This window comes from Haematobia irritans, chromosome 3 (assembly GCF_050003625.1).
Source record: "Haematobia irritans isolate KBUSLIRL chromosome 3, ASM5000362v1, whole genome shotgun sequence".
NCBI lineage: Eukaryota > Metazoa > Arthropoda > Insecta > Diptera > Muscidae > Haematobia > Haematobia irritans.
In genome coordinates, this window is record NC_134399.1 from 111,210,878 (window position 1) to 111,282,966 (window position 72,089).

Genomic DNA, 72,089 nt, shown 5'->3' on the forward strand with positions numbered 1-72,089 from the left:
CTTTTCGCTCTAGGACGCATATTTAAGGAGATATGGGCAAAAGAAGTTTTTCATATAAAAATTTCAATTTTTTTAGGTTTTGTGTCGATTTTTAAATTTTTTGGGGGTGGTCACGAATTAAAGTCCTTTTCGCTCTAGGACGCATATTTAAGGAGATATGGGCAAAAGAAGTTTTTCATATAAAAATTTCAATTTTTTTAGGTTTTGGGTGGATTTTTAAATTTTTTGGGGGTGGTCACGAATTAAAGTCCTTTTCGCTCTAGGACGCATATTTAAGGAGATATGGGCAAAAGAAGTTTTTCATATAAAAATTTCAATTTTTTTAGGTTTTGGGTGGATTTTTAAATTTTTTGGGGGTGGTCACGAATTAAAGTCCTTTTCGCTCTAGGACGCATATTTAAGGAGATATGGGCAAAAGAAGTTTTTCATATAAAAATTTCAATTTTTTTAGGTTTTGGGTGGATTTTTAAATTTTTTGGGGGTGGTCACGAATTAAAGTCCTTTTCGCTCTAGGACGCATATTTAAGGAGATATGGACAAAAGAAGTTTTTCATATAAAAATTTCAATTTTTTTAGGTTTTGGGTGGATTTTTCAATTTTTTGGGGGTGGTCACGAATTAAAGTCCTTTTCGCTCTAGGACGCATATTTAAGGAGATATGGGCAAAAGAAGTTTTTCATATAAAAATTTCAATTTTTTTAAGTTTTGGGTGGATTTTTCAATTTTTTGGGGGTGGTCACGAATTAAAGTCCTTTTCGCTCTAGGACGCATATTTAAGGAGATATGGGCAAAAGAAGTTTTTCACATAAAAATTTCAATTTTTTTAGGTTTTGGGTGGATTTTTCAATTTTTTGGGGGTGGTCACGAATTAAAGTCCTTTTCGCTCTAGGACGCATATTTAAGGAGATATGGGCAAAAGAAGTTTTTCACATAAAAATTTCAATTTTTTTAGGTTTTGGGTGGATTTTTAAATTTTTTGGGGGTGGTCACGAATTAAAGTCCTTTTCGCTCTAGGACGCATATTTAAGGAGATATGGGCAAAAGAAGTTTTTCATATAAAAATTTCAATTTTTTTAGGTTTTGGGTGGATTTTTTTGGGTGGTCACGAATTAAAGTCCTTTTCGCTCTAGGACGCATATTTAAGGAGATATGGGCAAAAGAAGTTTTTCATATAAAAATTTCAATTTTGTTAGGTTTTGGGTGGATTTTTCAATTTTTTGAGGGTGGTCACGAATTAAAGTCCTTTTCGCTCTAGGACGCTTAGTTTAGGAGATATGGGCAAAAGAAGTTTTTCATATAAAAATTTCAATTTTGTTAGGTTTTGGGTGGATTTTTCAATTTTTTGAGGGTGGTCACGAATTAAAGTCCTTTTCGCTCTAGGACGCATATTTAAGGAGATATGGGCAAAAGAAGTTTTTCATATAAAAATTTCAATTTTTTTAGGTTTTGTGTCGATTTTTAAATTTTTTGGGGGTGGTCACGAATTAAAGTCCTTTTCGCTCTAGGACGCATATTTAAGGAGATATGGGCAAAAGAAGTTTTTCATATAAAAATTTCAATTTTTTTAGGTTTTGGGTGGATTTTTAAATTTTTTGGGGGTGGTCACGAATTAAAGTCCTTTTCGCTCTAGGACGCATATTTAAGGAGATATGGGCAAAAGAAGTTTTTCATATAAAAATTTCAATTTTTTTAGGTTTTGGGTGGATTTTTAAATTTTTTGGGGGTGGTCACGAATTAAAGTCCTTTTCGCTCTAGGACGCATATTTAAGGAGATATGGGCAAAAGAAGTTTTTCATATAAAAATTTCAATTTTTTTAGGTTTTGGGTGGATTTTTAAATTTTTTGGGGGTGGTCACGAATTAAAGTCCTTTTCGCTCTAGGACGCATATTTAAGGAGATATGGACAAAAGAAGTTTTTCATATAAAAATTTCAATTTTTTTAGGTTTTGGGTGGATTTTTCAATTTTTTGGGGGTGGTCACGAATTAAAGTCCTTTTCGCTCTAGGACGCATATTTAAGGAGATATGGGCAAAAGAAGTTTTTCATATAAAAATTTCAATTTTTTTAAGTTTTGGGTGGATTTTTCAATTTTTTGGGGGTGGTCACGAATTAAAGTCCTTTTCGCTCTAGGACGCATATTTAAGGAGATATGGGCAAAAGAAGTTTTTCACATAAAAATTTCAATTTTTTTAGGTTTTGGGTGGATTTTTAAATTTTTTGGGGGTGGTCACGAATTAAAGTCCTTTTCGCTCTAGGACGCATATTTAAGGAGATATGGGCAAAAGAAGTTTTTCATATAAAAATTTCAATTTTTTTAGGTTTTGGGTGGATTTTTAAATTTTTTGGGGGTGGTCACGAATTAAAGTCCTTTTCGCTCTAGGACGCATATTTAAGGAGATATGGACAAAAGAAGTTTTTCATATAAAAATTTCAATTTTGTTAGGTTTTGGGTGGATTTTTCAATTTTTTGAGGGTGGTCACGAATTAAAGTCCTTTTCGCTCTAGGACGCTTAGTTTAGGAGATATGGGCAAAAGAAGTTTTTCATATAAAAATTTCAATTTTTTTAGGTTTTGGGTGGATTTTTCAATTTTTTGAGGGTGGTCAAGAATTAAAGTCCTTTTCGCTCTAGGACGCTTAGTTTAGGAGATATGGGCAAAAGAAGTTTTTCATATAAAAATTTCAATTTTGTTAGGTTTTGGGTGGATTTTTCAATTTTTTGAGGGTGGTCACGAATTAAAGTCCTTTTCGCTCTAGGACGCATATTTAAGGAGATATGGGCAAAAGAAGCTTTTCATATAAAAATTTCAATTTTTTTAGGTTTTGGGTGGATTTTTCAATTTTTTGAGGGTGGTCACGAATTAAAGTCCTTTTCGCTCTAGGACGCATATTTAAGGAGATATGGGCAAAAGAAGTTTTTCATATAAAAATTTCAATTTTTTTAGGTTTTGGGTGGATTTTTAAATTTTTTGGGGGTGGTCACGAATTAAAGTCCTTTTCGCTCTAGGACGCATATTTAAGGAGATATGGACAAAAGAAGTTTTTCATATAAAAATTTCAATTTTGTTAGGTTTTGGGTGGATTTTTCAATTTTTTGGGGGTGGTCACGAATTAAAGTCCTTTTCGCTCTAGGACGCATATTTAAGGAGATATGGACAAAAGAAGTTTTTCATATAAAAATTTCAATTTTTTTAGGTTTTGGGTGGATTTTTCAATTTTTTGAGGGTGGTCACGAATTAAAGTCCTTTTCGCTCTAGGAAGCATATTTAAGGAGATATGGGCAAAAGAAGTTTTTCACATAAAAATTTCAATTTTTTTAGGTTTTGGGTGGATTTTTCAATTTTTTGGGGGTGGTCACGAATTAAAGTCCTTTTCGCTCTAGGACGCTTAGTTTAGGAGATATGGGCAAAAGAAGTTTTTCATATAAAAATTTCAATTTTTTTAGGTTTTGGGTGGATTTTTAAATTTTTTGGGGGTGATCACGAATTAAAGTCCTTTTCGCTCTAGGACGCATATTTAAGGAGATATGGGCAAAAGAAGTTTTTCACATAAAAATTTCAATTTTTTTAGGTTTTGGGTGGATTTTTAAATTTTTTGGGGGTGGTCACGAATTAAAGTCCTTTTCGCTCTAGGACGCATATTTAAGGAGATATGGACAAAAGAAGTTTTTCATATAAAAATTTCAATTTTTTTAGGTTTTGGGTGGATTTTTAAATTTTTTGGGGGTGGTCACGAATTAAAGTCCTTTTCGCTCTAGGACGCAAATTTAAGGAGATATGGACAAAAGAAGTTTTTCATATAAAAATTTCAATTTTTTTAGGTTTTGGGTGGATTTTTCAATTTGTTGAGGGTGGTCACGAATTAAAGTCCTTTTCGCTCTAGGACGCTTAGTTTAGGAGATATGGGCAAAAGAAGTTTTTCATATAAAAATTTCAATTTTTTTAGGTTTTGGGTGGATTTTTAAATTTTTTGGGAGTGGTCACGAATTAAAGTCCTTTTCGCTCTAGGACGCTTAGTTTAGGAGATATGGGCAAAAGAAGTTTTTCATATAAAAATTTCAATTTTTTTAGGTTTTGGGTGGATTTTTAAATTTTTTGGGGGTGGTCACGAATTAAAGTCCTTTTCGCTCTAGGACGCATATTTAAGGAGATATGGGCAAAAGAAGTTTTTCATATAAAAATTTCAATTTTTTTAGGTTTTGGGTGGATTTTTAAATTTTTTGGGGGTGGTCACGAATTAAAGTCCTTTTCGCTCTAGGACGCATATTTAAGGAGATATGGACAAAAGAAGTTTTTCATATAAAAATTTCAATTTTTTTAGGTTTTGGGTGGATTTTTCAATTTTTTGGGGGTGGTCACGAATTAAAGTCCTTTTCGCTCTAGGACGCATATTTAAGGAGATATGGGCAAAAGAAGTTTTTCATATAAAAATTTCAATTTTTTTATGTTTTGGGTGGATTTTTCAATTTTTTGAGGGTGGTCACGAATTAAAGTCCTTTTCGCTCTAGGACGCATATTTAAGGAGATATGGGCAAAAGAAGTTTTTCATATAAAAATTTCAATTTTTTTAGGTTTTGGGTGGATTTTTAAATTTTTTGGGGGTGGTCACGAATTAAAGTCCTTTTCGCTCTAGGACGCATATTTAAGGAGATATGGGCAAAAGAAGTTTTTCATATAAAAATTTCAATTTTTTTAGGTTTTGGGTGGATTTTTAAATTTTTTGAGGGTGGTCACGAATTAAAGTCCTTTTCGCTCTAGGACGCATATTTAAGGAGATATGGGCAAAAGAAGTTTTTCATATAAAAATTTCAATTTTTTTAGGTTTTGGGTGGATTTTTAAATTTTTTGGGGGTGGTCACGAATTAAAGTCCTTTTCGCTCTAGGACGCATATTTAAGGAGATATGGGCAAAAGAAGTTTTTCATATAAAAATTTCAATTTTTGTAGGTTTTGGGTGGATTTTTCAATTTTTTGGGGGTGGTCACGAATTAAAGTCCTTTTCGCTCTAGGACGCATATTTAAGGAGATATGGACAAAAGAAGTTTTTCATATAAAAATTTCAATTTTGTTAGGTTTTGGGTGGATTTTTCAATTTTTTGAGGGTGGTCACGAATTAAAGTCCTTTTCGCTCTAGGACGCATATTTAAGGAGATATGGGCAAAAGAAGTTTTTCACATAAAAATTTCAATTTTTTTAGGTTTTGGGTGGATTTTTAAATTTTTTGGGGGTGGTCACGAATTAAAGTCCTTTTCGCTCTAGGACGCATATTTAAGGAGATATGGGCAAAAGAAGTTTTTCATATAAAAATTTCAATTTTTTTAGGTTTTGGGTGGATTTTTCAATTTTTTGGGGGTGGTCACGAATTAAAGTCCTTTTCGCTCTAGGACGCATATTTAAGGAGATATGGGCAAAAGAAGTTTTTCATATAAAAATTTCAATTTTTTTAAGTTTTGGGTGGATTTTTCAATTTTTTGGGGGTGGTCACGAATTAAAGTCCTTTTCGCTCTAGGACTCATATTTAAGGAGATATGGGCAAAAGAAGTTTTTCATATAAAAATTTCAATTTTTTTAGGTTTTGGGTGGATTTTTCAACTTTTTGGGGGTGGTCACGAATTAAAGTCCTTTTCGCTCTAGGACGCATATTTAAGGAGATATGGGCAAAAGAAGTTTTTCATATAAAAATTTCAATTTTTTTAGGTTTTGGGTGGATTTTTAAATTTTTTGGGGGTGGTCACGAATTAAAGTCCTTTTCGCTCTAGGACGCATATTTAAGGAGATATGGGCAAAAGAAGTTTTTCATATAAAAATTTCAATTTTTTTAGGTTTTGGGTGGATTTTTCAATTTTTTGAGGGTGGTCACGAATTAAAGTCCTTTTCGCTCTAGGACGCATATTTAAGGAGATATGGGCAAAAGAAGTTTTTCATATAAAAATTTCAATTTTTTCAAGTTTTGGGTGGATTTTTCAATTTTTTGGGGGTGGTCACGAATTAAAGTCCTTTTCGCTCTAGGACTCATATTTAAGGAGATTTTTCAACTTTTTGGGGGTGGTCACGAATTAAAGTCCTTTTCGCTCTAGGACGCATATTTAAGGAGATATGGGCAAAAGAAGTTTTTCATATAAAAATTTCAATTTTTTTAGGTTTTGGGTGGATTTTTCAACTTTTTGGGGGTGGTCACGAATTAAAGTCCTTTTCGCTCTAGGACGCATATTTAAGGAGATATGGGCAAAAGAAGTTTTTCATATAAAAATTTTAATTTTTTTAGGTTTTGGGTGGATTTTTAAATTTTTTGGGGGTGGTCACGAATTAAAGTCCTTTTCGCTCTAGGACGCATATTTAAGGAGATATGGGCAAAAGAAGTTTTTCATATAAAAATTTCAATTTTGTTAGGTTTTGGGTGGATTTTTCAATTTTTTGAGGGTGGTCACGAATTAAAGTCCTTTTCGCTCTAGGACGCTTAGTTTAGGAGATATGGGCAAAAGAAGTTTTTCATATAAAAATTTCAATTTTTTTAGGTTTTGGGTGGATTTTTCAATTTTTTGAGGATGGTCACGAATTAAAGTCCTTTTCGCTCTAGGACTCATATTTAAGGAGATATGGGCAAAAGAAGTTTTTCATATAAAAATTTCAATTTTTTTAGGTTTTGGGTGGATTTTTAAATTTTTTGGGGGTGGTCACGAATTAAAGTCCTTTTCGCTCTAGGACGCATATTTAAGGAGATATGGGCAAAAGAAGTTTTTCATATAAAAATTTCAATTTTTTTAGGTTTTGGGTGGATTTTTCAACTTTTTGGGGGTGGTCACGAATTAAAGTCCTTTTCGCTCTAGGACGCATATTTAAGGAGATATGGGCAAAAGAAGTTTTTCATATAAAAATTTTAATTTTTTTAGGTTTTGGGTGGATTTTTAAATTTTTTGGGGGTGGTCACGAATTAAAGTCCTTTTCGCTCTAGGACGCATATTTAAGGAGATATGGGCAAAAGAAGTTTTTCATATAAAAATTTCAATTTTTTTAGGTTTTGGGTGGATTTTTAAATTTTTTGGGGGTGGTCACGAATTAAAGTCCTTTTCGCTCTAGGACGCATATTTAAGGAGATATGGGCAAAAGAAGTTTTTCATATAAAAATTTCAATTTTGTTAGGTTTTGGGTGGATTTTTCAATTTTTTGAGGGTGGTCACGAATTAAAGTCCTTTTCGCTCTAGGACGCATATTTAAGGAGATATGGGCAAAAGAAGTTTTTCACATAAAAATTTCAATTTTTTTAGGTTTTGGGTGGATTTTTAAATTTTTTGGGGGTGGTCACGAATTAAAGTCCTTTTCGCTCTAGGACTCATATTTAAGGAGATATGGGCAAAAGAAGTTTTTCATATAAAAATTTCAATTTTTTTAGGTTTTGGGTGGATTTTTCAACTTTTTGGGGGTGGTCACGAATTAAAGTCCTTTTCGCTCTAGGGCGCATATTTAAGGAGATATGGGCAAAAGAAGTTTTTCATATAAAAATTTCAATTTTTTTAGGTTTTGGGTGGATTTTTCAACTTTTTGGGGGTGGTCACGAATTAAAGTCCTTTTCGCTCTAGGACGCATATTTAAGGAGATATGGGCAAAAGAAGTTTTTCATATAAAAATTTTAATTTTTTTAGGTTTTGGGTGGATTTTTCAATTTTTTGAGGGTGGTGACGAATTAAAGTCCTTTTCGCTCTAGGACGCTTAGTTTAGGAGATATGGGCAAAAGAAGTTTTTCATATAAAAATTTCAATTTTGTTAGGTTTTGGGTGGATTTTTAAATTTTTTGGGGGTGGTCACGAATTAAAGTCCTTTTCGCTCTAGGACGCATATTTAAGGAGATATGGGCAAAAGAAGTTTTTCATATAAAAATTTCAATTTTGTTAGGTTTTGGGTGGATTTTTCAATTTTTTGAGGGTGGTCACGAATTAAAGTCCTTTTCGCTCTAGGACGCTTAGTTTAGGAGATATGGGCAAAAGAAGTTTTTCATATAAAAATTTCAATTTTTTTGGGTTTTGGGTGGATTTTTAAATTTTTTGGGGGTGGTCACGAATTAAACTCCTTTTCGCTCTAGGACGCATATTTAAGGAGATATGGGCAAAAGAAGTTTTTCATATAAAAATTTCAATTTTTTTAGGTTTTGTGTCGATTTTTAAATTTGTTGGGTGTGGTCACGAATTAAAGTCCTTTTCGCTCTAGGACGCATATTTAAGGAGATATGGGCAAAAGAAGTTTTTCATATAAAAATTTCAATTTTTTTAGGTTTTGGGTGGATTTTTCAATTTTTTGAGGGTGGTCACGAATTAAAGTCCTTTTCGCTCTAGGACGCTTAGTTTAGGAGATATGGGCAAAAGAAGTTTTTCATATAAAAATTTCAATTTTGTTAGGTTTTGGGTGGATTTTTAAATTTTTTGGGGGTGGTCACGAATTAAAGTCCTTTTCGCTCTAGGACGCATATTTAAGGAGATATGGGCAAAAGAAGTTTTTCATATAAAAATTTCAATTTTGTTAGGTTTTGGGTGGATTTTTCAATTTTTTGAGGGTGGTCACGAATTAAAGTCCTTTTCGCTCTAGGACGCTTAGTTTAGGAGATATGGGCAAAAGAAGTTTTTCATATAAAAATTTCAATTTTTTTGGGTTTTGGGTGGATTTTTAAATTTTTTGGGGGTGGTCACGAATTAAAGTCCTTTTCGCTCTAGGACGCATATTTAAGGAGATATGGGCAAAAGAAGTTTTTCATATAAAAATTTCAATTTTTTTAGGTTTTGTGTCGATTTTTAAATTTGTTGGGTGTGGTCACGAATTAAAGTCCTTTTCGCTCTAGGACGCATATTTAAGGAGATATGGGCAAAAGAAGTTTTTCACATAAAAATTTCAATTTTTTTAGGTTTTGGGTAGATTTTTAAATTTTTTGGGGGTGGTCACGAATTAAAGTCCTTTTCGCTCTAGGACGCATATTTAAGGAGATATGGGCAAAAGAAGTTTTTCATATAAAAATTTCAATTTTTTTAGGTTTTGGGTGGATTTTTAAATTTTTTGGGGGTGGTCACGAATTAAAGTCCTTTTCGCTCTAGGACGCATATTTAAGGAGATATGGGCAAAAGAAGTTTTTCATATAAAAATTTCAATTTTTTTAGGTTTTGGGTGGATTTTTAAATTTTTTGGGGGTGGTCACGAATTAAAGTCCTTTTCGCTCTAGGACGCATATTTAAGGAGATATGGGCAAAAGAAGTTTTTCATATAAAAATTTCAATTTTTTTAGGTTTTGGGTGGATTTTTAAATTTTTTGGGGGTGGTCACGAATTAAAGTCCTTTTCGCTCTAGGACGCATATTTAAGGAGATATGGGCAAAAGAAGTTTTTCATATAAAAATTTCAATTTTTTTAGGTTTTGGGTGGATTTTTAAATTTTTTGGGGGTGGTCACGAATTAAAGTCCTTTTCGCTCTAGGACGCATATTTAAGGAGATATGGGCAAAAGAAGTTTTTCATATAAAAATTTCAATTTTGTTAGGTTTTGGGTGGATTTTTCAATTTTTTGAGGGTGGTCACGAATTAAAGTCCTTTTCGCTCTAGGACGCATATTTAAGGAGATATGGGCAAAAGAAGTTTTTCACATAAAAATTTCAATTTTTTTAGGTTTTGGGTGGATTTTTAAATTTTTTGGGGGTGGTCACGAATTAAAGTCCTTTTCGCTCTAGGACTCATATTTAAGGAGATATGGGCAAAAGAAGTTTTTCATATAAAAATTTCAATTTTTTTAGGTTTTGGGTGGATTTTTCAACTTTTTGGGGGTGGTCACGAATTAAAGTCCTTTTCGCTCTAGGACGCATATTTAAGGAGATATGGGCAAAAGAAGTTTTTCATATAAAAATTTCAATTTTTTTAGGTTTTGGGTGGATTTTTCAACTTTTTGGGGGTGGTCACGAATTAAAGTCCTTTTCGCTCTAGGACGCATATTTAAGGAGATATGGACAAAAGAAGTTTTTCATATAAAAATTTTAATTTTTTTAGGTTTTGGGTGGATTTTTAAATTTTTTGGGGGTGGTCACGAATTAAAGTCCTTTTCGCTCTAGGACGCATATTTAAGGAGATATGGACAAAAGAAGTTTTTCATATAAAAATTTCAATTTTGTTAGGTTTTGGGTGGATTTTTCAATTTTTTGAGGGTGGTCACGAATTAAAGTCCTTTTCGCTCTAGGACGCTTAGTTTAGGAGATATGGGCAAAAGAAGTTTTTCATATAAAAATTTCAATTTTTTTAGGTTTTGGGTGGATTTTTCAATTTTTTGAGGGTGGTCACGAATTAAAGTCCTTTTCGCTCTAGGACGCTTAGTTTAGGAGATATGGGCAAAAGAAGTTTTTCATATAAAAATTTCAATTTTGTTAGGTTTTGGGTGGATTTTTCAATTTTTTGAGGGTGGTCACGAATTAAAGTCCTTTTCGCTCTAGGACGCATATTTAAGGAGATATGGGCAAAAGAAGTTTTTCATATAAAAATTTCAATTTTTTTAGTTTTTGGGTGGATTTTTAAATTTTTTGGGGGTGGTCACGAATTAAAGTCCTTTTCGCTCTAGGACGCATATTTAAGGAGATATGGACAAAAGAAGTTTTTCATATAAAAATTTCAATTTTGTTAGGTTTTGGGTGGATTTTTCAATTTTTTGAGGGTGGTCACGAATTAAAGTCCTTTTCGCTCTAGGACGCATATTTAAGGAGATATGGGCAAAAGAAGTTTTTCACATAAAAATTTCAATTTTTTTAAGTTTTGGGTGGATTTTTAAATTTTTTGGGGGTGGTCACGAATTAAAGTCCTTTTCGCTCTAGGACTCATATTTAAGGAGATATGGGCAAAAGAAGTTTTTCATATAAAAATTTCAATTTTTTTAGGTTTTGGGTGGATTTTTCAACTTTTTGGGGGTGGTCACGAATTAAAGTCCTTTTCGCTCTAGGACGCATATTTAAGGAGATATGGGCAAAAGAAGTTTTTCATATAAAAATTTCAATTTTTTTAGGTTTTGGGTGGATTTTTAAATTTTTTGGGGGTGGTCACGAATTAAAGTCCTTTTCGCTCTAGGACGCATATTTAAGGAGATATGGGCAAAAGAAGTTTTTCATATAAAAATTTCAATTTTTTTAGGTTTTGGGTGGATTTTTCAATTTTTTGAGGGTGGTCACGAATTAAAGTCCTTTTCGCTCTAGGACGCATATTTAAGGAGATATGGGCAAAAGAAGTTTTTCATATAAAAATTTTAATTTTTTTAGGTTTTGGGTGGATTTTTCAATTTTTTGAGGGTGGTCACGAATTAAAGTCCTTTTCGCTCTAGGACGCATATTTAAGGAGATATGGGCAAAAGAAGTTTTTCATATAAAAATTTCAATTTTTTTAGGTTTTGGGTGGATTTTTAAATTTTTTGGGGGTGGTCACGAATTAAAGTCCTTTTCGCTCTAGGACGCATATTTAAGGAGATATGGACAAAAGAAGTTTTTCATATAAAAATTTCAATTTTGTTAGGTTTTGGGTGGATTTTTCAATTTTTTGGGGGTGGTCACGAATTAAAGTCCTTTTCGCTCTAGGACTCATATTTCCTTAAATATGCGTCCTAGAGCGAAAAGGACTTTAATTCGTGACCACCCTCAAAAGGTCACGAATTAAAGTCCTTTTCGCTCTAGGACGCATATTTAAGGAGATATGGGCAAAAGAAGTTTTTCATATAAAAATTTCAATTTTTTTAGGTTTTGGGTGGATTTTTCAATTTTTTGAGGGTGGTCACGAATTAAAGTCCTTTTCGCTCTAGGACGCATATTTAAGGAGATATGGGCAAAAGAAGTTTTTCACATAAAAATTTCAATTTTTTTAGGTTTTGGGTGGATTTTTCAATTTTTTGGGGGTGGTCACGAATTAAAGTCCTTTTCGCTCTAAGACGCATATTTAAGGAGATATGGACAAAAGAAGTTTTTCATATAAAAATTTCAATTTTTTTAGGTTTTGGGTGGATTTCTCAATTTTTTGGGGGTGGTCACGAATTAAAGTCCTTTTCGCTCTAGGACGCATATTTAAGGAGATATGGACAAAAGAAGTTTTTCATATAAAAATTTCAATTTTTTTAGGTTTTGGGTGGATTTTTCAATTTTTTGAGGGTGGTCACGAATTAAAGTCCTTTTCGCTCTAGGACGCATATTTAAGGAGATATGGGCAAAAGAAGTTTTTCATATAAAAATTTCAATTTTTTTAGGTTTTGGGTGGATTTTTCAATTTTTTGAGGGTGGTCACGAATTAAAGTCCTTTTCGCTCTAGGACGCATATTTAAGGAGATATGGGCAAAAGAAGTTTTGCACATAAAAATTTCAATTTTTTTAGGTTTTGGGTGGATTTTTAAATTTTTTGGGGGTGGTCACGAATTAAAGTCCTTTTCGCTCTAGGACGCATATTTAAGGAGATATGGACAAAAGAAGTTTTTCATATAAAAATTTCAATTTTGTTAGGTTTTGGGTGGATTTTTCAATTTTTTGAGAGTGGTCACGGATTAAAGTCCTTTTCGCTCTAGGACGCTTAGTTTAGGAGATATGGGCAAAAGAAGTTTTTCATATAAAAATTTCAATTTTGTTAGGTTTTGGGTGGATTTTTCAATTTTTTGAGGGTGGTCACGAATTAAAGTCCTTTTCGCTCTAGGATATTTAAGGAGATATGGACAAAAGAAGTTTTTCATATAAAAATTTCAATTTTGTTAGGTTTTGGGTGGATTTTTCAATTTTTTGAGGGTGGTCACGAATTAAAGTCCTTTTCGCTCTAGGACGCATATTTAAGGAGATATGGGCAAAAGAAGTTTTTCACATAAAAATTTCAATTTTTTTAGGTTTTGGGTGGATTTTTCAATTTTTTGGGGGTGGTCACGAATTAAAGTCCTTTTCGCTCTAGGACGCATATTTAAGGAGATATGGGCAAAAGAAGTGTTTCACATAAAAATTTCAATTTTTTTAGGTTTTGGGTGGATTTGTAAATTTTTTGGGGGTGGTCACGAATTAAAGTCCTTTTCGCTCTAGGACGCATATTTAAGGAGATATGGACAAAAGAAGTTTTTCATATAAAAATTTCAATTTTTTTAGGTTTTGGGTGGATTTTTCAATTTTTGGGGGTGGTCACGAATTAAAGTCCTTTTCGCTCTAGGACGCATATTTAAGGAGATATGGGCAAAAGAAGTTTTTCACATAAAAATTTCAATTTTTTTAGGTTTTGGGTGGATTTTTCAATTTTTTGAGGGTGGTCACGAATTAAAGTCCTTTTCGCTCTAGGACGCTTAGTTTAGGAGATATGGGCAAAAGAAGTTTTTCATATAAAAATTTCAATTTTGTTAGGTTTTGGGTGGATTTTTCAATTTTTTGAGGGTGGTCACGAATTAAAGTCCTTTTCGCTCTAGGACGCATATTTAAGGAGATATGGACAAAAGAAGTTTTTCATATAAAAATTTCAATTTTGTTAGGTTTTGGGTGGATTTTTCAATTTTTTGAGGGTGGTCACGAATTAAAGTCCTTTTCGCTCTAGGACGCATATTTAAGGAGATATGGGCAAAAGAAGTTTTTCATATAAAAATTTCAATTTTTTTAGGTTTTGGGTGGATTTTTCAATTTTTTGAGGGTGGTCACGAATTAAAGTCCTTTTCGCTCTAGGACGCATATTTAAGGAGATATGGGCAAAAGAAGTTTTTCACATAAAAATTTCAATTTTTTTAGGTTTTGGGTGGATTTTTAAATTTTTTGGGGGTGGTCACGAATTAAAGTCCTTTTCGCTCTAGGACGCATATTTAAGGAGATATGGACAAAAGAAGTTTTTCATATAAAAATTTCAATTTTTTTAGGTTTTGTGTGGATTTTTCAATTTTTTCGGGGTGGTCACGAATTAAAGTCCTTTTCGCTCTAGGACGCATATTTAAGGAGATATGGGCAAAAGAAGTTTTTCACATAAAAATTTCAATTTTTTTAGGTTTTGGGTGGATTTTTCAATTTTTTGAGGGTGGTCACGAATTAAAGTCCTTTTCGCTCTAGGACGCTTAGTTTAGGAGATATGGGCAAAAGAAGTTTTTCATATAAAAATTTCAATTTTGTTAGGTTTTGGGTGGATTTTTAAATTTTTTGGGGGTGGTCACGAATTAAAGTCCTTTTCGCTCTAGGACGCATATTTAAGGAGATATGGACAAAAGAAGTTTTTCATATAAAAATTTCAATTTTTTTAGGTTTTGGGTGGATTTTTCAATTTTTTGGGGGTGGTCACGAATTAAAGTCCTTTTCGCTCTAGGACGCTTAGTTTAGGAGATATGGGCAAAAGAAGTTTTTCATATAAAAATTTCAATTTTGTTAGGTTTTGGGTGGATTTTTCAATTTTTTGAGGGTGGTCACGAATTAAAGTCCTTTTCGCTCTAGGACGCATATTTAAGGAGATATGGGCAAAAGAAGTTTTTCACATAAAAATTTCAATTTTTTTAGGTTTTGGGTGGATTTTTAAATTTTTTGGGGGTGGTCACGAATTAAAGTCCTTTTCGCTCTAGGACGCATATTTAAGGAGATATGGACAAAAGAAGTTTTTCATATAAAAATTTAAATTTTTTTAGGTTTTGGGTGGATTTTTCAATTTTTTGAGGGTGGTCACGAATTAAAGTCCTTTTCGCTCTAGGACGCATATTTAAGGAGATATGGGCAAAAGAAGTTTTTCATATAAAAATTTCAATTTTTTTAAGTTTTGGGTGGATTTTTCAATTTTTTGGGGGTGGTCACGAATTAAAGTCCTTTTCGCTCTAGGACTCATATTTAAGGAGATATGGGCAAAAGAAGTTTTTCATATAAAAATTTCAATTTTTTTAGGTTTTGGGTGGATTTTTCAACTTTTTGGGGGTGGTCACGAATTAAAGTCCTTTTCGCTCTAGGACGCATATTTAAGGAGATATGGGCAAAAGAAGTTTTTCATATAAAAATTTTAATTTTTGTAGGTTTTGGGTGGATTTTTCAATTTTTTGAGGGTGGTCACGAATTAAAGTCCTTTTCGCTCTAGGACGCTTAGTTTAGGAGATATGGGCAAAAGAAGTTTTTCATATAAAAATTTCAATTTTGTTAGGTTTTGGGTGGATTTTTCAATTTTTTGAGGGTGGTCACGAATTAAAGTCCTTTTCGCTCTAGGACGCATATTTAAGGAGATATGGGCAAAAGAAGTTTTTCATATAAAAATTTCAATTTTTTTAGGTTTTGGGTGGATTTTTCAATTTTTTGGGGGTGGTCACGAATTAAAGTCCTTTTCGCTCTAGGACGCATATTTAAGGAGATATGGACAAAAGAAGTTTTTCATATAAAAATTTCAATTTTTTAAGGTTTTGGGTGGATTTTTAAATTTTTTGGGGGTGGTCACGAATTAAAGTCCTTTTCGCTCTAGGACGCATATTTAAGGAGATATGGACAAAAGAAGTTTTTCATATAAAAATTTCAATTTTGTTAGGTTTTGGGTGGATTTTTCAATTTTTTGAGGGTGGTCACGAATTAAAGTCCTTTTCGCTCTAGGACGCATATTTAAGGAGATATGGGCAAAAGAAGTTTTTCATATAAAAATTTCAATTTTTTTAGGTTTTGGGTGGATTTTTCAATTTTTTGAGGGTGGTCACGAATTAAAGTCCTTTTCGCTCTAGGACGCATATTTAAGGAGATTTGGGCAAAAGAAGTTTTTCATATAAAAATTTTAATTTTTTTAGGTTTTGGGTGGATTTTTCAATTTTTTGAGGGTGGTCACGAATTAAAGTCCTTTTCGCTCTAGGACGCTTAGTTTAGGAGATATGGGCAAAAGAAGTTTTTCATATAAAAATTTCAATTTTGTTAGGTTTTGGGTGGATTTTTCAATTTTTTGAGGGTGGTCACGAATTAAAGTCCTTTTCGCTCTAGGACGCTTAGTTTAGGAGATATGGGCAAAAGAAGTTTTTCATATAAAAATTTCAATTTTGTTAGGTTTTGGGTGGATTTTTCAATTTTTTGAGGGTGGTCACGAATTAAAGTCCTTTTCGCTCTAGGACGAATATTTAAGGAGATATGGGCAAAAGAAGTTTTTCATATAAAAATTTCAATTTTTTTAGGTTTTGGGTGCATTTTTCATTTTTTTGAGGGTGGTCACGAATTAAAGTCCTTTTCGCTCTAGGACGCATATTTAAGGAGATATGGACAAAAGAAGTTTTTCATATAAAAATTTCAATTTTTTTAGGTTTTGGGTGGATTTTTCAATTTTTTGAGGGTGGTCACGAATTAAAGTCCTTTTCGCTCTAGGACGCATATTTAAGGAGATATGGGCAAAAGAAGTTTTTCATATAAAAATTTCAATTTTTTTAGGTTTTGGGTGGATTTTTCAATTTTTTGAGGGTGGTCACGAATTAAAGTCCTTTTCGCTCTAGGACGCATATTTAAGGAGATATGGGCAAAAGAAGTTTTTCACATAAAAATTTCAATTTTTTTAGGTTTTGGGTGGATTTTTAAATTTTTTGGGGGTGGTCACGAATTAAAGTCCTTTTCGCTCTAGGACGCATATTTAAGGAGATATGGACAAAAGAAGTTTTTCATATAAAAATTTCAATTTTGTTAGGTTTTGGGTGGATTTTTCAATTTTTTGAGGGTGGTCACGAATTAAAGTCCTTTTCGCTCTAGGACGCTTAGTTTAGGAGATATGGGCAAAAGAAGTTTTTCATATAAAAATTTCAATTTTGTTAGGTTTTGGGTGGATTTTTCAATTTTTTGAGGGTGGTCACGAATTAAAGTCCTTTTCGCTCTAGGACGCATATTTAAGGAGATATGGGCAAAAGAAGTTTTTCACATAAAAATTTCAATTTTTTTAGGTTTTGCGTGGATTTTTCAATTTTTTGGGGGTGGTCACGAATTAAAGTCCTTTTCGCTCTAGGACGCATATTTAAGGAGATATGGGCAAAAGAAGTTTTTCATATAAAAATTTCAATTTTTTTAGGTTTTGGGTGGATTTTTCAATTTTTTGGGGGTGGTCACGAATTAAAGTCCTTTTCGCTCTAGGACGCATATTTAAGGAGATATGGACAAAAGAAGTTTTTCATATAAAAATTTCAATTTTTTTAGGTTTTGGGTGGATTTTTCAATTTTTTGGGGGTGGTCACGAATTAAAGTCCTTTTCGCTCTAGGACGCATATTTAAGGAGATATGGGCAAAAGAAGTTTTTCATATAAAAATTTCAATTTTTTTAAGTTTTGGGTGGATTTTTAAATTTTTTGGGGGTGGTCACGAATTAAAGTCCTTTTCGCTCTAGGACTCATATTTAAGGAGATATGGGCAAAAGAAGTTTTTCATATAAAAATTTCAATTTTTTTAGGTTTTGTGTCGATTTTTAAATTTTTTGGGTGTGGTCACGAATTAAAGTCCTTTTCGCTCTAGGACGCATATTTAAGGAGATATGGGCAAAAGAAGTTTTTCATATAAAAATTTCAATTTTTTTAGGTTTTGGGTGGATTTTTAAATTTTTTGAGGGTGGTCACGAATTAAAGTCCTTTTCGCACTAGGACGCATATTTAAGGAGATATGGGCAGAAGAAGTTTTTCATATAAAAATTTCAATTTTTTTAGGTTTTGGGTGGATTTTTAAATTTTTTGGGGGTGGTCACGAATTAAAGTCCTTTTCGCTCTAGGACGCATATTTAAGGAGATATGGGCAAAAGAAGTTTTTCACATAAAAAATTCAATTTTTTTAGGTTTTGGGTGGATTTTTAAATTTTTTGGGGTGGTCACGAATTAAAGTCCTTTTCGCTCTAGGACGCATATTTAAGGAGATATGGACAAAAGAAGTTTTTCATATAAAAATTTCAATTTTTTTAGGTTTTTGGTGGATTTTTCAATTTTTTGGGGGTGGTCACGAATTAAAGTCCTTTTCGCTCTAGGACGCATATTTAAGGAGATATGGGCAAAAGAAGTTTTTCATATAAAAATTTCAATTTTTTTAAGTTTTGAGTGGATTTTTCAATTTTTTGGGGGTGGTCACGAATTAAAGTCCTTTTCGCTCTAGGACTCATATTTAAGGAGATATGGGCAAAAGAAGTTTTTCATATAAAAATTTCAATTTTTTTAGGTTTTGTGTCGATTTTTAAATTTTTTGGGTGTGGTCACGAATTAAAGTCCTTTTCGCTCTAGGACGCATATTTAAGGAGATATGGGCAAAAGAAGTTTTTCATATAAAAATTTCATTTTTTTTAGGTTTTGGGTGGATTTTTCAATTTTTTGAGGGTGGTCACGAATTAAAGTCCTTTTCGCTCTAGGACGCATATTTAAGTAGATATGGACAAAAGAAGTTTTTCATATAAAAATTTCAATTTTTTTAGGTTTTGGGTGGATTTTTCAATTTTTTTGGGGTGGTCACGAATTAAAGTCCTTTTCGCTCTAGGACGCATATTTAAGGAGATATGGACAAAAGAAGTTTTTCATATAAAAATTTCAATTTTTTTAGGTTTTGGGTGGATTTTTCAATTTTTTGGGGGTGGTCACGAATTAAAGTCCTTTTCGCTCTAGGACGCATATTTAAGGAGATATGGACAAAAGAAGTTTTTCATATAAAAATTTCAATTTTTTTAGGTTTTGGGTGGATTTTTCAATTTTTTGAGGGTGGTCACGAATTAAAGTCCTTTTCGCTCTAGGACGCATATTTAAGGAGATATGGGCAAAAGAAGTTTTTCATATAAAAATTTCAATTTTTTTAGGTTTTGGGTGGATTTTTAAAATTTTTGGGGGTGGTCACGAATTAAAGTCCTTTTCGCTCTAGGACGCATATTTAAGGAGATATGGACAAAAGAAGTTTTTCATATAAAAATTTCAATTTTTTTAGGTTTTGGGTGGATTTTTCAATTTTTTGGGGGTGGTCACGAATTAAAGTCCTTTTCGCTCTAGGACGCATATTTAAGGAGATATGGGCAAAAGAAGTTTTTCATATAAAAATTTCAATTTTTTTAAGTTTTGGGTGGATTTTTCAATTTTTTGGGGGTGGTCACGAATTAAAGTCCTTTTCGCTCTAGGACGCATATTTAAGGAGATATGGGCAAAAGAAGTTTTTCATATAAAAATTTCAATTTTTTTAGGTTTTGTGTCGATTTTTAAATTTTTTGGGTGTGGTCACGAATTAAAGTCCTTTTCGCTCTAGGACGCATATTTAAGGAGATATGGGCAAAAGAAGTTTTTCATATAAAAATTTCAATTTTTTTAGGTTTTGGGTGGATTTTTAAATTTTTTTGAGGGTGGTCACGAATTAAAGTCCTTTTCGCTCTAGGACGCATATTTAAGGAGATATGGGCAAAAGAAGTTTTTCATATAAAAATTTCAATTTTTTTAGGTTTTGGGTGGATTTTTAAATTTTTTGGGGGTGGTCACGAATTAAAGTCCTTTTCGCTCTAGGACGCATATTTAAGGAGATATGGGCAAAAGAAGTTTTTCATATAAAAATTTCAATTTTTTTAGGTTTTGGGTGGATTTTTAAATTTTTTGGGGGTGGTCACGAATTAAAGTCCTTTTCGCTCTAGGACGCATATTTAAGGAGATATGGACAAAAGAAGTTTTTCATATAAAAATTTCAATTTTTTTAGGTTTTGGGTGGATTTTTAAATTTTTTGGGGGTGGTCACGAATTAAAGTCCTTTTCGCTCTAGGACGCATATTTAAGGAGATATGGACAAAAGAAGTTTTTCATATAAAAATTTCAATTTTTTTAGGTTTTGGGTGGATTTTTCAATTTTTTGGGGGTGGTCACGAATTAAAGTCCTTTTCGCTCTAGGACGCATATTTAAGGAGATATGGACAAAAGAAGTTTTTCATATAAAAATTTCAATTTTTTTAGGTTTTGGCTCGATTTTTAAATTTTTTGGGGGTGGTCACGAATTAAAGTCCTTTTCGCTCTAGGACGCTTAGTTTAGGAGATATGGGCAAAATAAGTTTTTCATATAAAAATTTCAATTTTGTTAGGTTTTGGGTGGATTTTTCAATTTTTTGAGGGTGGTCACGAATTAAAGTCCTTTTCGCTCTAGGACGCATATTTAAGGAGATATGGGCAAAAGAAGTTTTTCATATAAAAATTTCAATTTTTTTAGGTTTTGGGTGGATTTTTCAATTTTTTGAGGGTGGTCACGAATTAAAGTCCTTTTCGCTCTAGGACGCATATTTAAGGAGATATGGGCAAAAGAAGTTTTTCATATAAAAATTTCAATTTTTTTAGGTTTTGGGTGGATTTTTCAATTTTTTGGGGGTGGTCACGAATTAAAGTCCTTTTCGCTCTAGGACGCTTAGTTTAGGAGATATGGGCAAAAGAAGTTTTTCATATAAAAATTTCAATTTTGTTAGGTTTTGGGTGGATTTTTCAATTTTTTGAGGGTGGTCACGAATTAAAGTCCTTTTCGCTCTAGGACGCATATTTAAGGAGATATGGATAAAAGAAGTTTTTCATATAAAAATTTCAATTTTGTTAGGTTTTGGGTGGATTTTTCAATTTTTTGAGGGTGGTCACGAATTAAAGTCCTTTTCGCTCTAGGACGCATATTTAAGGAGATATGGACAAAAGAAGTTTTTCATATAAAAATTTCAATTTTTTTAGGTTTTGGGTGGATTTTTAAATTTTTTGGGGGTGGTCACGAATTAAAGTCCTTTTCGCTCTAGGACTCATATTTAAGGAGATATGGGCAAAAGAAGTTTTTCATATAAAAATTTCAATTTTTTTAGGTTTTGTGTCGATTTTTAAATTTTTTGGGTGTGGTCACGAATTAAAGTCCTTTTCGCTCTAGGACGCATATTTAAGGAGATATGGGCAAAAGAAGTTTTTCATATAAAAATTTCAATTTTTTTAGGTTTTGGGTGGATTTTTCAATTTTTTGGGGGTGGTCACGAATTAAAGTCCTTTTCGCTCTAGGACGCATATTCAAGGAGATATGGACAAAAGAAGTTTTTCATATAAAAATTTCAATTTTTTTAGGTTTTGGGTGGATTTTTCAATTTTTTGGGGGTGGTCACGAATTAAAGTCCTTTTCGCTCTAGGACGCATATTTAAGGAGATATGGACAAAATAAGTTTTTCATATAAAAATTTCAATTTTTTTAGGTTTTGGGTGGATTTTTCAATTTTTTGGGGGTGGTCACGAATTAAAGTCCTTTTCGCTCTAGGACGCATATTTAAGGAGATATGGGCAAAAGAAGTTTTTCATATAAAAATTTCAATTTTTTTAGGTTTTGGGTGGATTTTTCAATTTTTTGGGGGTGGTCACGAATTAAAGTCCTTTTCGCTCTAGGACGCATATTTAAGGAGATATGGACAAAAGAAGTTTTTCATATAAAAATTTCAATTTTTTTAGGTTTTGGGTGGATTTTTCAATTTTTTGGGGGTGGTCACGAATTAAAGTCCTTTTCGCTCTAGGACGCATATTTAAGGAGATATGGACAAAAGAAGTTTTTCATATAAAAATTTCAATTTTTTTAGGTTTTGGGTGGATTTTTCAATTTTTTGGGGGTGGTCACGAATTAAAGTCCTTTTCGCTCTAGGACGCATATTTAAGGAGATATGGGCAAAAGAAGTTTTTCATATAAAAATTTCAATTTTTTTAAGTTTTGGGTGGATTTTTCAATTTTTTGGGGGTGGTCACGAATTAAAGTCCTTTTCGTTCTAGGACTCATATTTAAGGAGATATGGGCAAAAGAAGTTTTTCATATAAAAATTTAAATTTTTTTAGGTTTTGTGTCGATTTGTAAATTTTTTGGGTGTGGTCACGAATTAAAGTCCTTTTCGCTCTAGGACGCATATTTAAGGAGATATGGGCAAAAGAAGTTTTTCATATAAAAATTTCAATTTTTTTAGGTTTTGGGTGAATTTTTAAATTTTTTGGGGGTGGTCACGAATTAAAGTCCTTTTCGCTCTAGGACGCATATTTAAGGAGATATGGGCAAAAGAATTTTTTTAGGTTTTGGGTGGATTTTTAAATTTTTTGAGGGTGGTCACGAATTAAAGTCCTTTTCGCTCTAGGACGCATATTTAAGGAGATATGGGCAAAAGAAGTTTTTCATATAAAAATTTCAATTTTTTTAGGTTTTGGGTGGATTTTTCAATTTTTTGAGGGTGGTCACGAATTAAAGTCCTTTTCGCTCTAGGACGCTTAGTTTAGGAGATATGGGCAAAAGAAGTTTTTCATATAAAAATTTCAATTTTGTTAGGTTTTGGGTGGATTTTTCAATTTTTTGAGGGTGGTCACGAATTAAAGTCCTTTTCGCTCTAGGACGCATATTTAAGGAGATATGAACAAAAGAAGTTTTTCATATAAAAATTTCAATTTTGTTAGGTTTTGGGTGGATTTTTCAATTTTTTGAGGGTGGTCACGAAATAAAGTCCTTTTCGCTCTAGGACGCATATTTAAGGAGATATGGGCAAAAGAAGTTTTTCATATAAAAATTTCATTTTTTTTGGGTTTTGGGTGGATTTTTAAATTTTTTGGGGGTGGTCACGAATTAAAGTCCTTTTCGCTCCAGGACGCATATTTAAGGAGATATGGACAAAAGAAGTTTTTCATATAAAAATTTCAATTTTTTTAGGTTTTGGGTGGATTTTTAAATTTTTTGGGGGTGGTCACGAATTAAAGTCCATTTCGCTCTAGGACGCATATTTAAGGAGATATGGGCAAAAGAAGTTTTTCATATAAAAATTTCAATTTTTTTAAGTTTTGGGTGGATTTTTCAATTTTTTGGGGGTGGTCACGAATTAAAGTCCTTTTCGCTCTAGGACTCATATTTAAGGAGATATGGGCAAAAGAACTTTTTCATATCAAAATTTCAATTTTTTAGATTTTGTGTCGATTTTTAAATTTTTTGGGTGTGGTCACGAATTAAAGTCCTTTTCGCTCTAGGACGCATATTTAAGGAGATATGGGCAAAAGAAGTTTTTCATATAAAAATTTCAATTTTTTTAGGTTTTGGGTGGATTTTTCAACTTTTTGGGGGTGGTCACGAATTAAAGTCCTTTTCGCTCTAGGACGCATATTTAAGGAGATATGGGCAAAAGAAGTTTTTCATATAAAAATTTTAATTTTTTTAGGTTTTGGGTGGAATTTTCAATTTTTTGAGGGTGGTCACGAATTAAAGTCCTTTTCGCTCTAGGACGCTTAGTTTAGGAGATATGGGCAAAAGAAGTTTGTCATATAAAAATTTCAATTTTGTTAGGTTTGGGGTGGATTTTTCAATTTTTTGAGGGTGGTCACGAATTAAAGTCCTTTTCGCTCTAGGACGCATATTTAAGGAGATATGGGCAAAAGAAGTTTTTCATATAAAAATTTCAATTTTTTTAGGTTTTGGGTGGATTTTTAAATTTTTTGGGGGTGGTCACGAATTAAAGTCCTTTTCGCTCTAGGACGCATATTTAAGGAGATATGGGCAAAAGAAGTTTTTCATATAAAAATTTCAATTTTTTTAGGTTTTGGGTGGATTTTTCAATTTTTTGAGGGTGGTCACGAATTAAAGTCCTTTTCGCTCTAGGACGCATATTTAAGGAGATATGGACAAAAGAAGTTTTTCATATAAAAATTTCAATTTTTTTAGGTTTTGGGTGGATTTTTCAATTTTTTGAGGGTGGTCACGAATTAAAGTTCTTTTCGCTCTAGGCCGCTTAGATTAGGAGATATGGGCAAAAGAAGTTTTTCATATAAAAATTTCAATTTTTTTAGGTTTTGGGTGGATTTTTCAATTTTTTGGGGGTGGTCACGAATTAAAGTCCTTTTCGCTCTAGGACGCATATTTAAGGAGATATGGACAAAAGAAGTTTTTCATATAAAAATTTCAATTTTTTTAAGTTTTGGGTGGATTTTTCAATTTTTTGGGGGTGGTCACGAATTAAAGTCCTTTTCGCTCTAGGACGCATATTTAAGGAGATATGGACAAAAGAAGTTTTTCATATAAAAATTTCAATTTTTTTAGGTTTTGGGTGGATTTTTAAATTTTTTGGGGGTGGTCACGAATTAAAGTCCTTTTCGCTCTAGGACGCATATTTAAGGAGATATGGACAAAAGAAGTTTTTCATATAAAAATTTCAATTTTTTTAGGTTTTGGGTGGATTTTTAAATTTTTTGGGGGTGGTCACGAATTAAAGTCCTTTTCGCTCTAGGACGCATATTTAAGGAGATATGGACAAAAGAAGTTTTTCATATAAAAATTTCAATTTTTTTAGGTTTTGGGTGGATTTTTCAATTTTTTGAGGGTGGTCACGAATTAAAGTCCTTTTCGCTCTAGGACGCATATTTAAGGAGATATGGGCAAAAGAAGTTTTTCATATAAAAATTTCAATTTTTTTAAGTTTTGGGTGGATTTTTCAATTTTGTGGGGGTGGTCACGAATTAAAGTCCTTTTCGCTCTAGGACGCATATTTAAGGAGATATGGGCAAAAGAAGTTTTTCATATAAAAATTTTAATTTTTTTAGGTTTTGTGTCGATTTTTAAATTTTTTGGGTGTGGTCACGAATTAAAGTCCTTTTCGCTCTAGGACGGATATTTAAGGAGATATGGGCAAAAGAAATTTTTCATATAAAAATTTCAATTTTTTTAAGTTTTGGGTGGATTTTTCAACTTTTTGGGGGTGGTCACGAATTAAAGTCCTTTTCGCTCTAGGACTCATATTTAAGGAGATATGGGCAAAAGAAGTTTTTCATATAAAAATTTCAATTTTTTTAGGTTTTGTGTCGATTTTTAAATTTTTTGGGTGTGGTCACGAATTAAAGTCCTTTTCGCTCTAGGACGATTAGTTTAGGAGATATGGGCAAAAGAAGTTTTTCACATAAAAATTTCAATTTTTTTAGGTTTTGGGTGGATTTTTAAATTTTTTGGGGGTGGTCACGAGTCCTTTAGCGCTCTAGGACGCATATTTAAGGAGATATGGGCAAAAGAAGTTTTTCATATAAAAATTTCAATTCTTTTAGGTTTTGGGTGGATTTTTCAATTTTTTGAGGGTGGTCACGAATTAAAGTCCTTTTCGCTCTAGGACGCATATTTAAGGAGATATGGGCAAAAGAAGTTTTTCATATAAAAATTTCAATTTTTTTAGGTTTTGGGTGGATTTTTAAATTTTTTGGGGGTGGTCACGAATTAAAGTCCTTTTCGCTCTAGGACGCATATTTAAGGAGATATGGGCAAAAGAAGTTTTTCACATAAAAATTTCAATTTTTTTAGGTTTTGGGTGGATTTTTAAATTTTTTGGGGGTGGTCACGAATTAAAGTCCTTTTCGCTCTAGGACGCATATTTAAGGAGATATGGGCAAAAGAAGTTTTTCATATAAAAATTTCAATTTTTTTAGGTTTTGGGTGGATTTTTAAATTTTTTGGGGGTGGTCACGAATTAAAGTCCTTTTCGCTCTAGGACGCATATTTAAGGAGATATGGGCAAAAGAAGTTTTTCATATAAAAATTTCAATTTTTTTAGGTTTTTGGTGGATTTTTAAATTTTTTGGGGGTGGTCACGAATTAAAGTCCTTTTCGCTCTAGGACGCATATTTAAGGAGATATGGGCAAAAGAAGTTTTTCACATAAAAATTTCAATTTTTTTAGGTTTTGGGTGGATTTTTCAATTTTTTGGGGGTGGTCACGAATTAAAGTCCTTTTCGCTCTAGGACGCATATTTAAGGAGATATGGGCAAAAGAAGTTTTTCATATAAAAATTTCAATTTTTTTAAGTTTTGGGTGGATTTTTCAATTTTTTGGGGGTGGTCACGAATTAAAGTCCTTTTCGCTCTAGGACTCATATTTAAGGAGATATGGGCAAAAGAAGTTTTTCATATAAAAATTTCAATTTTTTTAGGTTTTGTGTCGATTTTTAAATTTTTTGGGTGTGGTCACGAATTAAAGTCCTTTTCGCTCTAGGACGCATATTTAAGGAGATATGGGCAAAAGAAGTTTTTCATATAAAAATTTCAATTTTTTTAGGTTTTGGGTGGATTTTTCAATTTTTTGGGGGTGGTCACGAATTAAAGTCCTTTTCGCTCTAGGACGCATATTTAAGGAGATATGGACAAAAGAAGTTTTTCATATAAAAATTTCAATTTTTTTAGGTTTTGGGTGGATTTTTTAATTTTTTGGGGGTGGTCACGAATTAAAGTCCTTTTCGCTCTAGGACGCATATTTAAGGAGATATGGGCAAAAGAAGTTTTTCATATAAAAATTTCAATTTTTTTAAGTTTTGGGTGGATTTTTCAATTTTTTGGGGGTGGTCACGAATTAAAGTCCTTTTCGCTCTAGGACGCATATTTAAGGAGATATGGGCAAAAGAAGTTTTTCATATAAAAATTTCAATTTTTTTAAGTTTTGGGTGGATTTTTCAATTTTTTGGGGGTGGTCACGAATTAAAGTCCTTTTCGCTCTAGGACGCATATTTAAGGAGATATGGGCAAAAGAAGTTTTTCACATAAAAATTTCAATTTTTTTAGGTTTTGGGTGGATTTTTAAATTTTTTGGGGGTGGTCACGAATTAAAGTCCTTTTCGCTCTAGGACGCATATTTAAGGAGATATGGACAAAAGAAGTTTTTCATATAAAAATTTCAATTTTTTTAGGTTTTGGGTGGATTTTTCAATTTTTTGGGGGTGGTCACGAATTAAAGTCCTTTTCGCTCTAGGACGCATATTTAAGGAGATATGGGCAAAAGAAGTTTTTCATATAAAAATTTCAATTTTTTTAAGTTTTGGGTGGATTTTTCAATTTTTTGGGGGTGGTCACGAATTAAAGTCCTTTTCGCTCTAGGACTCATATTTAAGGAGATATGGGCAAAAGAAGTTTTTCATATAAAAATTTCAATTTTTTTAGGTTTTGGGTGGATTTTTCAATTTTTTGGGGGTGGTCACGAATTAAAGTCCTTTTCGCTCTAGGACGCATATTTAAGGAGATATGGGCAAAAGAAGTTTTTCACATAAAAATTTCAATTTTTTTAGGTTTTGGGTGGATTTTTCAATTTTTTGCGGGTGGTCACGAATTAAAGTCCTTGTTGGGGCAGATCGTATTTTATGTCATTTATATTACTTTAATTTATATATTTATTAATTTATTGTTTTTATTTTATTTATTCTTCACTATTTATTTTATTAGTCGTTTAATTGTTCTTTATTTAAATTTTATTTACATCCCTTTAATGTTTCCCCACCCTAATATTTACTTTCAAATTCATTTCGTTTATTTACTTTACTCTCTTTTAGTTCTATGACCTATATTCGTTTTTCGTTTGTTTTCGATCATTTAATGTTACATTAGTTATTATAGTTTGTTTTGGTTTGATCGATCTCTTCCCACTGCTTATGTTGGTCGTGGGTATAGTTGAAGAAAACAACAACAACAACAAAGCATAAATATCGTTTATGCTTTTGCTTGTTATTTGTTTTTCATAATGCTTGCAAATTTGATACATTGGTTGAATGCATGTATGTATGTACATACATACATATCAATAACTGTCATCTTTTGGTTCTTTTCGTGGTTCAGTGGGAAGAGATGATCAAAGTTAAAGTTAGTTGTCGATTATTGTTTGTCACCAACGCGTTGCTCGAATAAAGGAAAACAATGTTTGAACTTGTTATATTAAAACAAATAGAATATTAACTCTTGTTGTTCGGCATAGTTACATTGAAAATAATTATTGTAATAAAACAAATTATTTAAACTGAATTTTTACTCGGTCGTTGGGTTTTTAAAAAGGCAATGTTTGAACGGGTAAAAATATAAAGAAAATCTAAGTTGTTCTACGGGCGACATATCAACTTTGTGGTTCTGTGCAAACATTTTGGCGACCGTGACAGGACGGTCAGTGTTTAAAGTTGAAAATAATTTGTTGTGGAAAAAGGTTTTCGTACATTTGAAGTGGTGTGGGGTATTTCATCATTGTTGTGTTATTCGTGCTTTCGTTGCCCCTACTGCTGATGTTAAATCCTGTTAGTTTTGTACCTTTGGACACCAACTTTAATTGCTGCCGTCGTAATTATTTTGAAAGAAATTCAACTCGGAGTTTCTTAGCAGAATCAAAGTGAATTGTTGTTAGGTAACAATTATAAAGCTTGGCTTGGTGATACATAAAATTCCAATTTAGTGGAAATTAGCGCCATATTTATTGGAAAGCGCTAATTGCAAAATTGTTGTTCCTGAAATATAAGAAACGCAATTTTCTCTTTCGTCGTTGACGTTCTCTTAAGTTTGCAAAATGACGAGAGACGATAATGATGCTTCTGAAGAAGCAAGTGGTGCTGATTTGTCTTCTCTTAAACAGCAACGTAGCTCTATGAAGAGGAATATCAGCAACATGCATAAAAAGGTAGAAAAAGATGGTGCAAAAGTAGATTCCACTATTTTAGAGTGTCGTTTGCAAATTTTGGAATCATACTTCAAACAGTTGTGCCACATCCAAACTCAAATAGAAACACTTAGTCCGGCTGACACATCGAGGAGTGATTTGGAAGAACTTTTCATAACAGCAAAGGCAAAAATATTGGGCCTTCTGAACAAAAGTCGTAGTTCTATACCTGGTGATACTACTTTGATGAATGCTTCAATTGCCGGAATTTCAACACAATCTCGTTTGCCTTCGTTGAAATTGCCTCGTTTTGATGGAAAATATGGCGAGTATAAAAGATTTATTTCGACATTTAACAACATGGTCCATGAAAATCAAACTATTACCCCAGTTGATAAATTCAATTATTTATTGAACTGTCTCAGTGGTCCCGCTTTGGCAGTTGTTGAAGCTTTTCAAGTGTCAGAGGAAAACTACCCGAAAGCACTAACACGGCTCCAGGAACGTTATGACAATAAGGTATTGATTTTTTTGGAACATATCAACACTCTTTTCGATATTCCGAAAATGGCAAAAGGTGATAGCTCATCATTGCGGAATATTATTGACACTGTTTCGGCTGTTCGTGGTTCTTTGTTGTCGCTTGGGTCTGAAGCAGATGTTATGAACGCAATTTTAGTACATTTGGTTTTGAATAAAGTGGATGCAGATACGAAACAGAATTATGATGAAAAACAAGAATATAAATCGTTGCCCTCTTGGGATTGTTGCTATGATGTTTTGAGTCTTCGTTGTCAATTTCTCGAAAGTCATGGAAAAAGGACAGAATTTGGTGAAAAAGCAAAACTTGTCAAGCCCAAGCAAAATTTTAATCGCACTGCCCATACTTTCGTCAATTCAAATCCAAATTGTGTATATTGTAATTCAACTGATCATTATCTGCAAACTTGTTCTTCGTTTTCGGCAATAGCAGTTCCCGATCGTTTTAATTTTGTAAAACGCGGTGGCCTGTGCATTAATTGTCTGCGAAAGGGGCATATGGTTTCAAAATGTCCATCAAAATCACGTTGCAGATTTTGTAATTCAACTCACCACTCAGTGTTGCACATTTTTAGTCCAGACAACTCGGGACAGTCAACCATTTCGAATACTACTACAGTGCAACCTTCAACTAGTAATCAAAATCCAGTTTCGCTTGTGGCTCGCTCATGTAAAAGGGCAATCATTCCGACTGCTGTGGTTCTCATCAAAGATTATTGTGGAACTTTTCAACCGGTAAGAGCTTTACTTGATTCCGGCTCCGAACTCAATTTCATTTCAGAAGAAACTGCAAAAAGGCTTCGGCTTAAATTTCGACCATATTCACAAGAAGTTTCGGGAATTGGAGAAGTTAGAACCAGAATTAAATTTACCGTGTCCGCTACAATAAAATCAAGAATTAGTTCGTTCCAGTGGTCCTCAACTTTTGCTGTTACCCCAACAATTGCATCTGTACAGCCCGGTGAGTACATATATACTTCAAATTGGAAAATTCCCACCGATATACCGTTAGCTGACCCATTGTTTTTCAAACCGCAACATATTGACATTCTTTTGAGTGCTGAAGTATTTTTTGATTTATTACTTGATGGTCGAATTTCTCTTGGATATGGTATGCCAAACCTTACCAATACTGTTTTTGGATACATTGTTGGTGGTATCGCAAGTACTGGTCAAGCGAGATCTAATTTTACATGCAATTTGATGGTCAATTCTTTAGAAGTGGATCTTGATAAAACTCTAAAAAAATTTTGGGAAGTAGAAGAATACGAAAAGAATCCCAATATGTTGTCCGAAGAAGAAGCAGCATGTGAAAATCACTTTGTTGAAAATGTTAAATTAGATTTTGATGGAAGAGTTGTGGTCCGCTTGCCATTTAAAGAAAATCCCAAATGTCTCGGCGATTCGTTCGAAGCTGCTCGAAAACGTTTTTTGTCCCTGGAAAGACGTTTAGATCGTGATCTACAATTGAAGTCAATGTATAAAGAATTCATGGATGAGTATTTGTCCCTGGGTCACATGTCGCTCTATAATCAACCGTTATGTGGTACCTATTACATAATACCACATCATTGTGTTTTGAGACCACAAAGTACTACAACAAAAATTAGAGTTGTATTTGATGCATCTTCTCGTAGTTCGTCAAATAAATCATTGAACGATATTTTGATGGTTGGACCAACAATACAACAAGACCTGATCACCACACTATTTTCGTTTCGTTTACACAAGTATGCTTTTACTGCTGATATTTCTAAAATGTATCGACAATTTCGAATAGATGAAAATGATAGAAAATATCAACTCATATTGTGGAGAAATCAAAAAGATGAACATTTAAAGGTATATCAACTGAATACTGTTACCTACGGTTTATCTGCCGCCCCATTTTTGGCGATTCGTAGTTTGTTTTTCATTGCAGATAAATATTCGCACTCGCATCCTTGTGGTTCTGAAGTTTTGCGCAACGATTTATACGTGGATGATGTACTCACCGGCGCTGACGACCTTGCAACGCTGGCTCAAAAGAAAAACGAGCTAGTAAAAATATTAAGTTTCCATGGCCTTGAGTTAGCAAAATGGAACAGCAATAACATCATGTTCGGTTCAAATCAAGATGCAGAAATCACCATTAAAACAAGTGAAGATGAAGTTGCAAAAGCCTTGGGTATGTCTTGGAAACCCAAGGAGGACGTTTTTACTTACCGATTCGAGTTACCAGATGTGATGAATCCTACAAAAAGATCTGTTTTGTCAATTGTATCAAAAATCTATGACTTGCTTGGACTATTGAGCCCCATTGTCATTCGATGCAAAATACTTCTTCAAGAAATGTGGGTGCAAAACATTGGATGGGATGACCCATTAACTGAACATCTTAAATCATTATGGCTCCAAATTAAATCGGATTTAAATTACATACATAAAGTTGAAGTCCCCAGGTATGTTTTAACCTCAAATGATACTCTTGGAGAAATTCACGGATTTGCTGACGCCTCGCAACGAGCATATGGTTGTTGTATTTACTATCGAGTTTGTCTTAAGGGAGAATACAAAACGACCCTTTTAATTGCAAAATCCAAAGTGGCCCCAATTAAGGCACAATCACTACCACGGCTCGAATTGTGCGCAGCAGTATTGCTGAATAACACATGGCTCAAAATACAACCAAAAATTTCAAGTTTTGTCTCATCGATATATTTTTGGACTGATTCCAAAATCGTACTACAATGGCTTAAATTACATTCGTCGACGTTGAATTGTTTTGTGGCAAATCGTATTTCTGAACTACAGGAGAAAACAAGAAATGTTAGCTGGAGACACGTCCCTTCGAAGAGTAACCCTGCTGATGTGGTTTCGCGTGGATGTAGCGCGGAGGAAATTTCTAATACCATTTGGTTTAGTGGCCCTTCGTTTTTGGAAGAAGATATTACAAAATGGCCCGGAACTGAAGAACAATTGAACATCGAAATTCTCGAACGTAGAAAGGCAGCTGTTTTTGTGGCAAATTCATCAGAAGTCAACATCATAGATGACCTTCTCGATAAGCATTCTTCCTATATTAAATTTATTAGAATAATTGCTTATATTTTTCGTATATTCAACAGATGTCCTGCTAAGAAAGATGTGAATATTTCTGATGTAATTCATTTGTCCCCAGATGAATTAGAAGAAGGTTTTTGGAGAATTGTGGCTCACATCCAGATGTGGTGTTTTGGTGCCGATATCAAATCACTGAGTAATGGTGGTCTGGTAAACCCATCGCTTCAAAAACTTTCACCATTTGTACATGAGATGACACTTGGAGCAACCACAGTCAAAATTCTTCGTGTTGGTGGTCGTTTGTCCCAAGCGCCCATTCCATATGATGCAAGATTTCCAGCACTATTACCAAAAGACCATCGCTTCGTTAAATTGTATATTGAGCATGTTCATCGCTCACATTTACACGCTGGAGCAAAAGTGTTGTTGGGACTATTGCGCCAGAAAATATGGATTGTAAACGCCAGAGATGTTGTACGCAAAGTTGTTCGCAATTGCGTTCATTGTTTTCATTACAAACCGAAATTGATGGAACAGTTGATGGGAAATTTGCCATCAGATCGACTTCGAGCTCAACGCCCATTTTTGATTGCTGGTGTTGATTTTTGTGGTCCATTCATGACGTCGTACCGTATCCGAGGAAAAGTGCCTTATAAAACATACATAGCTGTATTTGTGTGTTTCACTTCCAAGGCAGTTCATTTAGAACTAGTTTCGGACCTATCGACAAACAATTTCATCTTGTGTCTCAAAAGATTTGTTGGAAGACGTGGCATACCCCAAAAGTTGTATTGCGACAACGCCACTAATTTCGTTGGAGCACGTAACCAAATCAAAGAATTAAAAGAAAGTCTTTTTCGAGATGATGTGGTCCACGACATGAAATCACTTTGTTGTCAACTTGGTTTCGAATTTTGTTTTATACCTCCCCGTGCCCCACATTTTGGCGGACTGTGGGAAGCAGCCGTCAAATCTACAAAAACGCTACTTATAAAGAACGTTGGCAAAGCATATCTTACTTTCGAAGAGCTACAAACAGTCATAATTGACGTTGAGGCAATTTTAAATTCGCGCCCCATCGCTCCAATATCAAACGATCCCAATGATGGTGAAGCCCTAACGCCTGGTCATCTGCTTATTGGTTCTTCATTGGTTGCAGTTCCCGATAAACATATCGATTCATCCCAATCATCATTATTGTCTCGGTGGCAAAGGGTCTCATTTTTGAAACAACAATTTTGGCAAATGTGGTCCCGAGATTATATGCTATCTTTACAACAAAGGTCAAAGTGGTTCAAAGACAATAACAACATAAAAGAAGGGCAACTAGTTCTAATACATGAAGACAACACTCCGCCACAACAATGGTTACTAGCTCGTGTTACAAAACCTATTCTAGGCCGTGATGGAAAGGTTCGTGTGGTTGAACTGAAAACTAAATCTGGAATTTGTACTCGGCCAATTCACAAAGTGGCTCCCCTACCAAATAATGAAGAGGTTTGAAACATGGAGGTTTCAACGGCGGGAGAATGTTGGGGCAGATCGTATTTTATGTCATTTATATTACTTTAATTTATATATTTATTAATTTATTGTTTTTATTTTATTTATTCTTCACTATTTATTTTATTAGTCGTTTAATTGTTCTTTATTTAAATTTTATTTACATCCCTTTAATGTTTCCCCACCCTAATATTTACTTTCAAATTCATTTCGTTTATTTACTTTACTCTCTTTTAGTTCTATGACCTATATTCGTTTTTCGTTTGTTTTCGATCATTTAATGTTACATTAGTTATTATAGTTTGTTTTGGTTTGATCGATCTCTTCCCACTGCTTATGTTGGTCGTGGGTATAGTTGAAGAAAACAACAACAACAACAAAGCATAAATATCGTTTATGCTTTTGCTTGTTATTTGTTTTTCATAATGCTTGCAAATTTGATACATTGGTTGAATGCATGTATGTATGTACATACATACATATCAATAACTGTCATCTTTTGGTTCTTTTCGTGGTTCAGTGGGAAGAGATGATCAAAGTTAAAGTTAGTTGTCGATTATTGTTTGTCACCAACGCGTTGCTCGAATAAAGGAAAACAATGTTTGAACTTGTTATATTAAAACAAATAGAATATTAACTCTTGTTGTTCGGCATAGTTACATTGAAAATAATTATTGTAATAAAACAAATTATTTAAACTGAATTTTTACTCGGTCGTTGGGTTTTTAAAAAGGCAATGTTTGAACGGGTAAAAATATAAAGAAAATCTAAGTTGTTCTACGGGCGACATATCAACTTTGTGGTTCTGTGCAAACAGTCCTTTTCGCTCTAGGACGCATATTTAAGGAGATATGGGCAAAAGAAGTTTTTCATATAAAAATTTCAATTTTTTTAGGTTTTGGGTGGATTTTTCAATTTTTTGAGGGTGGTCACGAATTAAAGTCCTTTTCGCTCTAGGACGCTTAGTTTAGGAGATATGGGCAAAAGAAGTTTTTCATATAAAAATTTCAATTTTGTTAGGTTTTGGGTGGATTTTTCAATTTTTTGAGGGTGGTCACGAATTAAAGTCCTTTTCGCTCTAGGACGCTTAGTTTAGGAGATATGGGCAAAAGAAGTTTTTCATATAAAAATTTCAATTTTGTTAGGTTTTGGGTGGATTTTTCAATTTTTTGAGGGTGGTCACGAATTAAAGTCCTTTTCGCTCTAGGACGCATATTTAAGGAGATATGGACAAAAGAAGTTTTTCATATAAAAATTTTAATTTTTTTAGGTTTTGGGTGGATTTTTCAATTTTTTGGGGGTGGTCACGAATTAAAGTCCTTTTCGCTCTAGGACGCATATTTAAGGAGATATGGACAAAAGAAGTTTTTCATATAAAAATTTCAATTTTTTTAGGTTTTGGGTGGATTTTTCAGTTTTTTGGGGGTGGTCACGAATTAAAGTCCTTTTCGCTCTAGGACGCATATTTAAGGAGATATGGACAAAAGAAGTTTTTCATATAAAAATTTCAATTTTGTTAGGTTTTGGGTGGATTTTTAAATTTTTTGGGGGTGGTCACGAATTAAAGTCCTTTTCGCTCTAGGACGCTTAGTTTAGGAGATATGGGCAAAAGAAGTTTTTCATATAAAAATTTTAATTTTTTTAGGTTTTGGGTGGATTTTTCAATTTTTTGAGGGTGGTCACGAATTAAAGTCCTTTTCGCTCTAGGACGCTTAGTTTAGGAGATATGGGCAAAAGAAGTTTTTCATATAAAAATTTCAATTTTGTTAGGTTTTGGGTGGATTTTTCAATTTTTTGAGGGTGGTCACGAATTAAAGTCCTTTTCGCTCTAGGACTCATATTTAAGGAGATATGGGCAAAAGAAGTTTTTCATATAAAAATTTCAATTTTGTTAGGTTTTGGGTGGATTTTTCAATTTTTTGAGGGTGGTCACGAATTAAAGTCCTTTTCGCTCTAGGACGCTTAGTTTAGGAGATATGGGCAAAAGAAGTTTTTCATATAAAAATTTCAATTTTGTTAGGTTTTGGGTGGATTTTTCAATTTTTTGAGGGTGGTCACGAATTAAAGTCCTTTTCGCTCTAGGACTCATATTTAAGGAGATATGGGCAAAAGAAGTTTTTCATATAAAAATTTCAATTTTGTTAGGTTTTGGGTGGATTTTTCAATTTTTTGAGGGTGGTCACGAATTAAAGTCCTTTTCGCTCTAGGACGCATATTTAAGGAGATATGGACAAAAGAAGTTTTTCATATAAAAATTTCAATTTTTTTAGGTTTTGGGTGGATTTTTCAATTTTTTGAGGGTGGTCACGAATTAAAGTCCTTTTCGCTCTAGGACGCATATTTAAGGAGATATGGGCAAAAGAAGTTTTTCATATAAAAATTTCAATTTTTTTAAGTTTTGGGTGGATTTTTCAATTTTTTGGGGGTGGTCACGAATTAAAGTCCTTTTCGCTCTAGGACTCATATTTAAGGAGATATGGGCAAAAGAAGTTTTTCATATAAAAATTTCAATTTTTTTAGGTTTTGGGTGGATTTTTCAACTTTTTGGGGGTGGTCACGAATTAAAGTCCTTTTCGCTCTAGGACGCATATTTAAGGAGATATGGGCAAAAGAAGTTTTTCATATAAAAATTTTAATTTTTTTAGGTTTTGGGTGGATTTTTCAATTTTTTGAGGGTGGTCACGAATTAAAGTCCTTTTCGCTCTAGGACGCTTAGTTTAGGAGATATGGGCAAAAGAAGTTTTTCATATAAAAATTTCAATTTTGTTAGGTTTTGGGTGGATTTTTCAATTTTTTGAGGGTGGTCACGAATTAAAGTCCTTTTCGCTCTAGGACGCATATTTAAGGAGATATGGGCAAAAGAAGTTTTTCATATAAAAATTTCAATTTTTTTAGGTTTTGGGTGGATTTTTCAATTTTTTGAGGGTGGTCACGAATTAAAGTCCTTTTCGCTCTAGGACGCATATTTAAGGAGATATGGACAAAAGAAGTTTTTCATATAAAAATGTCAATTTTTTTAGGTTTTGGGTGGATCTTTAAATTTTTTGGGGGTGGTCACGAATTAAAGTCCTTTTCGCTCTAGGACGCATATTTAAGGAGATATGGACAAAAGAAGTTTTTCATATAAAAATTTCAATTTTGTTAGGTTTTGGGTGGATTTTTCAATTTTTTGAGGGTGGTCACGAATTAAAGTCCTTTTCGCTCTAGGACGCATATTTAAGGAGATATGGGCAAAAGAAGTTTTTCATATAAAAATTTTAATTTTTTTAGGTTTTGGGTGGATTTTTCAATTTTTTGAGGGTGGTCACGAATTAAAGTCCTTTTCGCTCTAGGACGCTTAGTTTAGGAGATATGGGCAAAAGAAGTTTTTCATATAAAAATTTCAATTTTGTTAGGTTTTGGGTGGATTTTTCAATTTTTTGAGGGTGGTCACGAATTAAAGTCCTTTTCGCTCTAGGACGCTTAGTTTAGGAGATATGGGCAAAAGAAGTTTTTCATATAAAAATTTCAATTTTGTTAGGTTTTGGGTGGATTTTTCAATTTTTTGAGGGTGGTCACGAATTAAAGTCCTTTTCGCTCTAGGACGCATATTTAAGGAGATATGGGCAAAAGAAGTTTTTCACATAAAAATTTCAATTTTTTTAGGTTTTGGGTGGATTTTTAAATTTTTTGAGGGTGGTCACGAATTAAAGTCCTTTTCGCTCTAGGACGCATATTTAAGGAGATATGGGCAAAAGAAGTTTTTCATATAAAAATTTCAATTTTGTTAGGTTTTGGGTGGATTTTTCAATTTTTTGAGGGTGGTCACGAATTAAAGTCCTTTTCGCTCTAGGACGCATATTTAAGGAGATATGGGCAAAAGAAGTTTTTCACATAAAAATTTCAATTTTTTTAGGTTTTGGGTGGATTTTTAAATTTTTTGGGGGTGGTCACGAATTAAAGTCCTTTTCGCTCTAGGACGCATATTTAAGGAGATATGGGCAAAAGAAGTTTTTCATATAAAAATTTCAATTTTTTTTAGGTTTTGGGTGGATTTTTCAATTTTTTGGGGGTGGTCACGAATTAAAGTCCTTTTCGCTCTAGGACGCATATTTAAGGAGATATGGACAAAAGAAGTTTTTCATATAAAAATTTCAATTTTGTTAGGTTTTGGGTGGATTTTTCAATTTTTTGGGGGTGGTCACGAATTAAAGTCCTTTTCGCTCTAGGACGCATATTTAATTTTTTGAGGGTTGTCACGAATTAAAGTCCTTTTCGCTCTAGGACGCTTAGTTTAGGAGATATGGGCAAAAGAAGTTTTTCATATAAAAATTTCAATTTTGTTAGGTTTTGGGTGTATTTTTCAATTTTTTGAGGGTGGTCACGAATTAAAGTCCTTTTCGCTCTAGGACGCATATTTAAGGAGATATGGGCAAAAGAAGTTTTTCATATAAAAATTTCAATTTTTTTAGGTTTTGGGTGGATTTTTCAATTTTTTGGGGGTGGTCACGAATTAAAGTCCTTTTCGCTCTAGGACGCATATTTAAGGAGATATGGACAAAAGAAGTTTTTCATATAAAAATTTCAATTTTTTTAGGTTTTGGGTGGATTTTTAAATTTTTTGAGGGTGGTCACGAATTAAAGTCCTTTTCGCTCTAGGACGCATATTTAAGGAGATATGGGCAAAAGAAGTTTTTCATATAAAAATTTCAATTTTTTTAGGTTTTGGGTGGATTTTTCAATTTTTTGAGGGTGGTCACGAATTAAAGTCCTTTTCGCTCTAGGACGCATATTTAAGGAGATATGGGCAAAAGAAGTTTTTCATATAAAAATTTTAATTTTTTTAGGTTTTGGGTGGATTTTTCAATTTTTTGAGGGTGGTCACGAATTAAAGTCCTTTTCGCTCTAGGACGCTTAGTTTAGGAGATATGGGCAAAAGAAGTTTTTCATATAAAAATTTCAATTTTGTTAGGTTTTGGGTGGATTTTTCAATTTTTTGAGGGTGGTCACGAATTAAAGTCCTTTTCGCTCTAGGACGCTTAGTTTAGGAGATATGGGCAAAAGAAGTTTTTCATATAAAAATTTCAATTTTGTTAGGTTTTGGGTGGATTTTTCAATTTTTTGAGGGTGGTCACGAATTAAAGTCCTTTTCGCTCTAGGACGCATATTTAAGGAGATATGGGCAAAAGAAGTTTTTCATATAAAAATTTCAATTTTTTAGGTTTTGGGTGGATTTTTCAATTTTTTGAGGGTGGTCACGAATTAAAGTCCTTTTCGCTCTAGGACGCTTAGTTTAGGAGATATGGGCAAAAGAAGTTTTTCATATAAAAATTTCAATTTTTTTAGGTTTTGGGTGGATTTTTAAATTTTTTGGGGGTGGTCACGAATTAAAGTCCTTTTCGCTCTAGGACGCATATTTAAGGTGATATGGGCAAAAGAAGTTTTTCATATAAAAATTTCAATTTTTTTAGGTTTTGGGTGGATTTTTAAAATTTTTGGGGGTGGTCACGAATTAAAGTCCTTTTCGCTCTAGGACGCATATTTAAGGAGATATGGACAAAAGAAGTTTTTCATATAAAAATTTCAATTTTGTTTGGTTTTGGGTGGATTTTTCAATTTTTTGAGGGTGGTCACGAATTAAAGTCCTTTTCGCTCTAGGACGCATATTTAAGGAGATATGGGCAAAAGAAGTTTTTCATATAAAAATTTCAATTTTTTTAGGTTTTGGGTGGATTTTTCAATTTTTTGGGGGTGGTCACGAATTAAAGTCCTTTTCGCTCTAGGACGCATATTTAAGGAGATATGGACAAAAGAAGTTTTTCATATAAAAATTTCAATTTTTTTAGGTTTTGGGTGGATTTTTCAATTTTTTGGGGGTGGTCACGAATTAAAGTCCTTTTCGCTCTAGGACGCATATTTAAGGAGATATGGACAAAAGAAGTTTTTCATATAAAAATTTCAATTTTTTTAGGTTTTGGGTGGATTTTTCAATTTTTTGAGGGTGGTCACGAATTAAAGTCCTTTTCGCTCTAGGACGCATATTTAAGGAGATATGGGCAAAAGAAGTTTTTCATATAAAAATTTCAATTTTTTTAGGTTTTGGGTGGATTTTTCAATTTTTTGAGGGTGGTCACGAATTAAAGTCCTTTTCGCTCAAGGACGCATATTTAAGGAGATATGGGCAAAAGAAGTTTTTCATATAAAAATTTTAATTTTTTTAGGTTTTGGGTGGATTTTTCAATTTTTTGAGGGTGGTCACGAATTAAAGTCCTTTTCGCTCTAGGACGCTTAGTTTAGGAGATATGGGCAAAAGAAGTTTTTCACATAAAAATTTCAATTTTTTTAGGTTTTGGGTGGATTTTTAAATTTTTTGGGGGTGGTCACGAATTAAAGTCCTTTTCGCTCTAGGACGCATATTTAAGGAGATATGGGCAAAAGAAGTTTTTCATATAAAAATTTCAATTTTTTTAGGTTTTGGGTGGATTTTTCAATTTTTTGGGGGTGGTCACGAATTAAAGTCCTTTTCGCTCTAGGACGCATATTTAAGGAGATATGGACAAAAGAAGTTTTTCATATAAAAATTTCAATTTTGTTAGGTTTTGGGTGGATTTTTCAATTTTTTGGGGGTGGTCACGAATTAAAGTCCTTTTCGCTCTAGGACGCATATTTAAGGAGATATGGGCAAAAGAAGTTTTTCATATAAAAATTTCAATTTTTTTAGGTTTTGGGTGGATTTTTCAATTTTTTGGGGGTGGTCACGAATTAAAGTCCTTTTCGCTCTAGGACGCTTAGTTTAGGAGATATGGGCAAAAGAAGTTTTTCATATAAAAATTTCAATTTTTTTAGGTTTTGGGTGGATTTTTCAATTTTTTGAGGGTGGTCACGAATTAAAGTCCTTTTCGCTCTAGGACTCATATTTAAGGAGATATGGGCAAAAGAAGTTTTTCATATAAAAATTTCAATTTTTTTAGGTTTTGGGTGGATTTTTCAATTTTTTGGGGGTGGTCACGAATTAAAGTCCTTTTCGCTCTAGGACGCATATTTAAGGAGATATGGGCAAAAGAAGTTTTTCATATATAAATTTCAATTTTTTTAGGTTTTGGGTGGATTTTTCAATTTTTTGGGGGTGGTCACGAATTAAAGTCCTTTTCGCTCTAGGACGCTTAGTTTAGGAGATATGGGCAAAAGAAGTTTTTCATATAAAAATTTCAATTTTTTTAGGTTTTGGGTGGATTTTTCAATTTTTTGAGGGTGGTCACGAATTAAAGTCCTTTTCGCTCTAGGACTCATATTTAAGGAGATATGGGCAAAAGAAGTTTTTCATATAAAAATTTCAATTTTTTTAGGTTTTGGGTGGATTTTTAAATTTTTTGGGGTGGTCACGAATTAAAGTCCTTTTCGCTCTAGGACGCATATTTAAGGAGATATGGACAAAAGAAGTTGTTCATATAAAAATTTCAATTTTGTTAGGTTTTGGGTGGATTTTTCAATTTTTTGAGGGTGGTCACGAATTAAAGTCCTTTTCGCTCTAGGACGCTTAGTTTAGGAGATATGGGCAAAAGAAGTTTTTCATATAAAAATTTCAATTTTGTTAGGTTTTGGGTGGATTTTTCAATTTTTTGGGGGTGGTCACGAATTAAAGTCCTTTTCGCTCTAGGACGCATATTTAAGGAGATATGGGCAAAAGAAGTTTTTCATATAAAAATTTCAATTTTTTTAGGTTTTGGGTGGATTTTTCAATTTTTTGGGGGTGGTCACGAATTAAAGTCCTTTTCGCTCTAGGACGCATATTTAAGGAGATATGGGCAAAAGAAGTTTTTCATATAAAAATTTCAATTTTTTTAGGTTTTGGGTGGATTTTTCAATTTTTTGGGGGTGGTCACGAATTAAAGTCCTTTTCGCTCTAGGACGCTTAGTTTAGGAGATATGGGCAAAAGAAGTTTTTCATATAAAAATTTCAATTTTGTTAGGTTTTGGGTGGATTTTTCAATTTTTTGGGGGTGGTCACGAATTAAAGTCCTTTTCGCTCTAGGACGCATATTTAAGGAGATATGGACAAAAGAAGTTTTTCATATAAAAATTTCAATTTTGTTAGGTTTTGGGTGGATTTTTCAATTTTTTGGGGGTGGTCACGAATTAAAGTCCTTTTCGCTCTAGGACGCATATTTAAGGAGATATGGGCAAAAGAAGTTTTTCATATAAAAATTTCAATTTTTTTAGGTTTTGGGTGGATTTTTCAATTTTTTGGGGGTGGTCACGAATTAAAGTCCTTTTCGCTCTAGGACGCTTAGTTTAGGAGATATGGGCAAAAGAAGTTTTTCATATAAAAATTTCAATTTTTTTAGGTTTTGGGTGGATTTTTCAATTTTTTGAGGGTGGTCACGAATTAAAGTCCTTTTCGCTCTAGGACTCATATTTAAGGAGATATGGGCAAAAGAAGTTTTTCATATAAAAATTTCAATTTTGTTAGGTTTTGGGTGGATTTTTCAATTTTTTGGGGGTGGTCACGAATTAAAGTCCTTTTCGCTCTAGGACGCATATTTAAGGAGATATGGGCAAAAGAAGTTTTTCATATATAAATTTCAATTTTTTTAGGTTTTGGGTGGATTTTTCAATTTTTTGGGGGTGGTCACGAATTAAAGTCCTTTTCGCTCTAGGACGCTTAGTTTAGGAGATATGGGCAAAAGAAGTTTTTCATATAAAAATTTCAATTTTTTTAGGTTTTGGGTGGATTTTTCAATTTTTTGAGGGTGGTCACGAATTAAAGTCCTTTTCGCTCTAGGACGCTTAGTTTAGGAGATATGGGCAAAAGAAGTTTTTCATATAAAAATTTCAATTTTTTTAGGTTTTGGGTGGATTTTTCAATTTTTTGAGGGTGGTCACGAATTAAAGTCCTTTTCGCTCTAGGACGCATATTTAAGGAGATATGGGCAAAAGAAGTTTTTCATATAAAAATTTCAATTTTTTTAAGTTTTGGGTGGATTTTTCAATTTTTTGGGGGTGGTCACGAATTAAAGTCCCTTTCGCTCTAGGACTCATATTTAAGGAGATATGGGCAAAAGAAGTTTTTCATATAAAAATTTCAATTTTTTTAGGTTTTGTGTCGATTTTTAAATTTTTTGGGGGTGCTCACGAATTAAAGTCCTTTTCGCTCTAGGACGCATATTTAAGGAGATATGGGCAAAAGAAGTTTTTCATATAAAAATTTCAATTTTTTTAGGTTTTGGGTGGATTTTTCAATTTTTTGAGGGTGGTCACGAATTAAAGTCCTTTTCGCTCTAGGACTCATATTTAAGGAGATATGGGCAAAAGAAGTTTTTCATATAAAAATTTCAATTTTGTTAGGTTTTGGGTGGATTTTTCAATTTTTTGGGGGTGGTCACGAATTAAAGTCCTTTTCGCTCTAGGACGCATATTTAAGGAGATATGGGCAAAAGAAGTTTTTCATATATAAATTTCAATTTTTTTAGGTTTTGGGTGGATTTTTCAATTTTTTGGGGGTGGTCACGAATTAAAGTCCTTTTCGCTCTAGGACGCTTAGTTTAGGAGATATGGGCAAAAGAAGTTTTTCATATAAAAATTTCAATTTTTTTAGGTTTTGGGTGGATTTTTCAATTTTTTGAGGGTGGTCACGAATTAAAGTCCTTTTCGCTCTAGGACTCATATTTAAGGAGATATGGGCAAAAGAAGTTTTTCATATAAAAATTTCAATTTTTTAGGTTTTGGGTGGATTTTTCAATTTTTTGAGGGTGGTCACGAATTAAAGTCCTTTTCGCTCTAGGACGCTTAGTTTAGGAGATATGGGCAAAAGAAGTTTTTCATATAAAAATTTCAATTTTGTTAGGTTTTGGGTGGATTTTTCAATTTTTTGAGGGTGGTCACGAATTAAAGTCCTTTTCGCTCTAGGACGCATATTTAAGGAGATATGGGCAAAAGAAGTTTTTCATATAAAAATTTTAATTTTTTTAGGTTTTGGGTGGATTTTTCAATTTTTTGAGGGTGGTCACGAATTAAAGTCCTTTTCGCTCTAGGACGCTTAGTTTAGGAGATATGGGCAAAAGAAGTTTTTCATATAAAAATTTCAATTTTGTTAGGTTTTGGGTGGATTTTTCAATTTTTTGAGGGTGGTCACGAATTAAAGTCCTTTTCGCTCTAGGACGCATATTTAAGGAGATATGGGCAAAAGAAGTTTTTCATATAAAAATTTTAATTTTTTTAGGTTTTGGGTGGATTTTTCAATTTTTTGAGGGTGGTCACGAATTAAAGTCCTTTTCGCTCTAGGACGCTTAGTTTAGGAGATATGGGCAAAAGAAGTTTTTCATATAAAAATTTCAATTTTTTTAAGTTTTGGGTGGATTTTTCAATTTTTTGGGGGTGGTCACGAATTAAAGTCCTTTTCGCTCTAGGACTCATATTTAAGGAGATATGGGCAAAAGAAGTTTTTCATATAAAAATTTCAATTTTTTTAGGTTTTGTGTCGATTTCTAAATTTTTTGGGGGTGGTCACGAATTAAAGTCCTTTTCGCTCTAGGACGCATATTTAAGGAGATATGGGCAAAAGAAGTTTTTCATATAAAAATTTCAATTTTTTTAGGTTTTGGGTGGATTTTTCAACTTTTTGGGGGTGGTCACGAATTAAAGTCCTTTTCGCTCTAGGACGCATATTTAAGGAGATATGGGCAAAAGAAGTTTTTCATATAAAAATTTTAATTTTTTTAGGTTTTGGGTGGATTTTTCAATTTTTTGAGGGTGGTCACGAATTAAAGTCCTTTTCGCTCTAGGACGCTTAGTTTAGGAGATATGGGCAAAAGAAGTTCTTCATATAAAAATTTCAATTTTGTTAGGTTTTGGGTGGAATTTTCAATTTTTTGAGGGTGGTCACGAATTAAAGTCCTTTTCGCTCTAGGACGCATATTTAAGGAGATATGGGCAAAAGAAGTTTTTCATATAAAAATTTCAATTTTTTTAGGTTTTGGGTGGATTTTTCAATTTTTTGGGGGTGGTCACGAATTAAAGTCCTTTTCGCTCTAGGACGCATATTTAAGGAGATATGGACAAAAGAAGTTTTTCATATAAAAATTTCAATTTTTTTAGGTTTTGGGTGGATTTTTCAATTTTTTGGGGGTGGCCACGAATTAAAGTCCTTTTCGCTCTAGGACGCATATTTAAGGAGATATGGACAAAAGAAGTTTTTCATATAAAAATTTCAATTTTTTTAGGTTTTGGGTGGATTTTTCAATTTTTTGAGGGTGGTCACGAATTAAAGTCCTTTTCGCTCTAGGACGCATATTTAAGGAGATATGGGCAAAAGAAGTTTTTCATATAAAAATTTCAATTTTTTTTAGTTTTGGGTGGATTTTTCAATTTTTTGGGGGTGGTCACGAATTAAAGTCCTTTTCGCTCTAGGACTCATATTTAAGGAGATATGGGCAAAAGAAGTTTTTCATATAAAAATTTCAATTTTTTTAGGTTTTGTGTCGATTTCTAAATTTTTTGGGGGTGGTCACGAATTAAAGTCCTTTTCGCTCTAGGACGCATATTTAAGGAGATATGGGCAAAAGAAGTTTTTCATATAAAAATTTCAATTTTTTTAGGTTTTGGGTGGATTTTTCAATTTTTTGAGGGTGGTCACGAATTAAAGTCCTTTTCGCTCTAGGACGCTTAGTTTAGGAGATATGGGCAAAAGAAGTTTTTCATATAAAAATTTCAATTTTTGTAGGTTTTGGGTGGATTTTTAAATTTTTTGGGGGTGGTCACGAATTAAAGTCCTTTTCGCTCTAGGACGCATATTTAAGGAGATATGGGCAAAAGAAGTTTTTCATATAAAAATTTCAATTTTTTTAGGTTTTGGGTGGATTTTTCAACTTTTTGGGGGTGGTCACGAATTAAAGTCCTTTTCGCTCTAGGACGCATATTTAAGGAGATATGGGCAAAAGAAGTTTTTCATATAAAAATTTTAATTTTTTTAGGTTTTGGGTGGATTTTTCAATTTTTTGAGGGTGGTCACGAATTAAAGTCCTTTTCGCTCTAGGACGCTTAGTTTAGGAGATATGGGCAAAAGAAGTTTTTCATATAAAAATTTCAATTTTGTTAGGTTTTGGGTGGATTTTTCAATTTTTTTAGGGTGGTCACGAATTAAAGTCCTTTTCGCTCTAGGACGCATATTTAAGGAGATATGGGCAAAAGAAGTTTTTCATATAAAAATTTAAATTTTTTTAGGTTTTGGGTGGATTTTTCAATTTTTTGAGGGTGGTCACGAATTAAAGTCCTTTTCGCTCTAGGACGCTTAGTTTAGGAGATATGGGCAAAAGAAGTTTTTCATATAAAAATTTCAATTTTGTTAGGTTTTGGGTGGATTTTTCAATTTTTTGAGGGTGGTCACGAATTAAAGTCCTTTTCGCTCTAGGACGCATATTTAAGGAGATATGGGCAAAAGAAGTTTTTCATATAAAAATTTCAATTTTTTTAGGTTTTGGGTGGATTTTTCAATTTTTTGGGGGTTGTTTGCACAGAACCACAAAGTTGATATGTCGCCCGTAGAACAACTTAGATTTTCTTTATATTTTTACCCGTTCAAACATTGCCTTTTTAAAAACCCAACGACCGAGTAAAAATTCAGTTTAAATAATTTGTTTTATTACAATAATTATTTTCAATGTAACTATGCCGAACAACAAGAGTTAATATTCTATTTGTTTTAATATAACAAGTTCAAACATTGTTTTCCTTTATTCGAGCAACGCGTTGGTGACAAACAATCATCGACAACTAACTTTAACTTTGATCATCTCTTCCCACTGAACCACGAAAAGAACCAAAAGATGACAGTTATTGATATGTATGTATGTACATACATACATGCATTCAACCAATGTATCAAATTTGCAAGCATTATGAAAAACAAATAACAAGCAAAAGCATAAACGATATTTATGCTTTGTTGTTGTTGTTGTTTTCTTCAACTATACCCACGACCAACATAAGCAGTGGGAAGAGATCGATCAAACCAAAACAAACTATAATAACTAATGTAACATTAAATGATCGAAAACAAACGAAAAACGAATATAGGTCATAGAACTAAAAGAGAGTAAAGTAAATAAACGAAATGAATTTGAAAGTAAATATTAGGGTGGGGAAACATTAAAGGGATGTAAATAAAATTTAAATAAAGAACAATTAAACGACTAATAAAATAAATAGTGAAGAATAAATAAAATAAAAACAATAAATTAATAAATATATAAATTAAAGTAATATAAATGACATAAAATACGATCTGCCCCAACATTCTCCCGCCGTTGAAACCTCCATGTTTCAAACCTCTTCATTATTTGGTAGGGGAGCCACTTTGTGAATTGGCCGAGTACAAATTCCAGATTTAGTTTTCAGTTCAACCACACGAACCTTTCCATCACGGCCTAGAATAGGTTTTGTAACACGAGCTAGTAACCATTGTTGTGGCGGAGTGTTGTCTTCATGTATTAGAACTAGTTGCCCTTCTTTTATGTTGTTATTGTCTTTGAACCACTTTGACCTTTGTTGTAAAGATAGCATATAATCTCGGGACCACATTTGCCAAAATTGTTGTTTCAAAAATGAGACCCTTTGCCACCGAGACAATAATGATGATTGGGATGAATCGATATGTTTATCGGGAACTGCAACCAATGAAGAACCAATAAGCAGATGACCAGGCGTTAGGGCTTCACCATCATTGGGATCGTTTGATATTGGAGCGATGGGGCGCGAATTTAAAATTGCCTCAACGTCAATTATGACTGTTTGTAGCTCTTCGAAAGTAAGATATGCTTTGCCAACGTTCTTTATAAGTAGCGTTTTTGTAGATTTGACGGCTGCTTCCCACAGTCCGCCAAAATGTGGGGCACGGGGAGGTATAAAACAAAATTCGAAACCAAGTTGACAACAAAGTGATTTCATGTCGTGGACCACATCATCTCGAAAAAGACTTTCTTTTAATTCTTTGATTTGGTTACGTGCTCCAACGAAATTAGTGGCGTTGTCGCAATACAACTTTTGGGGTATGCCACGTCTTCCAACAAATCTTTTGAGACACAAGATGAAATTGTTTGTCGATAGGTCCGAAACTAGTTCTAAATGAACTGCCTTGGAAGTGAAACACACAAATACAGCTATGTATGTTTTATAAGGCACTTTTCCTCGGATACGGTACGACGTCATGAATGGACCACAAAAATCAACACCAGCAATCAAAAATGGGCGTTGAGCTCGAAGTCGATCTGATGGCAAATTTCCCATCAACTGTTCCATCAATTTCGGTTTGTAATGAAAACAATGAACGCAATTGCGAACAACTTTGCGTACAACATCTCTGGCGTTTACAATCCATATTTTCTGGCGCAATAGTCCCAACAACACTTTTGCTCCAGCGTGTAAATGTGAGCGATGAACATGCTCAATATACAATTTAACGAAGCGATGGTCTTTTGGTAATAGTGCTGGAAATCTTGCATCATATGGAATGGGCGCTTGGGACAAACGACCACCAACACGAAGAATTTTGACTGTGGTTGCTCCAAGTGTCATCTCATGTACAAATGGTGAAAGTTTTTGAAGCGATGGGTTTACCAGACCACCATTACTCAGTGATTTGATATCGGCACCAAAACACCACATCTGGATGTGAGCCACAATTCTCCAAAAACCTTCTTCTAATTCATCTGGGGACAAATGAATTACATCAGAAATATTCACATCTTTCTTAGCAGGACATCTGTTGAATATACGAAAAATATAAGCAATTATTCTAATAAATTTAATATAGGAAGAATGCTTATCGAGAAGGTCATCTATGATGTTGACTTCTGATGAATTTGCCACAAAAACAGCTGCCTTTCTACGTTCGAGAATTTCGATGTTCAATTGTTCTTCAGTTCCGGGCCATTTTGTAATATCTTCTTCCAAAAACGAAGGGCCACTAAACCAAATGGTATTAGAAATTTCCTCCGCGCTACATCCACGCGAAACCACATCAGCAGGGTTACTCTTCGAAGGGACGTGTCTCCAGCTAACATTTCTTGTTTTCTCCTGTAGTTCAGAAATACGATTTGCCACAAAACAATTCAACGTCGACGAATGTAATTTAAGCCATTGTAGTACGATTTTGGAATCAGTCCAAAAATATATCGATGAGACAAAACTTGAAATTTTTGGTTGTATTTTGAGCCATGTGTTATTCAGCAATACTGCTGCGCACAATTCGAGCCGTGGTAGTGATTGTGCCTTAATTGGGGCCACTTTGGATTTTGCAATTAAAAGGGTCGTTTTGTATTCTCCCTTAAGACAAACTCGATAGTAAATACAACAACCATATGCTCGTTGCGAGGCGTCAGCAAATCCGTGAATTTCTCCAAGAGTATCATTTGAGGTTAAAACATACCTGGGGACTTCAACTTTATGTATGTAATTTAAATCCGATTTAATTTGGAGCCATAATGATTTAAGATGTTCAGTTAATGGGTCATCCCATCCAATGTTTTGCACCCACATTTCTTGAAGAAGTATTTTGCATCGAATGACAATGGGGCTCAATAGTCCAAGCAAGTCATAGATTTTTGATACAATTGACAAAACAGATCTTTTTGTAGGATTCATCACATCTGGTAACTCGAATCGGTAAGTAAAAACGTCCTCCTTGGGTTTCCAAGACATACCCAAGGCTTTTGCAACTTCATCTTCACTTGTTTTAATGGTGATTTCTGCATCTTGATTTGAACCGAACATGATGTTATTGCTGTTCCATTTTGCTAACTCAAGGCCATGGAAACTTAATATTTTTACTAGCTCGTTTTTCTTTTGAGCCAGCGTTGCAAGGTCGTCAGCGCCGGTGAGTACATCATCCACGTATAAATCGTTGCGCAAAACTTCAGAACCACAAGGATGCGAGTGCGAATATTTATCTGCAATGAAAAACAAACTACGAATCGCCAAAAATGGGGCGGCAGATAAACCGTAGGTAACAGTATTCAGTTGATATACCTTTAAATGTTCATCTTTTTGATTTCTCCACAATATGAGTTGATATTTTCTATCATTTTCATCTATTCGAAATTGTCGATACATTTTAGAAATATCAGCAGTAAAAGCATACTTGTGTAAACGAAACGAAAATAGTGTGGTGATCAGGTCTTGTTGTATTGTTGGTCCAACCATCAAAATATCGTTCAATGATTTATTTGACGAACTACGAGAAGATGCATCAAATACAACTCTAATTTTTGTTGTAGTACTTTGTGGTCTCAAAACACAATGATGTGGTATTATGTAATAGGTACCACATAACGGTTGATTATAGAGCGACATGTGACCCAGGGACAAATACTCATCCATGAATTCTTTATACATTGACTTCAATTGTAGATCACGATCTAAACGTCTTTCCAGGGACAAAAAACGTTTTCGAGCAGCTTCGAACGAATCGCCGAGACATTTGGGATTTTCTTTAAATGGCAAGCGGACCACAACTCTTCCATCAAAATCTAATTTAACATTTTCAACAAAGTGATTTTCACATGCTGCTTCTTCTTCGGACAACATATTGGGATTCTTTTCGTATTCTTCTACTTCCCAAAATTTTTTTAGAGTTTTATCAAGATCCACTTCTAAAGAATTGACCATCAAATTGCATGTAAAATTAGATCTCGCTTGACCAGTACTTGCGATACCACCAACAATGTATCCAAAAACAGTATTGGTAAGGTTTGGCATACCATATCCAAGAGAAATTCGACCATCAAGTAATAAATCAAAAAATACTTCAGCACTCAAAAGAATGTCAATATGTTGCGGTTTGAAAAACAATGGGTCAGCTAACGGTATATCGGTGGGAATTTTCCAATTTGAAGTATATATGTACTCACCGGGCTGTACAGATGCAATTGTTGGGGTAACAGCAAAAGTTGAGGACCACTGGAACGAACTAATTCTTGATTTTATTGTAGCGGACACGGTAAATTTAATTCTGGTTCTAACTTCTCCAATTCCCGAAACTTCTTGTGAATATGGTCGAAATTTAAGCCGAAGCCTTTTTGCAGTTTCTTCTGAAATGAAATTGAGTTCGGAGCCGGAATCAAGTAAAGCTCTTACCGGTTGAAAAGTTCCACAATAATCTTTGATGAGAACCACAGCAGTCGGAATGATTGCCCTTTTACATGAGCGAGCCACAAGCGAAACTGGATTTTGATTACTAGTTGAAGGTTGCACTGTAGTAGTATTCGAAATGGTTGACTGTCCCGAGTTGTCTGGACTAAAAATGTGCAACACTGAGTGGTGAGTTGAATTACAAAATCTGCAACGTGATTTTGATGGACATTTTGAAACCATATGCCCCTTTCGCAGACAATTAATGCACAGGCCACCGCGTTTTACAAAATTAAAACGATCGGGAACTGCTATTGCCGAAAACGAAGAACAAGTTTGCAGATAATGATCAGTTGAATTACAATATACACAATTTGGATTTGAATTGACGAAAGTATGGGCAGTGCGATTAAAATTTTGCTTGGGCTTGACAAGTTTTGCTTTTTCACCAAATTCTGTCCTTTTTCCATGACTTTCGAGAAATTGACAACGAAGACTCAAAACATCATAGCAACAATCCCAAGAGGGCAACGATTTATATTCTTGTTTTTCATCATAATTCTGTTTCGTATCTGCATCCACTTTATTCAAAACCAAATGTACTAAAATTGCGTTCATAACATCTGCTTCAGACCCAAGCGACAACAAAGAACCACGAACAGCCGAAACAGTGTCAATAATATTCCGCAATGATGAGCTATCACCTTTTGCCATTTTCGGAATATCGAAAAGAGTGTTGATATGTTCCAAAAAAATCAATACCTTATTGTCATAACGTTCCTGGAGCCGTGTTAGTGCTTTCGGGTAGTTTTCCTCTGACACTTGAAAAGCTTCAACAACTGCCAAAGCGGGACCACTGAGACAGTTCAATAAATAATTGAATTTATCAACTGGGGTAATAGTTTGATTTTCATGGACCATGTTGTTAAATGTCGAAATAAATCTTTTATACTCGCCATATTTTCCATCAAAACGAGGCAATTTCAACGAAGGCAAACGAGATTGTGTTGAAATTCCGGCAATTGAAGCATTCATCAAAGTAGTATCACCAGGTATAGAACTACGACTTTTGTTCAGAAGGCCCAATATTTTTGCCTTTGCTGTTATGAAAAGTTCTTCCAAATCACTCCTCGATGTGTCAGCCGGACTAAGTGTTTCTATTTGAGTTTGGATGTGGCACAACTGTTTGAAGTATGATTCCAAAATTTGCAAACGACACTCTAAAATAGTGGAATCTACTTTTGCACCATCTTTTTCTACCTTTTTATGCATGTTGCTGATATTCCTCTTCATAGAGCTACGTTGCTGTTTAAGAGAAGACAAATCAGCACCACTTGCTTCTTCAGAAGCATCATTATCGTCTCTCGTCATTTTGCAAACTTAAGAGAACGTCAACGACGAAAGAGAAAATTGCGTTTCTTATATTTCAGGAACAACAATTTTGCAATTAGCGCTTTCCAATAAATATGGCGCTAATTTCCACTAAATTGGAATTTTATGTATCACCAAGCCAAGCTTTATAATTGTTACCTAACAACAATTCACTTTGATTCTGCTAAGAAACTCCGAGTTGAATTTCTTTCAAAATAATTACGACGGCAGCAATTAAAGTTGGTGTCCAAAGGTACAAAACTAACAGGATTTAACATCAGCAGTAGGGGCAACGAAAGCACGAATAACACAACAATGATGAAATACCCCACACCACTTCAAATGTACGAAAACCTTTTTCCACAACAAATTATTTTCAACTTTAAACACTGACCGTCCTGTCACGGTCGCCAAAATGTTTGCACAGAACCACAAAGTTGATATGTCGCCCGTAGAACAACTTAGATTTTCTTTATATTTTTACCCGTTCAAACATTGCCTTTTTAAAAACCCAACGACCGAGTAAAAATTCAGTTTAAATAATTTGTTTTATTACAATAATTATTTTCAATGTAACTATGCCGAACAACAAGAGTTAATATTCTATTTGTTTTAATATAACAAGTTCAAACATTGTTTTCCTTTATTCGAGCAACGCGTTGGTGACAAACAATCATCGACAACTAACTTTAACTTTGATCATCTCTTCCCACTGAACCACGAAAAGAACCAAAAGATGACAGTTATTGATATGTATGTATGTACATACATACATGCATTCAACCAATGTATCAAATTTGCAAGCATTATGAAAAACAAATAACAAGCAAAAGCATAAACGATATTTATGCTTTGTTGTTGTTGTTGTTTTCTTCAACTATACCCACGACCAACATAAGCAGTGGGAAGAGATCGATCAAACCAAAACAAACTATAATAACTAATGTAACATTAAATGATCGAAAACAAACGAAAAACGAATATAGGTCATAGAACTAAAAGAGAGTAAAGTAAATAAACGAAATGAATTTGAAAGTAAATATTAGGGTGGGGAAACATTAAAGGGATGTAAATAAAATTTAAATAAAGAACAATTAAACGACTAATAAAATAAAGAGTGAAGAATAAATAAAATAAAAACAATAAATTAATAAATATATAAATTAAAGTAATATAAATGACATAAAATACGATCTGCCCCAACAGGGGTGGTCACGAATTAAAGTCCTTTTCGCTCTAGGACGCATATTTAAGGCGATATGGACAAAAGAAGTTTTTCATATAAAAATTTCAATTTTTTTAGGTTTTGGGTGGATTTTTCAATTTTTTTGGGGTGGTCACGAATTAAAGTCCTTTTCGCTCTAGGACGCATATTTAAGGAGATATGGGCAAAAGAAGTTTTTCATATAAAAATTTCAATTTTTTTAGGTTTTGGGTTGATTTTTCAACTTTTTGGGGGTGGTCACGAATTAAAGTCCTTTTCGCTCTAGGACGCATATTTAAGGAGATATGGGCAAAAGAAGTTTTTCATATAAAAATTTTAATTTTTTTAGGTTATGGGTGGATTTTTCAATTTTTTGAGGGTGGTCACGAATTAAAGTCCTTTTCGCTCTAGGACGCTTAGTTTAGGAGATATGGGCAAAAGAAGTTTTTCATATAAAAATTTCAATTTTGTTAGGTTTTGGGTGGATTTTTCAATTTTTTGAGGGTGGTCACGAATTAAAGTCCTTTTCGCTCTAGGACGCATATTTAAGGAGATATGGGCAAAAGAAGTTTTTCATATAAAAATTTCAATTTTTTTAGGTTTTGTGTCGATTTTTAAATTTTTTGGGGTTGGTCACGAATTAAAGTCCTTTTCGCTCTAGGACGCATATTTAAGGAGATATGGGCAAAAGAAGTTTTTCATATAAAAATTTCAATTTTTTAGGTTTTGGGTGGATTTTTAAATTTTTTGGGGGTGGTCACGAATTAAAGTCCTTTTCGCTCTAGGACGCATATTTAAGGAGATATGGGCAAAAGAAGTTTTTCATATAAAAATTTCAATTTTTTTAGGTTTTGGGCGGATTTTTAAATTTTTTGGGGGTGGTCACGAATTAAAGTCCTTTTCGCTCTAGGACGCATATTTAAGGAGATATGGGCAAAAGAAGTTTTTCATATAAAAATTTCAATTTTTTTAGGTTTTGGGTGGATTTTTCAATTTTTTGGGGGTGGTCACGAATTAAAGTCCTTTTCGCTCTAGGACGCATATTTAAGGAGATATGGGCAAAAGAAGTTTTTCATATAAAAATTTCAATTTTTTTAGGTTTTGGGTGGATTTTTAAATTTTTTGGGGGTGGTCACGAATTAAAGTCCTTTTCGCTCTAGGACGCATATTTAAGGAGATATGGGCAAAAGAAGTTTTTCATATAAAAATTTCAATTTTTTAGGTTTTGGGTGGATTTTTAAATTTTTTGGGGGTGGTCACGAATTAAAGTCCTTTTCGCTCTAGGACGCTTAGTTTAGGAGATATGGGCAAAAGAAGTTTTTCATATAAAAATTTCAATTTTGTTAGGTTTTGGGTGGATTTTTCAATTTTTTGAGGGTGGTCACGAATTAAAGTCCTTTTCGCTCCAGGACGCATATTTAAGGAGATATGGGCAAAAGAAGTTTTTCATATAAAAATTTCAATTTTTTTAGGTTTTGGGTGGATTTTTAAATTTTTTGGGGGTGGTCACGAATTAAAGTCCTTTTCGCTCTAGGACGCATATTTAAGGAGATATGGGCAAAAGAAGTTTTTCATATAAAAATTTCAATTTTTTTAGGTTTTGGGTGGATTTTTAAATTTTTTGGGGGTGGTCACGAATTAAAGTCCTTTTCGCTCTAGGACGCTTAGTTTAGGAGATATGGGCAAAAGAAGTTTTTCATATAAAAATTTCAATTTTGTTAGGTTTTGGGTGGATTTTTCAATTTTTTGAGGGTGGTCACGAATTAAAGTCCTTTTCGCTCCAGGACGCATATTTAAGGAGATATGGGCAAAAGAAGTTTTTCATATAAAAATTTCAATTTTTTTAGGTTTTGGGTGGATTTTTAAATTTTTTGGGGGTGGTCACGAATTAAAGTCCTTTTCGCTCTAGGACGCATATTTAAGGAGATATGGGCAAAAGAAGTTTTTCATATAAAAATTTCAATTTTTTTAGGTTTTGGGTGGATTTTTAAATTTTTTGGGGGTGGTCACGAATTAAAGTCCTTTTCGCTCTAGGACGCATATTTAAGGAGATATGGGCAAAAGAAGTTTTTCATATAAAAACTTCAATTTTTTTAGGTTTTGGGTGGATTTTTCAACTTTTTGGGGGTGGTCACGAATTAAAGTCCTTTTCGCTCTAGGACGCATATTTAAGGAGATATGGGCAAAAGAAGTTTTTCATATAAAAATTTTAATTTTTTTAGGTTTTGGGTGGATTTTTCAATTTTTTGAGGGTGGTCACGAATTAAAGTCCTTTTCGCTCTAGGACGCTTAGTTTAGGAGATATGGGCAAAAGAAGTTTTTCATATAAAAATTTCAATTTTGTTAGGTTTTGGGTGGATTTTTCAATTTTTTGAGGGTGGTCACGAATTAAAGTCCTTTTCGCTCTAGGACGCATATTTAAGGAGATATGGGCAAAAGAAGTTTTTCATATAAAAATTTCAATTTTTTTAGGTTTTGGGTGGATTTTTAAATTTTTTGGGGGTGGTCACGAATTAAAGTCCTTTTCGCTCTAGGACGCTTAGTTTAGGAGATATGGGCAAAAGAAGTTTTTCATATAAAAATTTCAATTTAGTTAGGTTTTGGGTGAATTTTTCAATTTTTTGAGGGTGGTCACGAATTAAAGTCCTTTTCGCTCTAGGACGCATATTTAAGGAGATATGGGCAAAAGAAGTTTTTCATATAAAAATTTCAATTTTTTTAGGTTTTGGGTGGATTTTTAAATTTTTTGGGGGTGGTCACGAATTAAAGTCCTTTTCGCTCTAGGACGCATATTTAAGGAGATATGGGCAAAAGAAGTTTTTCATATAAAAATTTCAATTTTTTTAGGTTTTGGGTGGATTTTTAAATTTTTTGGGGGTGGTCACGAATTAAAGTCCTTTTCGCTCTAGGACGCATATTTAAGGAGATATGGGCAAAAGAAGTTTTTCATATAAAAATTTCAATTTTTTTAGGTTTTGGGTGGATTTTGCAACTTTTTGGGTGTGGTCACGAATTAAAGTCCTTTTCGCTCTAGGACGCATATTTAAGGAGATATGGGCAAAAGAAGTTTTTCATATAAAAATTTTATTTTTTTTAGGTTTTGGGTGGATTTTTCAATTTTTTGAGGGTGGTCACGAATTAAAGTCCTTTTCGCTCTAGGACGCTTAGTTTAGGAGATATGGGCAAAAGAAGTTTTTCATATAAAAATTTCAATTTTGTTAGGTTTTGGGTGGATTTTTCAATTTTTTGAGGGTGGTCACGAATTAAAGTCCTTTTCGCTCTAGGACGCATATTTAAGGAGATATGGGCAAAAGAAGTTTTTCATATAAAAATTTCAATTTTTTTAGGTTTTGGGTGGATTTTTCAATTTTTTGAGGGTGGTCACGAATTAAAGTCCTTTTCGCTCTAGGACGCTTAGTTTAGGAGATATGGGCAAAAGAAGTTTTTCATATAAAAATTTCAATTTTTTTAGGTTTTGGGTGGATTTTTAAATTTTTTGGGGGTGGTCCGAATTAAAGTCCTTTTCGCTCTAGGAGGCATATTTAAGGAAATATGGACAAAAGAAGCTTTTCATATAAAAATTTCAATTTTTTTAGGTTTTGGGTGGATTTTTCAACTTTTTGGGGGTGGTCACGAATTAAAGTCCTTTTCGCTCTAGGACGCATATTTAAGGAGATATGGGCAAAAGAAGTTTTTCATATAAAAATTTCAATTTTTTTAGGTTTTGGGTGGATTTTTCAATTTTTTGAGGTTGGTCACGAATTAAAGTCCTTTTCGCTCTAGGACGCATATTTAAGGAGATATGGGCAAAAGAAGTTTTTCACATAAAAATTTCAATTTTTTTAGGTTTTGGGTGGATTTTTAAATTTTTTGGGGGTGGTCACGAATTAAAGTCCTTTTCGCTCTAGGACGCATATTTAAGGAGATATGGACAAAAGAAGTTTTTCATATAAAAATTTCAATTTTTTTAGGTTTTGGGTGGATTTTTCAATTTTTTGGGGGTGGTCACGAATTAAAGTCCTTTTCGCTCTAGGACGCATATTTAAGGAGATATGGACAAAAGAAGTTTTTCATATAAAAATTTCAATTTTTTTAGGTTTTGGGTGGATTTTTAAATTTTTTGGGGGTGGTCACGAATTAAAGTCCTTTTCGCTCTAGGACGCATATTTAAGGAGATATGGGCAAAAGAAGTTTTTCATATAAAAATTTCAATTTTTTTAAGTTTTGGGTGGATTTTTAAACTTTTTGGGGGTGGTCACGAATTAAAGTCCTTTTCGCTCTAGGACGCATATTTAAGGAGATATGGGCAAAAGAAGTTTTTCATATAAAAATTTTAATTTTTTTAGGTTTTGGGTGGATTTTTCAATTTTTTGAGGGTGGTCACGAATTTAAGTCCTTTTCGCTCTAGGACGCTTAGTTTAGGAGATATGGACAAAAGAAGTTTTTCATATAAAAATTTCAATTTTTTTAGGTTTTGGGTGGATTTTTCAACTTTTTGGGGGTGGTCACGAATTAAAGTCCTTTTCGCTCTAGGACGCTTAATTTAGGAGATATGGGCAAAAGAAGTTTTTCATATAAAAATTTCAATTTTGTTAGGTTTTGGGTGGATTTTTCAATTTTTTGAGGGTGGTCACGAATTAAAGTCCTTTTCGCTCTAGGACGCATATTTAAGGAGATATGGGCAAAAGAAGTTTTTCATATAAAAATTTCAATTTTTTTAGGTTTTGGGTGGATTTTTAAATTTTTTGGGGGTGGTCACGAATTAAAGTCCTTTTCGCTCTAGGACGCTTAGTTTAGGAGATATGGGCAAAAGAAGTTTTTCATATAAAAATTTCAATTTAGTTAGGTTTTGGGTGGATTTTTCAATTTTTTGAGGGTGGTCACGAATTAAAGTCCTTTTCGCTCTAGGACGCATATTTAAGGAGATATGGGCAAAAGAAGTTTTTCATATAAAAATTTCAATTTTTTTAGGTTTTGGGTGGATTTTTAAATTTTTTGGGGGTGGTCACGAATTACAGTCCTTTTCGCTCTAGGACGCATATTTAAGGAGATATGGGCAAAAGAAGTTTTTCATATAAAAATTTCAATTTTTTTAGGTTTTGGGTGGATTTTTAAATTTTTTGGGGGTGGTCACGAATTAAAGTCCTTTTCGCTCTAGGACGCATATTTAAGGAGATATGGGCAAAAGAAGTTTTTCATATAAAAATTTAAATTTTTTTAGGTTTTGGGTGGATTTTGCAACTTTTTGGGGGTGGTCACGAATTAAAGTCCTTTTCGCTCTAGGACGCATATTTAAGGAGATATGGGCAAAAGAAGTTTTTCATATAAAAATTTTAATTTTTTTAGGTTTTGGGTGGATTTTTCAATTTTTTGAGGGTGGTCACGAATTAAAGTCCTTTTCGCTCTAGGACGCTTAGTTTAGGAGATATGGGCAAAAGAAGTTTTTCATATAAAAATTTCAATTTTGTTAGGTTTTGGGTGGATTTTTCAATTTTTTGAGGGTGGTCACGAATTAAAGTCCTTTTCGCTCTAGGACGCATATTTAAGGAGATATGGGCAAAAGAAGTTTTTCATATAAAAATTTCAATTTTTTTAGGTTTTGGGTGGATTTTTAAATTTTTTGGGGGTGGTCACGAATTAAAGTCCTTTTCGCTCTAGGACGCATATTTAAGGAAATATGGACAAAAGAAGTTTTTCATATAAAAATTTCAATTTTTTTAGGTTTTGGGTGGATTTTTCAACTTTTTGGGGGTGGTCACGAATTAAAGTCCTTTTCGCTCTAGGACGCATATTTAAGGAGATATGGGCAAAAGAAGTTTTTCATATAAAAATTTCAATTTTTTTAGGTTTTGGGTGGATTTTTAAATTTTTTGGGGGTGGTCACGAATTAAAGTCCTTTTCGCTCTAGGACGCATATTTAAGGAAATATGGACAAAAGAAGTTTTTCATATAAAAATTTCATTTTTTTTAGGTTTTGGGTGGATTTTTCAACTTTTTGGGGGTGGTCACGAATTAAAGTCCTTTTCGCTCTAGGACGCATATTTAAGGAGATATGGGCAAAAGAAGTTTTTCATATAAAAATTTCAATTTTTTTAGGTTTTGGGTGGATTTTTCAATTTTTTGAGGGTGGTCACGAATTAAAGTCCTTTTCGCTCTAGGACGCATATTTAAGGAGATATGGGCAAAAGAAGTTTTTCACATAAAAATTTCAATTTTTTTAGGTTTTGGGTGGATTTTTCAATTTTTTGGGGGTGGTCACGAATTAAAGTCCTTTTCGCTCTAGGACGCATATTTAAGGAGATATGGACAAAAGAAGTTTTTCATATAAAAATTTCAATTTTATTAGGTTTTGGGTGGATTTTTCAATTTTTTGGGGGTGGTCACGAATTAAAGTCCTTTTCGCTCTAGGACGCATATTTAAGGAGATATGGACAAAAGAAGTTTTTCATATAAAAATTTCAATTTTTTTAGGTTTTGGGTGGATTTTTAAATTTTTTGGGGGTGGTCACGAATTAAAGTCCTTTTCGCTCTAGGACGCATATTTAAGGAGATATGGGCAAAAGAAGTTTTTCATATAAAAATTTCAATTTTTTTAAGTTTTGGGTGGATTTTTAAACTTTTTTGGGGTGGTCACGAATTAAAGTCCTTTTCGCTCTAGGACGCATATTTAAGGAGATATGGGCAAAAGAAGTTTTTCATATAAAAATTTTAATTTTTTTAGGTTTTGGGTGGATTTTTCAATTTTTTGAGGGTGGTCACGAATTAAAGTCCTTTTCGCTCTAGGACGCTTAGTTTAGGAGATATGGACAAAAGAAGTTTTTCATATAAAAATTTCAATTTTTTTAGGTTTTGGGTGGATTTTTCAACTTTTTGGGGGTGGTCACGAATTAAAGTCCTTTTCGCTCTAGGACGCATATTTAAGGAGATATCGGCAAAAGAAGTTTTTTCATATAAAAATTTCAATTTTTTTAGGTTTTGGGTGGATTTTTCAATTTTTTGAGGGTGGTCACGAATTAAAGTCCTTTTCGCTCTAGGACGCATATTTAAGGAGATATGGGCAAAAGAAGTTTTTCATATAAAAATTTCAATTTTTTTAGGTTTTGGGTGGATTTTTCAATTTTTTGAGGGTGGTCACGAATTAAAGTCCTTTTCGCTCTAGGACGCTTAGTTTAGGAGATATGGGCAAAAGAAGTTTTTCACATAAAAATTTCAATTTTTTTAAGTTTTGGGTGGATTTTTCAATTTTTTGGGGGTGGTCACGAATTAAAGTCCTTTTCGCTCTAGGACGCATATTTAAGGAGATATGGGCAAAAGAAGTTTTTCATATAAAAATTTCAATTTTTTTAGGTTTTGGGTGGATTTTTAAATTTTTTGGGGGTGGTCACGAATTAAAGTCCTTTTCGCTCTAGGACGCATATTTAAGGAGATATGGACAAAAGAAGTTTTTCATATAAAAATTTCAATTTTTTTAGGTTTTGGGTGGATTTTTCAACTTTTTGGGGGTGGTCACGAATTAAAGTCCTTTTCGCTCTAGGACGCATATTTAAGGAGATATGGGCAAAAGAAGTTTTTCATATAAAAATTTCAATTTTTTTAGGTTTTGGGTGGATTTTTCAATTTTTTGAGGGTGGTCACGAATTAAAGTCCTTTTCGCTCTAGGACGCTTAATTTAGGAGATATGGGCAAAAGAAGTTTTTCATATAAAAATTTCAATTTTTTTAGGTTTTGGGTGGATTTTTCAATTTTTTGAGGGTGGTCACGAATTAAAGTCCTTTTCGCTCTAGGACGCTTAATTTAGGAGATATGGGCAAAAGAAGTTTTTCATATAAAAATTTCAATTTTGTTAGGTTTTGGGTGGATTTTTCAATTTTTTGAGGGTGGTCACGAATTAAAGTCCTTTTCGCTCTAGGACGCATATTTAAGGAGATATGGGCAAAAGAAGTTTTTCATATAAAAATTTCAATTTTTTTAGGTTTTGGGTGGATTTTTAAATTTTTTGGGGGTGGTCACGAATTAAAGTCCTTTTCGCTCTAGGACGCATATTTAAGGAGATATGGGCAAAAGAAGTTTTTCATATAAAAATTTCAATTTTTTTAGGTTTTGGGTGGATTTTTAAACTTTTTGGGGGTGGTCACGAATTAAAGTCCTTTTCGCTCTAGGACGCATATTTAAGGAGATATGGGCAAAAGAAGTTTTTCATATAAAAATTTTAATTTTTTTAGGTTTTGGGTGCATTTTTCAATTTTTTGAGGGTGGTCACGAATTAAAGTCCTTTTCGCTCTAGGACGCTTAGTTTAGGAGATATGGACAAAAGAAGTTTTTCATATAAAAATTTCAATTTTTTTAGGTTTTGGGTGGATTTTTCAACTTTTTGGGGGTGGTCACGAATTAAAGTCCTTTTCGCTCTAGGACGCATATTTAAGGAGATATCGGCAAAAGAAGTTTTTCATATAAAAATTTCAATTTTTTTAGGTTTTGGGTGGATTTTTCAACTTTTTGGGGGTGGTCACGAATTAAAGTCCTTTTCGCTCTAGGACGCATATTTAAGGAGATATCGGCAAAAGAAGTTTTTTCATATAAAAATTTCAATTTTTTTAGGTTTTGGGTGGATTTTTCAATTTTTTGAGGGTGGTCACGAATTAAAGTCCTTTTCGCTCTAGGACGCATATTTAAGGAGATATGGGCAAAAGAAGTTTTTCACATAAAAATTTCAATTTTTTTAAGTTTTGGGTGGATTTTTCAATTTTTTGGGGGTGGTCACGAATTAAAGTCCTTTTCGCTCTAGGACGCATATTTAAGGAGATATGGGCAAAAGAAGTTTTTCATATAAAAATTTCAATTTTTTTAGGTTTTGGGTGGATTTTTAAATTTTTTGGGGGTGGTCACGAATTAAAGTCCTTTTCGCTCTAGGACGCATATTTAAGGAGATATGGACAAAAGAAGTTTTTCATATAAAAATTTCAATTTTTTTAGGTTTTGGGTGGATTTTTCAACTTTTTGGGGGTGGTCACGAATTAAAGTCCTTTTCGCTCTAGGACGCATATTTAAGGAGATATGGGCAAAAGAAGTTTTTCATATAAAAATTTAAATTTTTTTAGGTTTTGGGTGGATTTTTCAATTTTTTGAGGGTGGTCACGAATTAAAGTCCTTTTCGCTCTAGGACGCTTAATTTAGGAGATATGGGCAAAAGAAGTTTTTCATATAAAAATTTCAATTTTTTTAGGTTTTGGGTGGATTTTTCAATTTTTTGAGGGTGGTCACGAATTAAAGTCCTTTTCGCTCTAGGACGCTTAATTTAGGAGATATGGGCAAAAGAAGTTTTTCATATAAAAATTTCAATTTTGTTAGGTTTTGGGTGGATTTTTCAATTTTTTGAGGGTGGTCACGAATTAAAGTCCTTTTCGCTCTAGGACGCATATTTAAGGAGATATGGGCAAAAGAAGTTTTTCATATAAAAATTTCAATTTTTTTAGGTTTTGGGTGGATTTTTAAATTTTTTGGGGGTGGTCACGAATTAAAGTCCTTTTCGCTCTAGGACGCATATTTAAGGAGATATGGGCAAAAGAAGTTTTTCATATAAAAATTTCAATTTTTTTAGGTTTTGGGTGGATTTTTAAATTTTTTGGGGGTGGTCACGAATTAAAGTCCTTTTCGCTCTAGGACGCATATTTAAGGAGATATGGGCAAAAGAAGTTTTTCATATAAAAATTTCAATTTTTTTATGTTTTGGGTGGATTTTTCATTTTTTTGAGGGTGGTCACGAATTAAAGTCCTTTTCGCTCTAGGACGCATATTTAAGGAGATATGGGCAAAAGAAGTTTTTCACATAAAAATTTCAATTTTTTTAGGTTTTGGGTGGATTTTTAAATTTTTTTGGGGGTGGTCACGAATTAAAGTCCTTTTCGCTCTAGGACGCATATTTAAGGAGATATGGACAAAAGAAGTTTTTCATATAAAAATTTCAATTTTTTTAGGTTTTGGGTGGATTTTTCAATTTTTTGGGGGTGGTCACGAATTAAAGTCCTTTTCGCTCTAGGACGCATATTTAAGGAGATATGGACAAAAGAAGTTTTTCATATAAAAATTTCAATTTTTTTAGGTTTTGGGTGGATTTTTCAATTTTTTGGGGGTGGTCACGAATTAAAGTCCTTTTCGCTCTAGGACGCATATTTAAGGAGATATGGGCAAAAGAAGTTTTTCATATAAAAATTTCAATTTTTTTAGGTTTTGGGTGGATTTTTCAATTTTTTGAGGGTGGTCACGAATTAAAGTCCTTTTCGCTCTAGGACGCATATTTAAGGAGATATGGGCAAAAGAAGTTTTTCACATAAAAATTTCAATTTTTTTAGGTTTTGGGTGGATTTTTAAATTTTTTGGGGGTGGTCACGAATTAAATTCCTTTTCGCTCTAGGACGCATATTTAAGGAGATATGGACAAAAGAAGTTTTTCATATAAAAATTTCAATTTTTTTAGGTTTTGGGTGGATTTTTCAATTTTTTGGGGGTGGTCACGAATTAAAGTCCTTTTCGCTCTAGGACGCATATTTAAGGAGATATGGACAAAAGAAGTTTTTCATATAAAAATTTCAATTTTTTTAGGTTTTGGGTGGATTTTTCAATTTTTTGGGGGTGGTCACGAATTAAAGTCCTTTTCGCTCTAGGACGCATATTTAAGGAGATATGGGCAAAAGAAGTTTTTCATATACACCCTCAAAAAAAATCGCTTCTTTAACATATGTTCCAAACATATTTTGCAGGAAGCACATATATTATTGCATACTGCCGAAACATTAATATGTTTGTTTTATGTGAACATATTATATGTTTGGAAGCATTTTGAGCCAAAAATATTATATGCTTGGAAGAATTTTTCCCAAACACGATTGTGCATTCCGTAACATACTCGTAATTTTCACTTCCACGAAATTTTTTAGTTATTGGCACCTTTCTCTGTAATACAAATAATGTTGAAGAAATTATTCACTTTTATAAATTTTTTAAATTTTACCTTTCGCCTGCACGGAGAATCGAACCGAGGACCATACAGTTTGTAAGCCAACACACTATCCACTGGGCTACGTAGCTGTTATAGTCACCAGTAGATAATTATCGTTTTAAGTTACATTTATATAGCATAGTTTGCAGCGCCCACGAGCCCATGCAAACATAACATTATTTAACAGAAACATACATTTGTTTGCCACGTGGAGCAGTGGTTAGCATGTCTGCCTTGCATGCAAAGGGTCGTGGGTTCAATCCCTGCTCCGACCGAAATTTTTTTTTTTTTTTTTAATTTACACATTTATATTTATACTATATTAATTTTTTTAAATGAAACATCGAAATGTGCGTTATTAAAGATTTATAGTCAGTAACAGTGCTTGATATAAACGAAATTGAATGATTTTTGGATAAAATATTATTTTTTATTGCAAAAATAACAATCTTGTAATAAAAAACTGTTTTTGTACAAAACTTTAAAATTTGGAAGGAATTCAAAAACTAACAAAAGAAGAACGTGGAGTCGAGTATAAACATACATACATAATTTTATAATATAAACATACATTTATTTAGGTGTGAACAGTTTTTTACTAGCATTTAACACCATCGCTCTAAAATTCCTTTTATTTTTCTTTAATAATTCATTTTAAAGAAAATAAACTTTTTAAATTGTTTTAGCTGTAAAAGTCGAACTTAATGCCCGCTTTTATATTTGATGGTGTCCGTCAACTCCTCGTGGACTACTTTTTAATAAAGAGAAACTAAACTTTGTTTTTTTACATTTTACTGTGTAATTTTTCACTATTTCCTCCTTATTTCATTTTACCGCCCCAACTCTAAAAAGAGTATAGTGCCCTTTCGTTATTTTTATGAAGACCCCTGATTTCTTTTAACGAACCAAGAAAAAAATAATGCCAAAATGATAAACAAAACACATGTCCACACATACATAAAATGCTGCTCTCAAGGCGAAAACATAAGCTGTTTGTTTTTCAAATGTCTATTCTCTTGGTTCAGAATGTATATTCTCTTTATTCAAATTAAATAATATTTAGACTTAAACATATCAAATTTTTGGCCTTATCATAAAACAGTTTTCCGAAACAACATACAAGCGGTTTCACAGAAATTGTTCTCTTTTGACTCTTTTGCTGTGTTATATTGATATCTTTCGTCAACTCTCCCGGTTTCCATCTCTATTTCTCTCTATACTCTCTCTGTCGGTCACGAATTAAAGTCCTTTTCGCTCTAGGACTCATATTTAAGGAGATATGGGCAAAAGAAGTTTTTCATATAAAAATTTCAATTTTTTTAGGTTTTGTGTCGATTTTTAAATTTTTTGGGGGTGGTCACGAATTAAAGTCCTTTTCGCTCTAGGACGCATATTTAAGGAGATATGGGCAAAAGAAGTTTTTCATATAAAAATTTCAATTTTTTTAGGTTTTGGGTGGATTTTTCAACTTTTTGGGGGTGGTCACGAATTAAAGTCCTTTTCGCTCTAGGACGCATATTTAAGGAGATATGGGCAAAAGAAGTTTTTCATATAAAAATTTTAATTTTTTTAGGTTTTGGGTGGATTTTTCAATTTTTTGAGGGTGGTCACGAATTAAAGTCCTTTTCGCTCTAGGACGCTTAGTTTAGGAGATATGGGCAAAAGAAGTTTTTCATATAAAAATTTCAATTTTGTTAGGTTTTGGGTGGATTTTTCAATTTTTTGAGGGTGGTCACGAATTAAAGTCCTTTTCGCTCTAGGACGCATATTTAAGGAGATATGGGCAAAAGAAGTTTTTCATATAAAAATTTCAATTTTTTTAGGTTTTGGGTGGATTTTTCAATTTTTTGGGGGTGGTCACGAATTAAAGTTATGGGCAAAAGAAGTTTTTCATATAAAAATTTCAATTTTTTTAGGTTTTGGGTGGATTTTTCAATTTTTTGAGGGTGGTCACGAATTAAAGTCCTTTTCGCTCTAGGACGCATATTTAAGGAGATATGGGCAAAAGAAGTTTTTCACATAAAAATTTCAATTTTTTTAGGTTTTGGGTGGATTTTTAAATTTTTTTGGGGGTGGTCACGAATTAAAGTCCTTTTCGCTCTAGGACGCATATTTAAGGAGATATGGACAAAAGAAGTTTTTCATATAAAAATTTCATTTTTTTTAGGTTTTGGGTGGATTTTTCAATTTTTTGGGGGTGGTCACGAATTAAAGTCCTTTTCGCTCTAGGACGCATATTTAAGGAGATATGGACAAAAGAAGTTTTTCATATAAAAATTTCAATTTTTTTAGGTTTTGGGTGGATTTTTCAATTTTTTGGGGGTGGTCACGAATTAAAGTCCTTTTCGCTCTAGGACGCATATTTAAGGAGATATGGGCAAAAGAAGTTTTTCATATAAAAATTTCAATTTTTTTAGGTTTTGGGTGGATTTTTCAATTTTTTGAGGGTGGTCACGAATTAAAGTCCTTTTCGCTCTAGGACGCATATTTAAGGAGATATGGGCAAAAGAAGTTTTTCACATAAAAATTTCAATTTTTTTAGGTTTTGGGTGGATTTTTAAATTTTTTGGGGGTGGTCACGAATTAAATTCCTTTTCGCTCTAGGACGCATATTTAAGGAGATATGGACAAAAGAAGTTTTTCATATAAAAATTTCAATTTTTTTAGGTTTTGGGTGGATTTTTCAATTTTTTGGGGGTGGTCACGAATTAAAGTCCTTTTCGCTCTAGGACGCATATTTAAGGAGATATGGACAAAAGAAGTTTTTCATATAAAAATTTCAATTTTTTTAGGTTTTGGGTGGATTTTTCAATTTTTTGGGGGTGGTCACGAATTAAAGTCCTTTTCGCTCTAGGACGCATATTTAAGGAGATATGGGCAAAAGAAGTTTTTCATATAAAAATTTTAATTTTTTTAGGTTTTGGGTGGATTTTTCAATTTTTTGAGGGTGGTCACGAATTAAAGTCCTTTTCGCTCTAGGACGCTTAGTTTAGGAGATATGGGCAAAAGAAGTTTTTCATATAAAAATTTCAATTTTGTTAGGTTTTGGGTGGATTTTTCAATTTTTTGAGGGTGGTCACGAATTAAAGTCCTTTTCGCTCTAGGACGCATATTTAAGGAGATATGGGCAAAAGAAGTTTTTCATATAAAAATTTCAATTTTTTTAGGTTTTGGGTGGATTTTTCAATTTTTTGGGGGTGGTCACGAATTAAAGTTATGGGCACAAGAAGTTTTTCATATAAAAATTTCAATTTTTTTAGGTTTTGGGTGGATTTTTCAATTTTTTGAGGGTGGTCACGAATTAAAGTCCTTTTCGCTCTAGGACGCATATTTAAGGAGATATGGGCAAAAGAAGTTTTTCATATAAAAATTTCAATTTTTTTAGGTTTTGGGTGGATTTTTAAATTTTTTGGGGGTGGTCACGAATTAAAGTCCTTTTCGCTCTAGGACGCATATTTAAGGAGATATGGGCAAAAGAAGTTTTTCATATAAAAATTTCAATTTTTTTAAGTTTTGGGTGGATTTTTCAATTTTTTGGGGGTGGTCACGAATTAAAGTCCTTTTCGCTCTAGGACGCATATTTAAGGAGATATGGGCAAAAGAAGTTTTTCATATAAAAATTTCAATTTTTTTAAGTTTTGGGTGGATTTTTCAATTTTTTGGAGGTGGTCACGAATTAAAGTCCTTTTCGCTCTAGGACTCATATTTAAGGAGATATGGGCAAAAGAAGTTTTTCATATAAAAATTTCAATTTTTTTAGGTTTTGTGTCGATTTTTAAATTTTTTGGGTGTGGTCACGAATTAAAGTCCTTCTCGCTCTAGGACGCATATTGAAGGAGATATGGGCAAAAGAAGTTTTTCATATAAAAATTTCAATTTTTTTAGGTTTTGGGTGGATTTTTCAATTTTTTGAGGGTGGTCACGAATTAAAGTCCTTTTCGCTCTAGGACGCATATTTAAGGAGATATGGGCAAAAGAAGTTTTTCACATAAAAATTTTAATTTTTTTAGGTTTTGGGTGGATTTTTAAATTTTTTGGGGGTGGTCACGAATTAAAGTCCTTTTCGCTCTAGGACGCATATTTAAGGAGATATGGGCAAAAGAAGTTTTTCACATAAAAATTTCAATTTTTTTAGGTTTTGGGTGGATTTTTAAATTTTTTGGGGGTGGTCACGAATTAAAGTCCTTTTCGCTCTAGGACGCATATTTAAGGAGATATGGACAAAAGAAGTTTTTCATATAAAAATTTTAATTTTTTTAGGTTTTGGGTGGATTTTTCAATTTTTTGGGGGTGGTCACGAATTAAAGTCCTTTTCGCTCTAGGACGCATATTTAAGGAGATATGGACAAAGAAGTTTTTCATATAAAAATTTCAATTTTTTTAGGTTTTGGGTGGATTTTTCACTTTTTTGGGGGTGGTCACGAATTAAAGTCCTTTTCGCTCTAGGACGCATATTTAAGGAGATATGGGCAAAAGAAGTTTTTCATATAAAAATTTCAATTTTTTTAAGTTTTGGGTGGATTTTTCAATTTTTTGGGGGTGGTCACGAATTAAAGTCCTTTTCGCTCTAGGACTCATATTTAAGGAGATATGGGCAAAATAAGTTTTTCATATAAAAATTTCAATTTTTTTAGGTTTTGTGTCGATTTTTTAATTTTTTGGGGGTGGTCACGAATTAAAGTCCTTTTCGCTCTAGGACGCATATTTAAGGAGATATGGGCAAAAGAAGTTTTTCATATAAAAATTTCAATTTTTTTAGGTTTTGGGTGGATTTTTCAACTTTTTGGGGGTGGTCACGAATTAAAGTCCTTTTCGCTCTAGGACGCATATTTAAGGAGATATGGGCAAAAGAAGTTTTTCATATAAAAATTTTAATTTTTTTAGGTTTTGGGTGGATTTTTCAATTTTTTGAGGGTGGTCACGAATTAAAGTCCTTTTCGCTCTAGGACGCTTAGTTTAGGAGATATGGGCAAATGAAGTTTTTCATATAAAAATTTCAATTTTGTTAGGTTTTGGGTGGATTTTTCAATTTTTTGAGGGTGGTCACGAATTAAAGTCCTTTTCGCTCTAGGACGCATATATAAGGAGATATGGGCAAAAGAAGTTTTTCATATAAAAATTTCAATTTTTTTAGGTTTTGGGTGGATTTTTCAATTTTTTGGGGGTGGTCACGAATTAAAGTCCTTTTCGCTCTAGGACGCATATTTAAGGAGATATGGACAAAAGAAGTTTTTCATATAAAAATTTCAATTTTTTTAGGTTTTGTGTCGATTTTTAAATTTTTTGGGGTTGGTCACGAATTAAAGTCCTTTTCGCTCTAGGACGCATATTTAAGGAGATATGGACAAAAGAAGTTTTTCATATAAAAATTTCAATTTTGTTAGGTTTTGGGTGAATTTTTAAATTTTTTGGGGGTGTCACGAATTAAAGTCCTTTTCGCTCTAGGACGCATATTTAAGGAGATATGGACAAAAGAAGTTTTTCATATAAAAATTTCAATTTTGTTAGGTTTTGGGTGGATTTTTCAATTTTTTGGGTGTGGTCACGAATTAAAGTCCTTTTCGCTCTAGGACGCATATTTAAGGAGATATGGGCAAAAGAAGTTTTTCATATAAAAATTTCAATTTTTTTAGGTTTTGGGTGGATTTTTCAATTTTTTGAGGGTGGTCACGAATTAAAGTCCTTTTCGCTCTAGGACGCATATTTAAGGAGATATGGGCAAAAGAAGTTTTTCACATAAAAATTTCAATTTTTTTAGGTTTTGGGTGGATTTTTAAATTTGTTGGGGGTGGTCACGAATTAAAGTCCTTTTCGCTCTAGGACGCATATTTAAGGAGATATGGGCAAAAGAAGTTTTTCACATAAAAATTTCAATTTTTTTAGGTTTTGGGTGGATTTTTAAATTTTTTGGGGGTGGTCACGAATTAAAGTCCTTTTCGCTCTAGGACGCATATTTAAGGAGATATGGACAAAAGAAGTTTTTCATATAAAAATTTTAATTTTTTTAGGTTTTGGGTGGATTTTTCAATTTTTTGGGGGTGGTCACGAATTAAAGTCCTTTTCGCTCTAGGACGCATATTTAAGGAGATATGGACAAAAGAAGTTTTTCATATAAAAATTTCAATTTTTTTAGGTTTTGGGTGGATTTTTCAATTTTTTGGGGGTGGTCACGAATTAAAGTCCTTTTCGCTCTAGGACGCATATTTAAGGAGATATGGGCAAAAGAAGTTTTTCATATAAAAATTTCAATTTTTTTAAGTTTTGGGTGGATTTTTCAATTTTTTGGGGGTGGTCACGAATTAAAGTCCTTTTCGCTCTCGGACTCATATTTAAGGAGATATGGGCAAAAGAAGTTTTTCATATAAAAATTTCAATTTTTTTAGTGTGTGTCGATTTTTAAATTTTTTGGGGGTGGTCACGAATTAAAGTCCTTTTCGCTCTAGGACGCATATTTAAGGAGATATGGGCAAAAGAAGTTTTTCATATAAAAATTTCAATTTTTTTAGGTTTTGGGTGGATTTTTCAACTTTTTGGGGGTGGTCACGAATTAAAGTCCTTTTCGCTCTAGGACGCATATTTAAGGAGATATGGGCAAAAGAAGTTTTTCATATAAAAATTTTAATTTTTTTAGGTTTTGGGTGGATTTTTCAATTTTTTGAGGGTGGTCACGAATTAAAGTCCTTTTCGCTCTAGGACGCTTAGTTTAGGAGATATGGGCAAAAGAAGTTTTTCATATAAAAATTTCAATTTTGTTAGGTTTTGGGTGGATTTTTCAATTTTTTGAGGGTGGTCACGAATTAAAGTCCTTTTCGCTCTAGGACGCATATTTAAGGAGATATGGGCAAAAGAAGTTTTTCATATAAAAATTTCAATTTTTTTAGGTTTTGGGTGGATTTTTCAATTTTTTGGGGGTGGTCACGAATTAAAGTCCTTTTCGCTCTAGGACGCATATTTAAGGAGATATGGACAAAAGAAGTTTTTCATATAAAAATTTCAATTTTTTTAGGTTTTGTGTCGATTTTTAAATTTTTTGGGGGTGGTCACGAATTAAAGTCCTTTTCGCTCTAGGACGCATATTTAAGGAGATATGGACAAAAGAAGTTTTTCATATAAAAATTTCAATTTTGTTAGGTTTTGGGTGAATTTTTAAATTTTTTGGGGGTGTCACGAATTAAAGTCCTTTTCGCTCTAGGACGCATATTTAAGGAGATATGGACAAAAGAAGTTTTTCATATAAAAATTTCAATTTTGTTAGGTTTTGGGTGGATTTTTCAATTTTTTGAGGGTGGTCACGAATTAAAGTCCTTTTCGCTCTAGGACGCATATTTAAGGAGATATGGGCAAAAGAAGTTTTTCACATAAAAATTTCAATTTTTTTAGGTTTTGGGTGGATTTTTCAATTTTTTGAGGGTGGTCACGAATTAAAGTCCTTTTCGCTCTAGGACGCATATTTAAGGAGATATGGGCAAAAGAAGTTTTTCACATAAAAATTTCAATTTTTTTAGGTTTTGGGTGGATATTTAAATTTTTTGGGGGTGGTCACGAATTAAAGTCCTTTTCGCTCTAGGACGCATATTTAAGGAGATATGGGCAAAAGAAGTTTTTCATATAAAAATTTCAATTTTTTTAGGTTTTGGGTGGATTTTTAAATTTTTTGGGGGTGGTCACGAATTAAAGTCCTTTTCGCTCTAGGACGCATATTTAAGGAGATATGGACAAAAGAAGTTTTTCATATAAAAATTTCAATTTTTTTAGGTTTTGGGTGGATTTTTCAATTTTTTGGGGGTGGTCACGAATTAAAGTCCTTTTCGCTCTAGGACGCATATTTAAGGAGATATGGGCAAAAGAAGTTTTTCACATAAAAATTTCAATTTTTTTAGGTTTTGGGTGGATTTTTAAATTTTTTGGGGGTGGTCACGAATTAAAGTCCTTTTCGCTCTAGGACGCATATTTAAGGAGATATGGGCAAAAGAAGTTTTTCACATAAAAATTTCAATTTTTTTAGGTTTTGTGTCGATTTTTAAATTTTTTGGGGGTGG

The 72,089-nt window shown here is 33.0% G+C and overlaps 2 protein-coding genes across 2 annotated transcripts; one reads left to right on the top strand and one right to left on the bottom strand.

Annotated features, from left to right (window-relative positions):
- The first annotated feature begins 28,204 nt into the window (after nucleotides 1-28,204).
- LOC142231141 (uncharacterized) lies at nucleotides 28,205-33,379 on the top strand. The gene has a single exon (XM_075301760.1). It carries the CDS (start codon nucleotides 28,205-28,207, stop codon nucleotides 33,377-33,379), a length of 5,175 nt encoding a protein of 1,724 aa, XP_075157875.1.
- A 13,296-nt stretch (nucleotides 33,380-46,675) lies between these two features.
- LOC142231142 (uncharacterized) lies at nucleotides 46,676-51,850 on the bottom strand. The gene has a single exon (XM_075301761.1). The coding sequence runs from the start codon at nucleotides 51,848-51,850 to the stop codon at nucleotides 46,676-46,678; it is 5,175 nt and encodes a 1,724-aa protein (XP_075157876.1).
- Between the last annotated feature and the right edge of the window lie 20,239 nt (nucleotides 51,851-72,089).

Bases quoted from the DNA above. Each gene is read 5' to 3' on its own strand.
- LOC142231141 (XM_075301760.1), top strand. From the start codon at position 28,205: ATGACGAGAGACGATAATGATGCTTCTGAAGAAGCAAGTGGTGCTGAT.
- LOC142231142 (XM_075301761.1), bottom strand. From the start codon at position 51,850: ATGACGAGAGACGATAATGATGCTTCTGAAGAAGCAAGTGGTGCTGAT.